Source organism: Colobus angolensis, unplaced genomic scaffold (assembly GCF_000951035.1).
Source record: "Colobus angolensis palliatus isolate OR3802 unplaced genomic scaffold, Cang.pa_1.0 Scaffold360, whole genome shotgun sequence".
Classification (NCBI taxonomy): Eukaryota; Metazoa; Chordata; class Mammalia; order Primates; family Cercopithecidae; genus Colobus; species Colobus angolensis.
In genome coordinates, this window is record NW_012116933.1 from 2,419,454 (window position 1) to 2,491,542 (window position 72,089).

Genomic DNA, 72,089 nt, shown 5'->3' on the forward strand with positions numbered 1-72,089 from the left:
CATTGAATAGGAGAAATTATTTGCAAATCGCATATCTGAGAAGAGATATCCAGAATGTGTAAAGAACACCTACAACTCAACAATAACAAAACCAAAAACCAAACTAACCCAATTTTAAAAATGGGCAAAGGACTGGTATAAAAATTTATCCAAAGAAAATACATATATGGCTAATAAAAAGATGCTCATCACCACTAATCACTAGGCAAATGCAAATCAAAACCATGAGATACCATTTCACACTCATTAGGGTAGCCACTATTAAAAAAAACACACACACACAAACAAACGAAACAACAACAACAAAAAAACAGAAAGTAACAAAGACTAGCAAGGATGCAAAGAAAATGGAACCTGTGTGTACTGTAGGTGAGAATGTAAATGATGCAGTCAATAAGAAAAACAGTATGGTGGTTCCTCATTAACATGGAATTAACAAAGGATCCAACAATTCCCTTCTCGATATATACCCAAAAGAATTGAAAGCAGAGACTCAAACAGATATTAGTACATCTATGTTCATAGCAGTCTTATTCACAATAGTCAAAGGTAGAAGTAATCCAAGTGTTTATCAGCAAACAAGTGGATAAGCAAATTGTGGTATATACACAAAAAGGAATCTTATTCAGCCTTAAAAATGAAGGAAATTCTGGCACATGCTATTACATGGATGCACCTTGAAGATATTATGCTAAGTGAGGTAAGTCAGTCACCAGATGGTATATATTGATTCCACTTACAGAAAGCATGTAGAGTAGTCAAATTTAGAGACAGAAAGTAGAAAGGCTGTTTCCAGGGCCTGAGAGGCAGGGGAAATGGGTAGAGCAGTTAGTGTTTTATGGGTATGGGATTTGAGTTAGGAAATATTAGGAAAGATGAAATGGTTCTGGAGATGCATGGTGGTGATAGTTGCACAACAGTGTAGAGGTACTTAATGTTACTGAACTGTTTACTTAAAAGTGGTTAAAGTGGTACATTTTAGATTTATGCACTTTGCATATTTTGCCATCGGAAAAATGTGTTTGTCTCTCTATCTTGTCATGTATTGAATCAAATGTTTTGTTAATTGTTGAAAGAGAAAATAGGAATGGGAGATGGGAAGAATGTGAGATGTACCCTTGACCTACCACCTTTAAAAGGAAGATGTTACTTTTATCCTGAAGAATAATACTTCCTCCAGGTTTGCCTGTAGTTGTTTTCAATGCATTTTCACTGCAGGTTTTAGGACTATCATTGCCACCTTTGAAATCTGTTTACACAGATCGTGGTAAGTCTCATTCTCTCATTTTATGGATCAGGGTTCTTCATTAATTTAGAAAATTGTTTGTTCAATAAAGGCCTATATTATTTGATAATGGTCTCTGAATCCCCTGGATTATGGCAGGGATTTTACTTTGTAATAATCTCCCATGAGAACTGGCCAAACAGCTGTGAAGGCAAGAGGGAGCTACAAGAGGCAATTGTAGTTTTCAAAGCAGAGCAGCAAGAGAGTGAAGCTGGTCAAAATGAATCTTTTTTGCATTTCGCTGGTAAGTTCCTTTATTTGCACCATTTATGTTCTTATTTTAATTTTACTGTGTCAAATAAAAGGAATGAAATTAGGATATATTCTAAACTTCCTATGTGATGATATTAATACATTTAGCATCTCAGAAAGTTCCCATCAAAAAGAACAGTGAGAAAGGATGCTTTCATTAAAGCACTTAAGCCAACTCTACTCAAAGACAAGTAATAAAAAAAAAATCTGCAGCAATTACTATTTATTTAATATTTTGATGCTGAATTTTTAAGTATAATATTCTGGGAACAGTATTTTTGAGAAATAATTTTCTTCTATTTGTTATGAGTATGAGACAAAATTTTGCAAACCATGCAGGCTTTGTGTTGCTTGCTTTGCTTTGAGACATCCCAGGAATCAAAATTTCTTCTTTGTTCTTTGAGTAATGAATTCCTTTCAATGTTGACTTGGTTAAACTTCCACGGAGGTAGTTTTCTGAGTTGCACCACACTGTAAATGCAAGGTACAATAGATTAATCCAGTCCTCGAGATGTGCTTACTCAAGGGTATAAGCACCTCTCAAATTCTTTTTCACATTATTACTTTTTTTCCCCTTTAGCCTGAAGTGGATCAGTGAAAGTTATCAGGTAGTCATGGATCTGAAAATACTTTATAACTCTAACCTGCAATTGTGACCATCTGCCAATGCTTAAAAATGGATTTCAAAAATAATTTTATTCATTTCTATCTGTGTTTACAGCAGGGCATTATGTCTATTCATTGGTTTTTCAAGATGTCGATGGGCGATCCCTCTCTTTTGGGAAAATAAAATGGCCTAGTTCTGATGCTTGTTTTCTTTCCAAATTGCACATAAGATTAACATAAGCAGTAGAGATGGTGCTGACATACGTTGTAATACCTAAACAGGAGGCATTTTAAACCCAGATAAGGGATTTAATCTTAGAGCATCTTGAAAAATAAAATGCAATTGTGAGTTGTGGGAGGCTGAATCATCGAGTTCTTGTTGCCTATATAGTCCAATTTACAAAATAACTGCCAGCTCTCAACTTTGCTTTGTGCGGTATAAATCTGATGGCAGAAATCCCATTTCAGGTGATTTAAGTGGTATTGTGCATACTTTTCTAGTTGATCTAAAAGAGCTATATGTGACTTATATAAATATACTTCCCGTGGAAATAGGCAGGGTGGCACCAAAGACGATTGCTTTCTGAAATCATTTTGAATGGTAATATAATCAGTATGCTAATGTTTCTATAACATAGCATGGTTCAGCGTGGGGTGACATACATTTGTAATGCTGCTGCTAAAGACATATAACCATATAATGAGCTTGATTGTCTTCCTCTCTGATATACGGAAGGGAGCACATACTTAAAAAGGATTGCCTGAAAGTCCTGGCTCATGGACTCAATATGACTGTAACTCTTTTCTGTCTGTTAAAGTTGTCCTTAAGAAGTTACTTGTTCAGAAACATATTTGATTAGACGGAACCATCGAGAACCCCGGTCTTTTGTTGAATCATTGCAAAGTTTATGTTATCAAATTCAATTGCTTTAATAAGAAAATGTGTACAAGGTACTTAAAAAACAAACATTATCTTAGGTGTTTTTTATTCCTTCTTGTGGAAAAAATGCAGAAAATAATTTAGTGTAGGTTCTTAACCAGAGTGTTGTGACACCCTGCTGTGCTGTTATAAGTTTTGAAAAAGGGCTGGGGTTACAGCTCTTGCCAGGAATTTATGCAAAATCCAAAATATATTTTATCCATAGCTGTAGGAATGTGAACACATGGGACACTGCATTTAAGAAAAGAGAATAAAAACCACTGGTTTAATGGAAAGATTCTTGAATTTTAAAAAATGAAAAAGTAAATACACTGACCTTTAAATCTCTGGGAAGCAGGTGATTTTAAACGTTATGTGTCACGTAAAGATTACCACTAAAGAAAGAATGAAAGAGTTAACCATCTCTTATTTAAGTGTAGGGGAAAATTGTAAATCTTTCTGTAAATGGGGTTTTTAAGAGAAATATAAAGGCAGAAACTTAATGAACTACCCATTCTGAACCACGGATACTATAAATAATCCATTAAAGGTGATTGCTATTATTTTGGATCTATAAACTTGAAATGGGGTCTATCTTTCAAAAGGGAGGCAGAACTATCCTTTTATATATGCCACTCTGACTCCACAATTTTTCTTAGAGTTTTACGTGGTGATAAGGCTTTTAGAAAACTTGCTCATTTGAAGTACAGTGATTTTTCTTGTTGAGCTCATCATACAGTTATTGCATTTAACATGTCTTTGTAACCCATGAGGTTACAAATCAATTATCCCTGCACAATTTCTTCAATAATTTGAAATGCTGCCTCTGTCTTTATTTGGATTCTTTATTCTAACCCATTGGTTCATTTCTATCCCTTTCCTTTTACTCGTTCTTTTAAGTACTTACTAAAATATTAATAATTCTACTGCCATGTAAGCCTTACTCAGAAGAATACCCTGCTCCCCATTTGTCCTTCTTCAAAGTTTGGACTTCGTCTTTTTTCTATATAAACTTAGGTTCATATTGTCAAATTATATGAATACCTTTGATGGGATTTTGACTGAAATGAATTTGAATTTTACACCATTTTTAGGGGAATTTGACTTCATTAAGTGTTAGGTCTTTTCGTTCAGAAACATAGATAACACTTTATTCAATTCTTTCATAGCCTTCAATAATATTTTATAATTTTGCCTATGATATCTTGCACAGCTTTTATTAAATTTATTGTTAGGCGTCTAAGAATTTGGGATGCCATTGTGAATTTTTCTCCAAGTTTGTTGATGCTGATTTAGAGATACATTATTAGCACATTGATAGCCAAAAAAATAATTTTGCTGATCTCGAAGAATTCTGAGACATACTCTATGGTTTTCTCAGATTTTCTGTGCAAATAATCTATAAATTATGCCTTTCTTTAGGATTTATATTATTCTCAACTTCTTTATCTTCCATAATATTGACAAGTAGGAATGCCATGATAGCAGTCATCCTACTCTTATTTCCAATGCTGATGTAATTATTTATAATTCAGTCTTCATGAGGAAATTTTTTTAAATAACTCTAACCAGGTTAAGGAAGTCCTGCCTTTTCCCAATTTGCTAAAATTTTGACTTGGGTAAACATTAAAAATTTTCAAGTGCCCTAAACATTTATTGAGATTAACTTCCTTTTAAATATTTTAACCTAGATTTAAATATTGAAGCTTTGTTACATTTCTATGTTACACACTAATTGGTCATAATGTAGTTTTATGTGTACTATTTGATTTTGTTGATTTTTTTTAGGATTTAAAAATCTATGTTAATACCTAAAATTGGTCTGTTGTTTTCTTGCATTAATAAGAAAATTCCATCATTTTCTTTTTCTAGAATTCCTATTAGTAGTATTTTGTCATCTTTTAATATATCTTCCAACCTTTTACCTGTGTGTATCATGTTTTCCATTTATCCTTCTATGCTGCACCCTAAGTGAACTCAGCATTTTCTAATTCTCTCTTATGAAAGGTCTAGAGTTCAATTTTTGATTAATATAAATTTCTGTGATTATATTATTTATTTTCAAGACTGTAATTGTTCTTTGTTTCTATTTAATGATTTTTGTTTCATTTCTGTTTTGGTTTCATCATAAATTATTGCTTTTTAATCAAATATTACTGTTTTATTTAGCTCTGAAGATTATATATATTCTTTCTTAAATTATCTCTCCATCTGTTTTATGATTTTAATTTCATCTGGAAGGAAATGGTTTAGTTTTCTGATCGTCAATTCAGTTGGCTCTCTTTCCCAGCATTTGATCTCTTCACAGTGCTTTGGCTAATTTAGAATGACAACCCTTTTTCTTTCTCTCTCTCTCTTTCTTTCTTTCCTGGCTTCTTCACCTTGCTTTATCTACTAATGAGGCAAAAATCTCTTGTCTTCCAGATGCCCCAGTTAAAAACCAGGGCTTGCATTGCTGGTCCAGAGATCTTATTCCAGACAGATATATGGACTATTACTAACCTAGACACTGAACCATTGGTAGTTTGTTTCATATTCTGTTTTGCTGGCTGTGTTGTTAAATTTTGCTTTTCTGGCCCATACCTTCCTGTAAGCAAGAGCCCCAGCAGCTATTGACAGAAGCTTTTTTCAGTCCCCTTTTATAGCAGTGGTTGCTACCATAGGCCCTGTATTTCCATCATGGAGTTTGTCTTATGTAGAGGGCATCTATTGTATGCTACCCTTTAAGGCTTAAGATCTGCCCAATGCTGTCTATTTTTGGATGGGAGCTTAATAGGTCTAAAGTTATAGTTTCACTTACTACTGTGTATTGCTGTTAGGTTTCCCTACACGTTTATGTATTTTAAAGCGCTCATAACATACTTAGTTCTTAATCCTTTTATCAGTGGTTTGTAATGTGCTTGAAACAGGGGTTACTTAAAAGAGGAAATGGCAAATCATATTGGCTGAAAGTTCTAAAGGTAGACAAGGCATCAAATCTTCACTTTATATGTTGATATACCTAGAACTTTTCAATATGCTAAGTGTATGGTGTATACCTCTCTCCTTTAAGACTGCTTCTAGATGATGTCATAACTAGACTAATTATATCTTTTTTAAAAAGTCAATTTGATTAATAAGTTTGCTTTCAAAATATAAAGAAGTTATAATACATTACACAATGATTTTAAATCCAAACTCATGTATTTTAAGTTCATTTTTTCATACAAGGATAAAAATGAATAAATAATATTTTATTATCAGTGTTCTAAACATTAATATTAATTCTTTGAATGTACTTGTAAAATATTTTTGCTATTTCAAAACATGCCTTGAATTTATTTTATCCTTATAGCTTCTTGGTAAGGTGAATGAAACTGCTGTGTGTGTGTGTGTGTGTGTGTGTGTGTGTGTGTGTGTGTTGCACTGTGTATCATTTGTCCTTGATGCTTTTTCATTCTTCCAAATTTTTAAAATTTCTGTAGGTACATAGTAGGTGTATATATTTATGGGGTACATGAGATGACTTGAAACAGACATGCAATGTGAAATAAGCACATCATGGAGAATGGGGTATCAATCCCCACAAACATTTATCCTTTGAGTTAAAAACATTCCAGTTACACCCTTTAAATTATTTTAAAATGTACAATTAAGTTATTATTGACTATAGTCACCCTATTGTGCTATCAAATAGTAGGTCACATTCATTCTTTCTATTGTTTTGTACCCGTTCCCCCCAGAACCCCACTACTCTTCCTAGCCTCTGGTAACCATCCTTCTAATCTCCATGTACATGAGTTCAATTGTTTTGATTTTTAGATTCCACAGATAAGTGAAAATATGTGATGTTTGTCTTTCAGTGACTGAGTTATTTCACTTAACATAATCATCTCCAGTTCTATTTATGTTGTTGCAAATGACTGGATTTCATTCTTTTTTTATGGCTGAACCATACTCCATTGTGTGTATGTACGGTATTTTCTTTATCCATTCATCTGTTGATAGACACTTAGGTTGTGTCCAAATCTTAGCTATTGTAACAGTGCTGCAACAAATGTAGGAGTTCAGATATCTGTTTGATATACTGTATATACTGTTTTCCTTTTTGGGAAGTATCTACCCAGCAGTGAGATTGCTGGATCATATGTTAGCTCAATTTTTCGTTTTTTGGGAAACCTCCAAACTGTTCTCCATAGTGGTTGTGCTAATTTATATTCCCACCAACAGTGTAATAGGGTTCCTTTTTCTCCACAGCTTCACCAGCAGTTACTAGTACCTGTCTTTTGGATATGAGCCATTTTAACTAGGGTCAGACAACATCTCATTGTAGTTCTGATTTGAATTTATCTGATGATCAATGATGTTGAGCACTTTTTCACATGCCTGTTTGCCGTTCATATGTCTTCTTTTGGAAATGTCTATTCAAATTCTTTTGCCCATTTTTTGATCAGACTATTAGACTTTTTCCTATAGAGTTGTTTGAGTTCCACATATATTCTGGTTATTAATCTCACGTCAGATGGATATTGTGCAAATGTTTTCTCCCATTCTGTGGGTTGTTTCTTAACTTTGTTGATTATATCTTTCGTTGTGCAGAAGCTTTTCAACATACGAGACCATTTGTTCCGTTTTGCTTTGGTTGCCTATAGTTGTGGGGAATTACTCGATAAATCCTTTTCCAGACCAATATCTTGAAGATTTTCTCTAATGTTTTCTTGTAGTTTCATAGTTTGAGGTCTTAGATTTAAGTCTTAAATCCATTTTGATTTTATTTGTATATATGGTGATAGATGGGGGCCTAATTTCATTCTTCTGCATTTGAATAGTTTTTCCAGTACTATTCATTGAAGAGACTGTCTTTTCCCCAGTGTGTGTTCTTAACACCTTTGTCAAAAATGAGTTCACCATAGGTATGCTGATTTGTTTCTGAGTTCTCTATTTTTTACATTGGTCTATGTGTCTGTTTTTATGCCAGTACCGTTCTGTTTAGGTTACTATAGCTCTGTAGTCTAATTTGAAGTCAGGTAATGTGATTTATCCAGTTTTGTTCTTTTTGCTTAGAATAGCTTTGGCTATTCTGTGTCTTTTATAGTCCCATATAAATTTTAGGATTTTTTTTTCTATTTCTGTGAAGAATGTCACTGGTATTTTGACTGAGGTTGCATTGAATCTGTAGTTTGCTTTGAGTAGTATGGACATTTTTTTTTAACAAAATTGTCTTTCAATCCATGACCCTATATTATTTTTCAATAAATCCATGAATATAAACTATTTTTCAATAAATATTTTCAAATTTTTTATGTCCTTCTCAATTTCTTTCATCAATATCTTATAGCTTTTGTTACAAAGATCTTTCACTTTGGTTAATTCCTAGGGATTTAATTTTATGTGTAGCTAGTGTAAATACGATTACTTTTTAATTTCCTTTTTATATTGTTCCCTATTCTCATAGAAATGCTACTGATATTTGTATGCTGAAATTGTATCCTGCAACATTACTAAATTTATTAGTTCTAATAGTTTTCCTGTGGAATTTTTAGGGTTTTCCAAATATAAGATCATATCATCTGCAAACAGGTATAATTTGACTTTTTTGTTTCCAATTTGGATGCCATGTATATCTTTCCTTGTCTAACTTCCCTAGCTAGGACTTCCAGTACTATGCTGAATAACACTGGTGAGCCATGCTGTATTCCAGATCTTAGAGGAAAGGCTTTCATCTTTTCCCCAGTCAGTATGATACTAGCTGTGGGTCTGTTTATTATGTTGAGGTATGTTCCATCTAGACTCAGGTTTTTTAGGTATTTTTTTTTTATCATGAAGGAATGTCAAATTTTATTAAATGATTTTTTAGTATAAATTTATATAATAATATGGTTTTTAAACTTCATTCTGTTGATATGATGTATCACACTGATTGATTTGAATATGTTCAACTATTCTTGCATCCCTGGGATAAACCTCACTTGGATGATGAATGATCTTTCTAACATATTGTTGAATTTAGTTTGGTAGTATTTTGTTCAGGAGTTTTGCATCAATACTCATCAGAGATATTGGCCTGTAGTTTGTTTTGTTTGTTTGTTTGTTTGTCTGTTTTTGATGTGTCTTTGTCTGGTTTTGGTATCAGAGTAATATTGGCTTCATAGAATGAGTTTGGAAGTATTCCCCTCTCCTCCACTTTTTGGAATAGTTTGAGTAAGATTGGTGTTAATTCTTCTTTAAAGGTTTGGTAGAATTCAGAAGTGAAGCTCTCAGGTTCTGAGCTTTTCTTTAGTGGGAGATTTCTTTTTTTATGGCTTTGATCTTGTAACTTGTTATTGGTCTTTTCAGGTTTTGGATTTCCTCTTGGTTCAATCTTGGTACTTTGTATGCATCTAGGAATTCATTTCTTCTAGATTTTTAAATTTATTGGCATATAGTTGCTCATAGTAGTCACTAATGATGCTTTGAGTTTCTGCAGTATCAGTTGTAGTGTCCACTTTTTCTTTTCTGATTTTATTTATTTGAACCTTATCTCTTTTTTTTAGTCTGTCTAAAAGTTTGTTAATTTGGTTTAACTTTTCAAATAAACAACTTTTTGTGTCATTAATCTTTTGTATTTTTTTTAAAATTTCAATTTCATGTATTTCTGCTAGGACCTTTATTATTTCTTTTCTTCTACTAATTTGGCATTTGGTTTGCTCTTACTTTTCTAGTTCCTTAGGATGCATTGTTAGGTTGTTCATTTGAAGTTATTCCTCTTTTTTGATGTAGTCATTTATAGCTATAAACTTCCCTCTTAGTACTGCCTTTGGTGTATCCCATAGGTTTGGGTATGTTTTGTTTCTATTATCACTTCTTTCAAGAAATTTTCCAATTTCCTTCTTAATCTCTTCATTGACTACTCGTCATTCAGGAGTGTATTGTTTAATTCCCATGTTGTGTAGTTTCCAAAATTTCTACTCTTATTAGTTTCTAGTTTTATTCCATTGTGGTAAGAGAAGATGCTTACTATTATTTCAATTTATTTCATGTTTTAATATTTTTTTGTTTTACATATATTTTATGCTTGAGAATACTACATTTTCTAGGGAAAAGAATGTGTATTCTGCAGCTTTTGGCTGAAATGTTCTGTAAATATCTATTAGATCAATTTACTCTATAGTGAAGATTCAGTCTGATGTTTCTTTTTTGATTTTCTGTCTGGAAGATCTTTCCTAAGCTGAAAATGGGATGTTAAAGTCTCTAGCTATTATTGTATTCAGTCCTATCTCCCTCTTTATCTCTAAAAATATTTCCTTTATTTGCCTGAGTACTCCAGTGTTGGGTGTATATATATTTAAAATGTTTATATAATCTTGCTGAATTGATCCCTTTATCATTAAATAGTGACCTTCTTTGTCTCTTCTTACAGATTTTGTGTTGAAATCTATTTTATCTGATATAAGTTTAGTGACTTCCATTCTTTTTTGGTTTTCATTGGCATAGAATATCTTTTTCCATCCCTTTATTTTCTCTCTTTCTGAGTGTGTGTGTGTGTGTGTGTGTGTATGTGTGTGTGTGTGTTTTGAGACAGTGTCTCATTCTATCACCCAGGGTGGAGTGCAGTGGTGTGATCTTGGCTGCTCACTGCAACCTCTGCCTCTTGGGTTCAAGAGATTCTCCTGCCTCAGCCTCCCGAGTAGCTGAGATTACAGGTGTGTGCCATCACACCTGACTACTATTTGTATTTTTAGTAGACATGGGGTTTCACCAGGTTTTTCAGACTAGTCTCAAACTCCTGACCTCAGGTGATCCATCCACCTTGGCCTTTCAAAGTGCTGGGATCACAGGTGTGACCCACCACACCCAGTCCATCTATATGTGTTTTTATAGTTAAAGTGTGTTTCTGGCAGGGAACCGATTAATGGGTTATATTTTTTCATTCATGCAGCCTGTCTATGTCTTTTGATTGGAGATTTTAGTCCATTTAAATTTAATGTTATTATTGATAATTGAGGACTTACTCTTGCCATTTGTTACTTGTTTTCTGGTCTTATCTTCCTTCCTTCTCTCCTTCCTGTCTTTCTCTACTGAAGGTAACTGTGTCTGGAGACATGGTTTAGTTTCTTGCTTTTTACTTGTTGTGTATTCATTGTATGTTTTTTGGTTTGAGTTTATCATGAGGTTTGCAAATAGTATGACTCATCATTTTAACCTGCTAACAACTTAACACTATTTGCATAAACAAACAAGCAAAAAGAAAACTAACAAAAACTCAATACATTGACTTTGTCTCCCTGTTTTTTAACTTTTCATTGCTTCTATTTATGTCTTATTGTACTGACAGTGTCTTGAAAAGCTGTTGTAGTTATAATTTTTCGTTGGTTCATTTTTTAGTCTTCCTACTTAAGAGTAGTTTACACACCACAGTTAGAGTGTTATAATATTCTGTGTATTTCTGTGTACTTACTATTACCAGTGAGTTTTGTACCTTCAGGTGACTATTTATTGCTCATTACTGTCCTTTTCTTTCTGTTTGAAGTACTCCCTTTAACATTTCTTATAGGACTGGCCTGGCATTGTTGAAACCCCTCAGCTTTTGTTTGTCTGGGAAAGTCTTTATTCCTTCATGTTTGAAAGATATTTTCACCAGATACATTATTCTGGGGAAAAATTATTTTCCCTAAGCACTTTAAATATGTCATGCTACTCTCTCCTGGCCTGTAAGGTTTCTACTGAAAAGTCTGTTGCCAGATGTATAGGAGTTCTATTGTATATTATTTGTTTCTTTTTTCTTGTGGCTTTTAGAGTTCTTTCTTTATCCTTGACAATTGGGACTTTGATTATTAAATACCTTGAGGTAGTTTTCTTAGGGTTAAATCTGCTTTGTGTTCTATAACCTTCTTGTACTTGGCTACTGATATCTTTCTCTAGGTTTGGGAAGTTCTGTCATTATCCTTTTGAATAAACTCTCTACCCCTATCTCTTTACCTATGTCCTCTTTAAGGCCAACGACTCTTAGATTTGCTCTTTTGAGGCTATTTTCTAGATCCCATAGGTGTGCTACATTGTTTTTTGTTCTTTTTTCTTTGTCTCCTCTGACTATGTATTTTAAAATAGCCTGTCTTTAGGCTCACTAATTCTTTCTTCTGCTTATGCATTCTGCTATTAAAGGACTCTGATGCATTCTTCAGCGTGCCAATTGCATTTTTCAGCTTCAGGATTTCTGCTTGATTTTTTTTAATCATTTCAATTTATTTGTTAATTTATTAGATAGAATTCTGAATTCCTTCTCTGTGTTATTTTGAATTTCCTTGAGTTTCCTCAACACATCTATTTCAAATTATCTGAAAGATCACATATCTCTTTCTCCAAGATTGCTCCCTGGTGCCTTATTTAGCTTACTTGGTGAAGTCCTGATTTTCTGGATGGTGTTGATGCTAGTAGATGTTCTTTGGTGTCTGGGCATTAAGGAGTTAAGTATTTATTCTAGTCTTCACTGTCTTGGATTATTCGTAGTTGTCCTTCTTGGGGAGGCTTTGCAGATATTTGAAAGGACTTGTGTTTCGTAATCTAAACTGCGTCTGCTTTAGGGGACATCCCAAGCCCAGTAGCACTGTGGTTCTTGCAGATCGAAGTACCTCCCTGATGGTTTTTGACCAGATATGGGAGATTCTCTGGATTACCAGTCAGAAACTCTTGTTCTCTTTTATGACTTTCTCCAAAACATACAGAGTCTCCCTCTGTGTTATGAGTTACTGGAAGCCGGAGGTGGAGTGACAGTGGCACCCTTGTAGCCACCACTACTGTGACTGTGCTGGGTCAGACCTGAAGCCAGCACAGCCCTGGGTCTTTCCCGGGGCCTGCTGTAACCAACCCCTGGCTACTGCCTGTGTTCACTCAAAGTGCTGGGGCTCTACAATCAGCAAGTGACAAATCCAGTCATGCCTCTGTCTTTCCCTTCAGGGTACTGAGAGCCCCCAGGCCCTGGGTGAGTCCAGAAGTGTAGTCCAGGAGTCAGGGACTAGAGTCTGAAAACTTAGAAGTCTACCTGGTGTTCTATTGTATTACAGTTGAGCTGACACTCAAACCACACCATCCTTCCCACTCTTCTGTCCAGTTTTTAAAGACAGAGGAACCTCACTCTGTAGCCACATCACCCTAGGCACAAGGAGTACCGTGAGACTACCATGTATGTTCTCTTAAGGCTCAAGGTCTCTTAGTCAGCTTTTTGTGAGTGCTACCTGGCCTGGGACTTACCTTGCAGGGCACTGGACGCTCCTTTGGCCCAGGGCATGTCCAGAAATGCCATCCAGGTATGGAATAAGAGACTACAAGAGCCCCATTGGTGCTTTACCCCCATGTGGCTGTGCTGGTACCTAAGATTCAAGATAAAGTCCCCTTTGCATTTCCCTCTGATTTTCTCAAACAGAAGCAGTTTTGCTCTGTAGCCACTACAGCCAGAGTATCTGGGTATCACTGCTGGCTATTCAGGGCCCAAGTGCTCTTCAGTTAGCAGGTAATGAATACTACCAGGACTGAATCCTTTCCTTCAGGGCAGCGGTTTCCTTCTGGCCTAGGGTTGCCTAGAAATGTCATCTGGGAGCTAGGGCCCAGAGCAGGGGTACCTTATGACTCTCACCAGTGCCCTATTATGCTGTGGCTGAGCTGGTACCCTAGATGCAAGACAAAGGTCTCGCTACACTTCCTTCTCTCCTCAAGCAGAAGGAAGGGGTCTCTTTTGGAGCCTCAAGATATGCAGCTTGAAGTTAGGGGCAGGGTGATGCCTGCACTCCCTTGGCTGCCCCAACCGGTATCTCAGTGTGTCACATGTCCCCTCAGTCTACAGTCTCTGAGCTTAGTTCACACTGGGCACGCCCACAGGAGTTGCAGCCCTTGTGTCCTAGACTGCCTTTTGAGTTTACTGGAGACACAGAGTGCTGTAGCCCTGGGTGGCAAGGTTTGCAGACACTCAAGTTTGGATCATTGCAATAGGAGATTCCCTTCTGGCTAGGGCTGGTTTAAATGCTCCCTCTATGGCTGGGCATCAGTTGAGTTTGGTCTGGGTTTTTTTATTCTCTAACAGGATAGCACTAAGTTCAATGCCTCACAATGGCTGTGTTCTCCCTTCTCCAGAGCCCAGAGATGCTCTCCACACCAGGCTGCAGGTGCCAGGATAGGGGGGTAGTGGCGTCGGAGATTCGGGATTGTCTTTTCTATCTCTTCAGTGCCTCTTTTAGTGATTTGATGTTAAAACCAGGTACTAGGAGTGTTCACCTGAATTTTGATTCTTATGAGGGGGTAGTTTCTCTGTGTAGATAGTTGCTAACTTGGGGTCCTTGCTGTGGGGAAACGATCACCGGAACTTTCTATTTTGCCATCTTGCTTCGCGTCCTCTGCCCTAGAAACTGCTATTTTACAGTTGAGAAAACTAAGATCAGCAGATTGTATTTCTTATAAAAGGAGGCGGTACCAATTAGAGACATACATGTAACTCAAATCTGTGACCAACACAGTTTATTGGTGCTTCAAATAGGCATTTATTTAGTTTTTTGAACTTCATGTCTTCAACATACCTCTTGAGGAATTCCCTCATTGTGTATCTGCCTCTGTAACACTTAGACTCTTGTTTAAATTCTTGGCTCTGTAATAATGGTGGGAACAATAATTCCTGGCTGTGTAATAATTCTTGGCTTTATTGTATTGTTCACTGTTGAAAATTAGCATACTGTAAACTCTTAATCATATCCCCAGGGTAATTTAAATAAAGTACTATATAAAGGTGGGTGGATAAATTAGGTATCTTTTCAAGGAAAATTATTATTCTGTTATTCCTTGACTCATAAATCTCCCTGTTGCAGGAAGGCTCTATGGATAGCTTATATGAGCCGATCCCAGAGCAACAAGCTAACCAAGAAAACAAGTCTAGCAGAACTGATTCTCCTATCCCACCCTTTGGAGAGAGTGAACAAACACCGAACAGTCTCTTCGTGGTGAGTGAAGCATTAACCAGAGTAGATTTTTTTTCTCTATTATAGATCTAGAATGTCTTGCCTAATGATACCTGTTAATGCAGCAAAAATTCACTATTCTCAGAAGGTTATCCCTTTAGTTTTTGATTTTCTCTCTCTTGTTATCTTTTTTATGATTTTGGCTTATTAAAATGACCACCATTTATTGGATGTGCACTGGATGATTATATAAGTTAGCTTAATCCTCATAGCAACCTTATGACTATAAATAATTATATCATTTTCTAGATTTTGAAGTTGCAAGAAAGAAAGGCAAGATAAGATACTAAAGGCTATAAACTAGTAAGTGTTAAAGTTGGCATTTAAACAGATATATATCTGAATCAGTGGTTTCTGGCAAACCAGGTGGTGGTTGCAGGGGAGACCTAGATTGATAACATTTGTCAATTTCCACCATGTGAATGCTTTACCATGGCCAATTTCAAACTACCCATAGTTTAACTACAGGTTTGCAGTATCTGAATATTTAGTTAATCATTATCTCAAGTGCTGATTCTGGCACATCACTGGCTGCTTTCAAAGTTTATGCTCTAACCACTGTAATAAACTATTTCTTGAATTTATGGATACACACCATCATTTCTAAAAGGTAAGTGTCAGAAACATGCAAATGCAAATTGTTTTGTGAATTATCTTTAAAATTGCTAGAGAGAGAGTTCTCTGCATTACACAGAATCGTACCTGCCCCTGTTTAACAGTGCTGGCTATCCTAACTCTTAGGCAATTGACCTGTATATAAAATACAGTCGACCCTTGAACAACATGGATTCAAGCTGTGCAGGTCCACTTATATGCAGATTTTCTTTTGCCTCTGCCACAACTGCTCCGATTCCTCCTCCTCCTCAGCCTACTCAGTGTGAAGATGACAGGAATGGAGACCTTTATGATGATCCACTTCCACGTAGTGAATACTAAACATGTTTTCTCTCACTCATGTTCTTATTAACATTTTCTTTTCTCTAGCTTACTTACTTGTAAGAATACTCACACACTTAAGAAAATATCTTAATACATGTAATACATACAACATACAACAAGTGTATTGATTGACTATTGATGTTATCAGTAAGTCTTCCAGTCAACAGTAGGCTATTAGTAAAGTTTTTTGGGAGTTAAAAGTTATATGAACATTTTGGACTACATGGGGCGTCAGCAACCCTAACCTCCATGTTGTTGAAGAGTCAACTAAAATTTCATATATATGAACTTATTTTACTTTTGTTGTGGCTTAGGAAAATATAAAACAGGCTATGTCTGCTGCAGAAAAAGGGCATCCGTCTACTTACAGATTTAGATGCCACTTCCTGTCCTTATAATCACTTTTCCGGTTAACACACAAAAAATCATTTTTTCAGTGCCTTATTTTTGTAAGGTAATATGTGTATACATGAAATTATTTATGCTTATTCTCACAACAATTTTAGAGAGACTTAGAAAGGTGGAAAAGGTTAGATAACTTGTCCACTCAAAAAGAGGATGCACCAGGATTCAAACTGAGAGCTTTTTTGCTTCAGAGAAAGGGTAACAACAAATTACTTTTAAGTTTTACACTTACCTTCACACATACCTATTTTGTTCTTTGGGTATATTAAAAACATCTTATTACCATAGCTTCCAAAGTTTTGGCTTCTTGAAAGCTTGGAGCAATTAGAAAGCAATGTTGGAAAGCAAGCTTAATAATAAATCTCAGTAACATAAAAATAATACAAAATATTTTTTAATACAGTGGAAACTCTTCCCTTAACTTTACACGTTTTTGAACGTCCCTAAGATGCTGATATTGCTAGATATGCATAAGAGGGAGCAATAATATTTTGCACATATTAATGTGAGAGAGATAAACCATTCACATGGAGGCTGTCAATTGACACTGCAAATTGTTCATAAGCATTTTCACCCCATAATTAAAAAGAAAAATTGAATAGGCTGAAGAACTTGAAGATATTTTCTTAAATGTGTGAGTTTAGTAAACATGCATAAAAAACCAACCATTTCATGGCCAACTAGTCTACTAAAATTTTTTCAATCTTCATTTATATTGCAAAAGAAGACCAGAATGATAAAAACATGATTTCAATTGCTATAGCTCTGTCTCTCTCTGTAATTTCTCAGGATTTAATTAAAAATATATGTATACATACAAACATGTATGTATGTATACATGCATACTGAAAAGTCAGTTCAACCCTTGATTTCACCTTTTAGTTGTTGAATTATACCATTCCCATCAAATTATTATTAACACTTATTATATTCCTAATGAAAATTATTTCACAACTTAGATGAATAAAGTCATTTTTTAAAATAATTAAATCAGGCCGGGCGCGGTGGCTCAAGCCTGTAATCCCAGCACTTTGGGAGGCCGAGACGGGCGGATCACGAGGTCAGGAGTTCGAGACCATCCTGGCTAACACGGTGAAACCCCGTCTCTACTAAAAAATACAAAAAGCTAGCCGGGCGAGGTGGCTGGTGCCTGTAGTCCCAGCTACTCGGGAGGCTGAGGCAGGAGAATGGTGTAAACCCGGGAGGTGGAGCTTGCCGTGAGCTGAGATCCAGCCACTGCACTCCAGCCTGGGCGACAGAGCGAGACTCCGTCTCAAAAATAAATAAATAAATAAATAAATAATTAAATCAAAATATTTTAGGTACCTGTTTTCTTAGTATCTCCAGTTAATGGTTTGGAGCTTTCCTAAATTTCTTTCTCAGCCTGTGAGGAATAGATTTTTTTTTCTTTTTCTCCTGGTATTGGCACTTCCTTCCCCCATCTTGATGTAAGAAAAAAAAGTTTCAGACCTGACTTAACAGTACCAGAAACAAATATTATTCCATTTGGACTCATTCTTCAGAAATACACTGAAATCACCCTAAAGCTAATGGAGTTCTGGCTCAAGCTCCCAGTCTTCAATCCGGGTATTTGTAACCTTTCCAGAGAAGAGAGGTACTCCCCAAATCTCTAGAACCAACCTGACAATACATCTATTTGCTATGGAGGAAACTGTAGCCCATAATAAAAATAATGTCAGTTGCCACATGAATTGAAAAGGAAAATCAAAATGAGAGAAGAATCCTTGGTTTCCCTTATAAAATATATTATTTATTCTTACGTACTAGGAATTTTATCCTTTGGATACCACTACTTTGAACATAGTGGGAGTTCCATAGATGAACATAAGATCATCAATATTCTCAAAGGAGATGATCCAGTGTAGCTCATATGTATAATTATGGGTAGTAGAGGCATTGAACAGAAAGAGGTTTATTTGGGAGTTTTAAATGAAGAATATCATACATCATCATAAATATCTAGTTTGTATTTTAATTGCAATTTTAGGAAGGATTGATAATGGATGGCTTGTCCAAAGAGAAACCAATTTAAGATACGGGACATTATTAAATGTTTAAAAGAGAAATAATAAGTGACCCACTTGCAGTATATTAGGAAAGGCATAAGTGTTGGAGGACAACTGCCAAAAACTTGCAGGAGTGAACAAGCATGAGGCTAAGTAAATGTGCTGAAAAAAATAAGCTAACATATTAGCCAAAGGACTGATCAATCCATAACGTTATTTTAAATGTAGCCTGTAACTGCTTGATTCTGTATCTATTTTAGTTCCTCCTTATGTCTGAAGCTAAATAAGTATTTGAATTAGAAAAAGTGAGAATGCTACGGTTCGAATGTTTCTCTTAAAAAGTTCATGTGTTGGATCGCTTCTCGGCCTTTTGGCTAAGATCAAGTGTAAAAAGTTCATGCGTTGGAATTTAAACCCCCAGTGCAATCATACTGACAGGTGGGGTCTTTAAGAAGCAATTAATAGATCATGAGAGCTCTAACCTACAAATGGATGAATGTCGTTATCGTCAGAGTAAGTTTATTATCGAGAGCAGGTTTGTCATAAAAGCCAAGTTTGGCCCTCTCTTGTTCTCTTTGTTTTGCCCTCTCTTGCTTGCCCTTTTGCTTTCTGCCATGGAATGACACAGTAAGAAGGTCCCCACGAGATGTGGCCCCTCTGTTTTGGACTTCTCAGCTTCCAGAACTGTGAGCCAGTAAATTCCTGTTTGCTATAAATTACCCAATCTCAGGTATTCTGTTATAGCAACACAAAACAGATTAAGACAGAGAACATAAAATGTTTGTATCTCTGCCAATTTGGGGTTAACTGGATCAAGTCTGAATTATCTGACTTGCTGTCTGTATTGATTGAAGTAAGCAGATAATTGTCAGTTTTCCACTTCATTTTGTATCTCATAAATTGATAGAAAACTTGAGCCTTTTAAAAAATGTGCTTAAATGTGGGTCAAAAGCAATGCTCCTATTATTCATATCTTGTGCATAGTTGTCATTCAATAAATATTTGTAAGCTAAATAAATGAATCAGTGAAGGTTCATTACTCAAGCTAAAGAAAGTCTTAATAATAATGGAGAGCCAATGATGCAGCGGATGAAATTGTCAGCTTTGGAGTTGAGCAGTTATGGATTCTCTTTCTAGTTCTGTCGCTTAGAAGCTATATGACCTTGGAAAGTTGCCTAAAGTCTTGCAGTCTCCGTTTCCTTACACTGTAGAACAAGGTGAGTAATGTTCTGTATAAATTTGCCAAATTCAATTGTAGAAAACAGAATCGACTCTTGCTACTAGAAGCAGGCAGGATTTAGCATAGAAGTTAGAGAACCCTCAGAAGGGCTGATTTTCATACTCTAGAGCAGGGACTGAAAATCACAGCCTGAGGCAGCCTGTAATTGTATCATGCAAGAACTAAAAATGGCTTTTATATTTTTAAAAATATCTTTAAAAACAGAAACAAAAATAAAGGAGACAATAGAATGCAATAGAAACTGTGTCTCACAAATCTAAAATATTTCTTTTTTTTTTTTTTTCTGAGGCGGAGTCTCGCTCTGTCGCCCAGGCTGGAGTGCAGTGGCCGGATCTCGGCTCACTACAAGCTCCGCCTCCCGGGTTCACGCCATTCTCCTGCCTCAGCCTCCCGAGTAGCTGGGAATACAAGCGCCCGCCAGCTCGTCCGGCTAGTTTTTTGTATTTTTTTAGTAGAGACGGGGTTTCACTGTGTTAGCCAGGATGGTTTCGATCTCCTGACCTCGTGATCCGCCCATCTCGGCCTCCCAAAGTGCCTGGGATTACAGGCTTGAGCCACCGCGCCCAGCCAAACCTAAAATATTTCTATCTGACTTTTCACAGAAAAAGTTTGCTAACCCCTGCCCTAGAGCTACACGGTACAACTGCAGGTGGCAACTGAGTACTTGAAAAGTGGCTAGTCCAAATGCAGATGGACGACAGGCGTAAAATATATAACGTGTTCTAAAGACTTCATATAAAAAATGACTAAAATATAGGTTATTAATAATTTTGTAACGTTTTGATGAAGTGATAGCATTTGATATATTTTAGATAAAAAGGAAATTTTGCTCATTTCCTTTAACATGGCTACTGGAGGTGACCTCCGCTTTCACATGCCACTTTCCAAATTTCACATGGATGCATATCATCTGCCAAGTCTAAATCATATCTGCTATCCAAGCTTTGCGAGAATGTATATAATGTGGTCTTTAGCCTTCTGGTTTTTGCATAGAGAAAGACACACCAGAAGGTACATGGGGGAATGTTAAGGGGAATTCTACTATGTCCACCACTCTCCCCTCTCAGGGTCTTTAACCCTTATTATAAGTGGTGTCACTACACTCTAACCAAAACACACACACTCAAAAACAGTGCCGTCTCACCACTAGAACTCCTTTGCAATATATGTGAAGGGTGGCTGGCTTTCAGAAGGTGACTCTCCTTTGTCTCTAGAGAATATAATTTGTGTTAAGCTGGTCCCAGGCACAGTTTTATGATAACATTTAAAATGAGTTGGATATAACAATCCCTCTACAATACTTGGGTCCTGTAAACTGTTAATAAATTAAGACCTTTTTTTTTTTTTTCAGTTAAGATACAGACAGATGACCGAAGAAAGCAAGATTATTGAATCACATTATTTTAGAGAATAAATCACAAACAAAGGAGTTGATACACAAAATCGCTGCTGCATCTTCAGGCAGATGACATTCTCAATAGCAGCTGAGTTTAAGGATTACCTGAAGACAAACAGATACCCAAACCCTGTCTTGGAGCTATTACAATTACAGCAGCCCTGTCCATTGGAAATATAATGTGACTCACACATTTTAGTTATGCTGGTTGTCAAAATAAAATGTTTTAAAAAGAGAGACAGGTTAAATTAATTTTAATAATATATTGAATTAAGCCAATATATCTAAAGTATTATCATTTCAACATGTAATTAATACAAAATTAATGAGATTTTTGTATCCTTGTTTCTAAACTAACACTTTGAAATCTGATGTGTATTTTACAGTTAAGAGCACATTTCAGTTCAGATGCTGAAACTTCAGTGGTTAAAGTGCAATCAGTCCCAGCGAAAAAATCTCACCTTTGGTTTTAAATTAAAATTAAATTAAATTAAAATTCACTTTCTAAGTTGTATCAGCCACATATTAAGTACTCAATAGCCACTTGAGACTATGGATGGCTGCCATATTGGACAAGGTAGTACTGAAGGCTTGAAATTGCTGATGGTGCAGAGGCATAAAAGTAACCAGAAAATATCAATTCTCCACTTCACTTAGGGAAGTACAGATGTTAAAGTATAAAAATGTTTGATGATAGACAATTAGTTATATACTTTTCGAAAGAGCATAGATGTTAAAGTATAACAATACTTGATAATAAACAGTTATACACTTTTTGCTTGTTTGTTTGAGACAGAGTCTCGCTCTGTCGCCCAGGCTGGAGTGCAGTGGCGCGATCTCGGCTCACTGCAAGCTCCGCCTCCCGGGTTCAAGCGATTCCCCCGCCCCAGCCCCACCCCACGCCTTGTCCTCCCCAGTAGTTGGTACTACAGGTGTGCACCACCATGCCCTGCTAATTTTTTGTATTTTAATAGAGACAGGGTTTTACCATGTTGGCCAGGATGGTCTCAATCTCCTTATCTCGTGGCCTCGTGATCCGCCCGCCTCGGCCTCCTAAAGTGCTGGGATTACAAGCGTGAGCCACTGTGCCCGGCCGGTTACACACTTAGAGATAAAATTATAGGAAACGCATCAGTTTACCAATGAGGAAGCTGAGATTAGTGACTTGACTGCAGTGACAGATGGAGTCTAGGCTGGAGTTCTGGATCCCAAATAGTAGTCCTGGTTTTTGGTTTCTCTCCCACAAGCCTAACATGTGTGGTGGCAGTGGGGTGGGGGGTTACGTGCATGCACGTGTACACAAGAGTGAGAGAGATCAAGCGGGGATGATTAGAAGAGTGTCTTTTTGGGAGATGAGGAGTGAGGAAGAGGAATCCTTAGTAGGAAAAATAACCCAACCTTATAATATATGTGCTAAAGATATTCTGATATCTAGAGAACATAGGGAAAAGAACTTGAGATGGGTGAATAGACTTACATTTTATTCCTGCTCCCAGACTGGGAACTGTGTCTTTGGGAATGTGATTGAACTTATCTCACCCTAAGTTTTCTGAGCAATAGAATATGGATAAAAATTTCTGTCTCTTGCAGAAAACCAAACACTGCATGTTCTCACTCATAGGTGGGAATTGAACAATGAGATCATTTGGACACGGGACAGGGAACATCACAAATTGGGCTTATCTCGTGGGGAGGGGGGAGGGATTGCATTGGGGAGTTATACCTGATATAAATGATGAACTGATGGGTGCTGACGAGTTGATGGGTGCAGCAAACCAACATTGCACATGTATACCACCTATGTAACAAACCTGCACGTTGTGCACATGTACACTAGAACTTAAAGTATAATAAAAACGCAAAAATCTGTCTCCTGGTTTACAGTGAGCATCAAGTGTTGTAACCCACTTTAAGCAGCTGGTATGGTGTATGTTAATGACCACCACCTTTGCTTCTGCAAACTGCCACACCAGGGCACAGCAATCTTTCAATTTAGTATCCTTAATTAAATGACTTTAAGTCAAACTCTCACTTAATCTTGGATGTTATTTTAAAATAACTGCTTAAAATAATTTGTAATCAATGCTTCTTATCTAAAAGTATTGATTTTTACTGGACAAGAAGAAGCAACAGGATTTATTGTTGATGTGCATTAGAAAACCCAAGATTTTAATCTCTACAAATCGCCTCAAACACCTAGGTGTAGTGCAGTGTTTGACAATTCAGCCTTAGACTTCCCACCAAATGTAGACAGCTGTAAACAAGAACATCTGTTGTAGTGGTATTTTTTCACCTACTAATTCGTATTTCAGGGTTTTCTTTTCCTTTTAATTTTTTTTTAAATTTTTGTCACTTTAAGTTCTGGGATACAAATGCAGAACGTGCAGGGTTGTTACACAGGTATACATGTGCCTTGGTGTTTTGTTGCACCTGTCAACCTGTCATCTAGGTTTTAAGTCCCACATGCATTAGCTATTTGTCCTGATGCTCTCCCTCCCCTAGCCACTGCCCCCTAACAGGCCCTGATGTGTGTTGTTCCCCTCCCTGTGTCCATGTGTTCTCATTGTTCAACTCCCACTTAAGAGTGAGAACATGTGGTGTTTGGTTTTCTGTTCCTGTGTTAGTTTGCTGAGGATAATGGCTTCCAGCTTCATCCATGTCCCTGCAAAGGACGTGATCTCATTCCTTTTTACGGCTGCCTAGTATTTCATGGTGTATATGTACCACATTTTCTTTTCCAGTCTATCATTGATGGGCATTTAGGTTGGTTCCATGTCTTTGCTATTGTAAATAGTGCTGCAATAAACATAAGTGTGCATGTATCTTTATAATAGAATGATTTATATTCCTTTGGGTATATACTCAGTAATGGGATATGTGAGTCAAATGGTATTTCTGGGTCAAATGGTATTTCTGGTTCCAGATCCTTGATGTATCACCACACTGTCTTTCACAATAGATGAACTAACTCACATTTCCACTAACAGTGTAACAATGTTCCTATTTCTCCACATCCTCTCTAGCATCTGTTGTTTCTTGATTTTTTAATAATCACTATCTGACTGGCATGAGATGGTATCTCATTGTGGTTTTGATTTGCATTTCTCTAATGATCAGTGATGTTGAGCTTTTCTTCATGTTAGTCGGCTGCATAAATATCTTCTTTTGAGAAGTATCTGTTCATATCCTTTGCCTACTTTTTAATGGGGCTGTTTTTTGTTTTTTTTCCTTGGAAATTTGTTTAAGTTCCTTGTAAATTCTGGATATCAGACCTTTGTCACAAGGTAGATTGCAAAATTTTCTCCCATTCTATAGATTGCCTTTTCACTCTGATGATAGTTTCTTTTGTTGTGCAGAAGCTCTTTAGTTTAATTAGATCCCATTTGTGAATTTTAGCTTTTGTTGCAATTGCTTTTGGTGATTTCATCATAAAATCTTTGCCCATGCCTATGTCCTGAATGATACTGCCTATGTTTTCTTCTAGGGTTTTTTTTTTAATTGTTTTGGGTTTTTAAATTTAAGTCTTTAATCCATCTTGAGTTAATTTTTGTATAAGGTGTAAGGAAGGGGTTCAGTTTCAGTTTTCTGCATATGGTTAGCCAGTTTTCCCAGCACCATTTATTAAATAGGGATAATGATAATAATAAAATTAAATATTTTAAAAATACAAGTTTAATTTTTTATATACTTACTCATCAACATTTTATACTGATAAAAGTCACTGGAAAAATTGATTAAATTATTCCCAGCTACTAGATGTTAATGAAAAAGTAATATAGCAGATTCAAGCATAGTTTTAAAGACAAACAATATGATATGTGTCTAACAGTTGGTTAGAGCTCAGCACTAATGAGGCCAAGGTCAGGGGTTAATCCCCTCATGGCTAGTTAGTTTTGTTCTATTTCATAGCCAATGGCAGCATCCATGACCTCAGATAGCTGACTTGGATATGCATGCTATTGATCATTAGGGAGTCTGGGCTGAAGGATAGAGGACACCAACAGAAAGCCATTGCCCATTATGGGAAGAACAACTGAAGGGTAGAACTACCCTGCTCCATTTGTCCATGAAGATTTTCTTTTGCTACAATCAGTACTAGGCCACCAGGTATAATTCTCCACTTTCAGCTTGGGATAACTTATCAGACAATAGTAAGAGCGTTAAAATAGAAAACTGAGTTCTCCTTCTGGCTTGGTTTCTAAATGGAACGTGATTAAGTCATTACCCAATCCAGATCCCAGTTTTTACCTCTAAAAACTAACAGAGTTAGACCAGATGTTTTTTAAAGCCCCTTGCTGTACTAAAATGGCTCCATAAATACATTTAAGATTTTTTTGTGGAGTGGAGGGTTGTCCAACATTAAACGCTATGACTTTCCTTTTGCTACTGCAGAAGGCAAAATTTTTAGAGGACCTCAGTGAACCCCACTGTATTAATCAGGGTTCTCTAGAGAAACAGAACTAATAGGGTGTGCATGGTGTGTATGTGTGTGTGTGTGTGTGTAGAGAGAGAGAGAGAAAGCAACATCTAGACTGGTGTTTCACTAAATATCTGGGTACTGTGGCCTAGCCATGTTGACACATAAAACAAATTAACCGTAACATCTGCCTTTTGGTATTTATGTCCTTGTGTAATCTTCATCCTTGCATGTTACTTGATTCCAATAGAGAAGGGCAAAGGTGACAGGAAGTCATTTCTGTGATTAGGGTACAAAAGACTTGCTAACAGACTGCCTCTGTTGCCTTCTTGTTTTGCACACTATGATGAAGCCAGATTCCACTCCACGTGGAAGAGACCCACATGACAACGAACTAGGAAAGGCATTCAGTCTATAGCCAGCAATGAAGTAAGGCCTCCAGCCCAATAGCCTTCAGGAAATTGAATGCTGCTAACAATCACTGAGTAAAATTAAAGGAGAATCCTTTCCCTAGCTGAACCATCAGATGAAACCTTAGACCTTTGGGCCAACAATTGATTACAATCCTGTGAGTGACCATGGAACAGAGAACCCATCTAAGTCAGGCCCATATTCTTAACCCACAGAAACTCTGAGGTAATAAATGTGTATTTTTTAAGCCATTAAATGTGGGAGTAATTTGTTGCACAACAATAAATAACTGATACAGGAACTAAAATTAATGTGACAAGATATTGATCACGGTTATTTTCAGATAAACAAATTAATGCTAGTTAATTTAAGCAGAAAGGAATATACTGCAGGTTATAGAAAGCCCAGAATTATTGGGAACTGAAAACACATACTCTAAGCTTGCAGGAATCATGCCGAGAAGGCACACTATAAACCAGCCACCAAAGATTGCTGCTGCTTCTATCACAGTCAGGAAGTGGCCAAATCCAGAAGCTACTACCACAATGGCTGGCTCCAGAACCACACTCTCTCCACTGAAGTCTGTGACCTTAAAAATAGATACACACACCTTGCTGTTTCCCTATGTTAGGTTTTATATCAGTGTCTTAAGTTAGCGTCTGTGATACATGTGACCTAAACAACATACCTTATGCTAGTAGCAAGAGAAGTTAGAAAATGTGTTTCTTGCCGGGCGCGGTGGCTCAAGCCTGTAATCCCAGCACTTTGGGAGGCTGAGACGGGCGGATCACGAGGTCAGGAGATCGAGACCATCCTGGCTAACACGGTGAAACCCCGTCTCTACTAAAAACTACAAAAAACTAGCCAGGCGATGTGGCGGCGCCTGTAGTCCCAGCTACCCGGGAGGCTGAGGCAGGAGAATGGCGTGAACCCGGGAGGCAGAGCTTGCAGTGAGTTGAGATCTGGCCACAGCACTCCAGCCTAGGTGACAGAGCGAGACTCAGTCTCAAAAAAAAAAAAAAAAAAAAAAAAAAAAATAAAAAAAAAAAATTTGAATTATAAAAGAAAAAAAAAAAAATCAAACAAAAGAAAAAAAAAAAAAAAAGTGTTTCTTTCCTTCTTTCTTTCCTTCCTTCCTTCCTTCCTTCCTTCCTTCCTTCCTTCCTTCCTTCCTTCCTTCCTTTTTTCTTCTACTTCTCTTTTCTCTGCTCTTCCTCTTCTTATTCTTTCTTCTACACATTGATTTTCAGATCAATGAAAGACAGATGTCCACTTCAGCAAGAAAATATATATTCAAAATATCTAGAGAGTAACACAAGTAACTGTGATTAAAATCTGGTTTATAAGTATCAAGCCTAACTTCTATAAGAATCCCCAGAAGGAATTCCTCAAAATAATGCAATACAGTAATTAGAAGCACAAAATTCAGGGGAGGAAGTCAAACAAACTTTATAAAAATCCCATCTTGGGTGGGGCACAGTGGCTCTCGCCTGTAATCCCAGCACCTTGGGAGGTGGAGGTGGGCAGATCACAAAGTCAGGAGTTTGAGACCAGTCTGGCCAATATGGTGAAACCCTGTCTCTATTAAAACTACAAAAAATTAGCCGGGTGTGGGGGTGGGCACCTGTAATCCCAGCTACTCAGGAGGCTGAGGCAGGAGAATGGCATGAACCTGGGAAGCAGAGCTTGAAGTGAGCCGAGATCCTGCCACTGCACTCCAGCCTGGGGTGACAGAACAAGACTCTGTTTCAAAGAAAAAAAAAAAAAAATCCCATCTTGGACAAGTTCCTTGAACTCTTTAAGCCCTTGTTTCTTCTCCTATAAAATGAGAAAACTATTTGTGACTTAATTATCAGGTGAGAATAAAAAGTGACAATGTATTTTATACTATTAGCTGGAAGACTGGGACAAAGTAAATGATCAATAATCGGTGTTAACTCTAAGTACATAACTGTGGTTCGTAGTTTAATGGTACAAGTCCCATGAAGAACGTGAGATTTAAGGTCAGCTTAAAAAGGAAGAACTAGAGTTAAAAATGAAGAAAGAGGGGTGTTTAAGATGTTATCACTGCACAGTGTCCCAGAACCTTTCAAAAAAGGTCTTAAAAAACCACTTAGAGTCTAGTGTCTTATAAATGGGTAAATGGACACATTGAAATGTGACATGTCATCTTAGAATAGGTGAGTAATGGAGAAGTCAAAGTAGGTGACTCCCAAGTTGGTATTCTAACCACTTAACTGCGTTTCTTACTTGACTTAAACTATTAAAATTGAGAGTTTTTTGTTCTGTCTTATATTATCATCAGCATTGACATAGCTATTAATAATATAGATACTAAAGGAAGAAAATGAGATTAACAATGGCATCCATCAGCTAGGTCTTCATCAAACTACGAACAAGATGAGTCAATGTCAAAACAGTGCACGTAATCCTTTTCTTGACTTTGAGATTGTATAATGACTCATAACAAGCCAATATGTAAAACATAGATTACGTTGACTAAAAAGGCTGCACTTTTCCTTCATTCTTATTGTTTCCTGTTATATCTATGATTACATACAGCTGTTCTTCTGCCACCAGTTCATACATGAACACCTTTTGGTAGTTTTAATTGGTTTCCTCCCGTAAATAGAGACTTATGTTAAAATAAAATGAAATCAATAGATTAAGGTTAATTGTGCTCTGTTCTTTTTTTTTATTTCCTAGGCTTATGGGAGAACTACTAATTGAATCTGATGAAAGCCGTGGTTATCTCTTTAATCATTTAAAAAAAAAGCTGTAAAGCAGAAAAGCCCGTTCCTACTTTAATTTTCTCTTAAAAGCATTTGTCATCACTACTGACATTGGACTGAACTACTATAGATCAGGAACCATGGATTGTTTCTACAGAAAGGGATTTTAAAGTTCTTGTTCATCAGCCTTCGTTTTATACATGGATACCTGATTGAGCTCTGAGAGGGTTCCTGGGTCTTGCCCAGTTTAGTAGCAGCCCTGGGAGAGCAAGCCAGGTTCTGGAGCAAGGCAGGTTCTGGGGTACCAGTTCAGTGCTTTCCATGGCAAAGATGGAATTCGACATTTTTACCCATCGGATTTCCTATCACATTTTTGTGCAAGTTTGTTTGTCTTGCTCTTGTTTCATTCGTGGCTATGAAGATTAAAGAAGATAATAAGTGGCGGGAAACACGGCACTTAGTAAACATTAGTTGTTCTTTCCCTTTCTAAAACCTTGTGTAAGTATAATTTTATAAATCACATTTAAGGACACTTAAGAGAGCTCTGTTTTAAGACATCTGGAAGGGAATCTTTTTGAAAAGGAGGAATCTTTTATGATGCAAATAGCCATCCCCTAGGTAACCTGTTTTGCCATCCTGGATATTTATAGTGCTCTGAGAAGAGTCTGTTGCTTTAGGATTGATATAAAGCTCTCTTTGCACATTAGTAGACAAATGGCAAAGTTCATGCAATTTACCAGCTCTCTTCCTGATGGATTATGGCCCCTGTGCATTCTCCAGGCACTATAAGCTACAGGACCTGCCCTGCAATGACAGGCTGTATGTGGATGCTGTACACCACTCTCTTAGAGAAACCAGAATTCATTAGCTGTTTGAGGTTGTTACTTGAAGACAGGAGCTGAACAGGCTGGCAAGAAAGCCTTACTTTTCCCATCAGAAAGAGCTGATTGTTGCTTTTCCTTCTTCATTTTATTCTCACAGGAGGATAAAATCTTTTTCCCCTGAGAACCATAACATTGTTACAGTAATATGCTTGGGCGGCGGGCTGGGGGGGGCTCTAATGCACAGATTGCCACCTAAATTCATTGGTTCCTGAAGTGCCCGCTTTTAATTAAATGTGCTGTCATAAATTGCTGGGCATTCTCTGATGATGATGATGGCAGCTACAAAATGATTAATACCTTTAAAACACATCAGTGTGCTGTCTACATACTTGTCTTCAAATAGTACTAAATCATTAACATTAGTGCTTGAAGAAGGGTGTTCTTTCTGAGATGTTTATTTAGTAGTGACATGTGGTATTACATTTCCCTGCATTTTTGTAGCTAATCTCCCTTCTGGCCAATAGTGCTTCTTTGTGAAATTTCTGACCTAGATGATAGGTAGATTTTGTATCTATTCTGAGATGTTTATTTAGTAGTGACATGTGGTATTACATTTCCCTGCATTTTTGTAGCTAATCTCCCTTCTGGCCAATAGTGCTTCTTTGTGAAATTTCTGACCTAGATGATAGGTAGATTTTGTATCTATGCCGTCAAGCATAGAAGTAGTATCATGTAGTAGTGAAGACACCACGCACAAAACCCTAGTTTTATCACTTACTAGTTGTGTGAGCTTAGGCAAGAATATTGACTGCTTTGTGTCTCTGTTTACCTATCTATAAATTGAGGTTAATTGTAATAGTATCAATCCTACAGATTGTTGTGAGGATTAAATTAATTACTACACATAAAGCATTTAGAACTATGCTTGATACTGTATGTATTCCACTGTTATTATTCTGCAAATATGTAAAATCAAGAAATCACGAAAGGGATAGGATTTTATCCTTGTTGTTCTTAGTAACTTGCTTTTTAACTGACTGGACTCTGATATTTACCAACATTCCCCTTCGCCATAGTGATCTCATTCATAACTTGAGAGACTTCTCCTTCATTGGATTTTTCCATACATTTGCAATCAGGTATGGAGGAAGGCAGTAGGGCTTCTTCACATTTGTGATCATTTGTTACTGGTCACATAAATCTTCTTGTTTTGAGAATACAGTTGCTAGTTCAATATGTAGTTTTTCATCTTTCTGATTGCCTTAGATACACTGAAAAATTTATCTATTAACTTTGAAGTTTCATAATCATCCTCTTTGCCATATGTCTATTGGAATTTTAATAATGAACTGTCATGTCTTCTTTGAACATCTGCAGGAACTTTGTTCAAACATGGGAAGCCAAGAAATGTCCAGAGACATACTTATTCAGTTTGCGTGCGGCATTCTTGGAATCACTGTATTTTAATATTAATATAACCATTTTAGTTATGCAAATGAACAATCTTCATTTTTGCAAGAGAATGAATTAAACAAAATAGAAATTAAATTAGCTTATTTTAATAGGAATTTATATGTGTTATACATATTTACATATGTGTTTGTACCCATGTTCAATTCACTTCATAGAATTCAAAATCAGAATTCTATGTAACTATTGATAAACAATTTATCTAATGAGAAATATCATCTATTTGTATCTCCAATGTGTTTGACATCATGTAAGGATTTTATATAAGTTAACTCATTTAATCTTCAAAGCTAAAAAATGGAATTTAATAGGATTCTGAGATCAACAGTCATTGGTGATAGATCATTGAGAGAAAGACTACTTGCAATTCTTTTTTGCATCTAAAACAATGAGGGGCACATGAAATGCTACCTTAAAATATGACACATTGGCATACTGAATGTATTAGACCATGTTCACACTGCTATAAAGAAATACCCAGAACTGGGCAATCTGTAGAGAGGAAAGAGGTTTAATGGACTCTTAGTCAAACTGCTGTGAGGGAGGCCTCAGGAAACTTATAATCATGACAGAAGGGGAAGCAGGCAGAAAGTACCTTCTTCACATGGTGGCAGGAGAGAGAAATGCTTGTGTAGGAGGAACTGTTAACCACTTAGGAAACTATCACATCTCATGAGAACTCACTCAGCATCACGAGAACGGCATAGTGAAAACCACCCCCATGACCCAATTCCCTCCCTCTAAATTCTTCCCTCAACAGCTGGGGATTACAATTCAAGATTAGATTTGGGTGGGGACACAAAGCCTGACCCTATCACTGAGTATCTTAAAGTCAAGGAAATGAAGAAAACAGCAGAAGCAGTGGCCGGATCTCAGCTCACTGCAAGCTCCGCCTCCTGGGTTTACGCCATTCTCCTGCCTCAGCCTCCCGAGTAGCTGGGACTACAGGCGTCCGCCACCTCGCCCGGCTAGATTTTTGTATTTTTTAGTAGAGACGGGGTTTCACCAGGTTAGCCAGGATGGTCTTGATCTCCTGACCTCGTGATCCGCCCGTCTCGGCCTCCCAAAGTGCTGGGATTACAGGCTTGAGCCGCCGCGCCAGGCCAGAAACTGAAATTTCTATTGCCCCTTTCTCCCCTGAAACAGGCCATAGAATTATAATTCCCCCTCTCTCCTTCTACCCTGAATCAGGCCATAAAATCTAAGAAGATCACGTCTCTGAATTACCCTCCCTTTCTCCTCCTCTGAAGGCTCTCTAATGACAGGTATTCTGCCCTATACTCAGAGAAAAGGAATGTCACACAGACCAAGAAGAAGCTGAACAAACAGGCCTTGCTAAATTCCCTCCAATTTATTACCATCAGATCATACCTTTTGTCCTCCAGTCATATTTCTGCATGGCAATTCAAAAAAAATACACTTTTCTCTGAGTTTTAGAGTCTTCATTTCTGAAGGTTTATGCCACAGAAAACTTTTATTAAATAACTGTATATTATTTTCTCCTGCTAATCTCTCTTTTGTTATAGGAATATCAGCCATGAACTTTGTGATAGGTGAGGAAAGAAATCTTTTCTCCCCTACAACAGAGTCTGGTACATAGTAGATGTTCAATGTAGAAATGAAGGACCTGTACAATTCTAAAAAAAATGTATTAGAAATTTTTTAAATCCACCAGTATTTAATTAAGGTAAAGCACAATATGCTCGATCCTAAATGAGTCCATTTATCATTTTGAGCCTCAAGTTTTTCATTTTCAAATCAAAGTTTCCATCAGCTCTACAGTCTTAAAAATTCACCATGGGATTTGCATCATCAATTACTGCCAATCAGTTTTCTCTGGTGCAGAATCCCCTTTCACATTTCCGTTAGCTAGGCAACAACTCCTGACATATTCACATTTTTCCTTTTGACTTTGTAATTTGCAAGTGAGGTTTAAAAACCAATAAAGCAAGAAACAGGTACATATTTAGGTTCAATCCCAAAGGATAGTCATCTGTAACCTCTGCATGAGAATAGAAATATATTTGATATCTACAATTTATCTGTTCTTTTAAGGTACATCTTCTCTTTCTATTTTTTAAAACTTTGACCTAATTTTATACATGGAAGTGCTTTGCTCTTAGAGGTTTCCCTCATTTACCTTAAAAATAACACAGCTTGGAAATGTTTCTTAGTTTCTATTGGTTGATTTGTAATAATTTTTCTACATTTCACTTTTTAATTTCAAACAATTGCTAGGGAGAAAAATAAAATTAAGCCACACATTTCCTAGTGAATGAAAGGTAAGACAAATGATTACTGCCTAACTTAGGGGATACTGAAGTGAAGGCTAACAGGAGTAAGTTTGATCCAGCATTCATGGCAAATGTCAAATTAATGGACTAGACATTTATTTCACTGAAATTACTGTCTGAAGTGGTATCTTCCTTTTGGGAATTCAGAGTAGAACACACACACACACACACACACACACACACACACACACAGCTGTGCTTCTAAAAATAAAACTGCATGTAGTCTTTGACTTGCCCCTCTAGGAATAAAGTACCCAGGGTATGAACTCCAATGTACGTGACAGTCTGCTTATGTAAGCAGCAGTCAGAATTGAAAGCCATTTACATTTTCCACAGCTGCTTTGAGTCTGGTATAAGCAGTACTAAAAATTGCTTAACCAGTTCAATAGTAATCTACAACTAGGCAACACCGAGGGAATAGACCTATTATTCTAATTAAGTAGATGTTGGCCTGTTTAAGTAATCCCTCTTCCTCATATAATCACACTCCAGACCCACATTTAATGTGCTTGACTCTCCCTACCTTGTAGGAAGCAGGTTGCCTAAGGAGAACTACACTAACTCTTTCATCTTAATAAAGATTAAAAAGAAGTTACTGCTCAATGTTTTGCCCAAAATATTCATTACAAGAAAGTCTTTTAACAAAATTTCCCAAACCTAAACAGATTCATCATGAGGAAAAATTGGATGACCCCCATTCCAGTAAAACAAGAACAAAGTGGATAGTCCCTAGAGAATATTGTGACAACATGTATAGTAAAAGTAACCAATCTCTATTTGTGGTCTTAGGAAATTCTTTTAATCTCAGTCCAGATGTCTCCAAACTTCAAACCAGAAGCTAATCATGTTCCTCTCACCACAATCAGCTGTTACAAGTGCTTAAGCTTTGTATGGGTCCCGTAGGTAGCTAATTGTATTAACAAAAGCTTCACTCAGGTGATACAGGAGACTGTGTTTGTGTAATACTTCTTTCCAGATTCAAACTCTCTTGCTCAATTGCATATACATTTTGTGAGTCATCTGGAATTAACCTCTTTGATAGTAAAGGCAGAGGAATGCTGATATAAGAAGTTGATTCCAAAATACTGTGACTTGAATAATTAAAAATTAAAAAATATCGAATGTTTCCCATATTCCTTATTGCAAATCTTGTCTATTCTCACAAAAGGTACACTCTGTTTTGAAGAGGGCAACATTCATAATCCCAAGAGATTTGTCTAAACCCATATGACAAACTAATGAGACTCAGGATGATGGATTTTGACTATTAAGACATATTTGGTCCCGATTGCATAGACTGTGGAGCATGGAACTTGCTTGTTCTTTCCTAGTAAGTTCCAAATATATGTAACAGAAAAGCACGGCTACAAAGATGGGTGGCCGTCCTCTTTCCTCACGATTGTCACAAAGCTTGTTAAATGTGTGTGGCTACTGATTGCGGGGCAAGGAACACAATTAGCTTCTAATCTGAGGTTTGGAGAGATCTGGCCCAAGACCTAAACAATTTCAGAAATAGACCTTGAATAGAGATTGTGTACTTCTAGGGCACAGGATGACAAAGTATAGAGAATGGAAGGAGTGGTCCATCTGACCATTAACTCCTCAAAGGCCTGTTGATATCCTAACTCACGTCAGGGCATAATTCATGACCCCCACATCCTTACCTACAACCCCCATCTGCCACCTCTTCCCTACAAGTGTTGGAACCGAACTCTCGATTCCCTCCTGGGCAGGGGTCGTCGCGAAGGATCACCGACACGAAGTTCACAGCAGAGAGTTATTTATTACTAGCGCGCTAGGGTCCCAAGCTCTAAGTTGGTCCTGGGACCCCGACTGCTTGTTACAGGCTGTTTATATAGGCTAACACAAGTTCAAACACAGCTTATGGCGCGAAATTCAAACAAAGCTTAAGGCGTAAAATGATTGGGTCTAGCTATAGCCTGAGCAAGGGGTCTTGGTTTAATTGGTTAGAGCAGGACCTTATGAGGTTCTTTCCTGGAGTTGATAATTCCGGGAACTTCGAGGCAGGGTGAGACCCCTGGAATTGGCAGGGTGGGACCTCATGAGGTTGTTTCCCGGAATTGGCAGGGTGGGACCCTATCAGGGTGGAACACTATCGAGGCAGGGTGGGACCCTATCTAGGCAGGGTGGGACCCTATCTAGGGCCACCTGGTGCTAACTTTTTAGGTTTTGTAAGGCCTACTAGTTTCATAAGCAATGTCCGTGGATTATGCACAAGTATTTCAAACTTAGTAATGTGTGCTCCTCAAGTTCAGGGACTGACTGTTTCAGCATGTGGGGTTTTAGTAATGCTCTGCTCAACCGCTAGGAAAATAAGATATCCAAATTGTCCTCTGCAGTTTAAAAATCTTGATAAAAACAAAATAAAGATTAGATAAATGGCCCCTTCAATCACTATCTTGGGGAAAGATTATCTTAGATTTCACTGTGCTCAGGCTGGTACTATTAACACTGGAATAATCAAATCAAACTTCCTTTTTCCAGTTTACATTCACCATTCCTCTTAACCTTAGCATTTGTGTTTTTTCCCCTCAGAAGTGGAATATCGGTTGCAATTTTCTTTGGTATGTAAATTCCTGCCATGCCAAACAAATGAACCTCTCCAGAACACAATTGGTTACCTTTCATGCAGATATTCAGTAAATGTTTTTTAAATGGAGGAGTAGATGAATAAAAAAGAGAGAATCTGAAGGGCTTTTAAAGGTGCCTAGGGCAGTTTAAGCTCTTTCAAGGATGGTGAAAAATGTGATAAATTCTTTCCCCAAAGTGTAAGGGATTTTACACAACTGTCACTCGGTCTGAAGAAAAAGGTCAGATGAATCACAGATATATTTCAACACCCTCAGGGTATTGTGATAGGCTACTTTCCATCTTTCTCAAATGAAGGCACTCTATGATATAACTAACACACCGTGGTATGTATCTCTCTCCTTGATTTTGGTGGATTGATGGAGGGATGGAAGGTTTAGATAAAGAGGATTTAATTGGATGTTTTAATTTAAAAGACCTGTTGTTGTTTTTTCAAACTGGCAAGGGCTTTTTTAAACTGGCAATAGCTTAAAATAAGGTACAAGCCCTAGTTAATAAAGGAAACATCCTATCTTTCTCAAAGTTACAAAGACAAAAAAAAAAATTAAAATTTGAGCCAAACTTCTGTGACACATTACTAAAATACAACTGGGGACATGTTAGTCTTTTTACTAGGGAAGAGGCAAAATGAACTGCATTTGGCTTATACTAGAAAATGAATGAATTCTCTTTCGGATCTCTTGGTACAGTTTTGTCTTATGTTATTTATTTTATTTTATTTTATTTTATTTTACAGGGGGTTTCTAATTTGGATAATGCAAAACCAAAAAAGAGAAAGTAAGTCAAATTTACTTTGTAAACTTCATGTTCCCTTAGTTCTGTAACGTTGAATGTGAATTTTTAGTGGACTTTGTGCCAAAGCACTTTTTTTTTCTTTTTTTGCAGCTGTCAAGTACAAATCTAGATGTGGATTGCTTTGCTACCATTTCTCTGTTTATGCTGATGCATGGGAAAGCTATGTTGTGACATTCCAGTAGACAGGGATGTGAAAATTAAATTTTCAGAAGAAACATGTGTCTAAACCAGGCCTAGATTAAAGTGGGAGCATACATAAAAACATATTTCTATCAGTGACCTGTAAATCTTCCTAAGTATTTTTCTAATCCACATAAAAATGTGTTTGCAAAGAGTCTCAGGTTATTTAGGTCAGTCTGGCTTTACATTCAGCACATCCAGCTGCCAGAGGACATGACATACACATGTTGCATAAGGCAATGGGATTTTCATTGATAAGCAGGAAATATACATGGGCAGGAAGCCGGTTTATGGGGAAACTTTCAGATTGCTTGCCGAGGATGCAGAAGAATGGCTTCCTTGCACCCTGGATTGGTCTGAAGCCAAACTGTGAATTGTGTGATGTTCTCTCTGGGTGTCCTTTTTCTCAAAAGCTCTTACTCTATTCCCACCCGGGCACTCTGTGCTTTTTCATATTCTTTCCTTTTTTTTTTTTTTTTTCCCCCTGCTCAAAACTTTCTCCCAGTTAAAAATATAAAACACATCCATAGTAAGTAGGTAATTGCGTGATTAACAGCTTAAGGACCTGTCAGGGTGGCGTAGTTGTATTTTAGTTACAATTAACTATTTAAACTACAACACTGGCATTTTAAGCATGAGGTGGAGTAAAGAAGGGACTTTGGCAGGACCTTTCTCAGTCTTATCGCCATGTATGTGCGGCTGTTTATTCTGACCATGAATAAGAAATTCACTAATTCCAAGGCAGGTACTTAAACAAAATAGCAGCTGTTGGCTTATGATTGATGCTTCCACAGAATATAGGCTACCAAAACATAGATGACAGGAGGATTGAATTAAAGGGAAAGTGTCTGATGCTGACCAATTTACAATTTTTCTAACATAAACCAGATCAGTTAAGGTGGGCCTCAGATTCCAAGCAATTAAAATAAAATTGAAGTCTCCATTGAGTTCCTTAGTTTTTTTTTTTTGCTCACCACTCTCCTGATGGAAATGATGTCTCATGTTGTTATAAACCTACCTCACTTTACAGTATTATAAACAGATATATTTGTTTGGAATTCTTGCTACATACCAAGAGATGTCCTAAGCATTTTGCATTAAAAAATTATAAACAAACAAAAGATTAAGAAAAAGGAAACCTTATAAATGCATGTTTTTGCTTACAATTTTGAACTTAAAAAGGGTAACCTTCGTTTTAATTTAATGACTGTCAAGAATATGTATCTGTGCTGCCTAAGTGAGCACATGACTATCAAGTATATGAATAGTGGAAAACTCTTAAGCTGTAACAGTGAGTGATGAGATGTGTGTGTGTTTACCCGCACCCATGAACTGATTAGCACGGTCCAGTCATCATAATCCCATCCTCTGTTTCTGTTTCAAAACATTTTATTATGGGAATTTTCAATCATACATAGAGGAAGAGTTAATGTTAAACTCATATCGCCAAACTTAAACAAGGATCAACCTATAGTCAATTATATTTCTACCCATTCTACTCCCCCAACTGCATCCCCACTGTTTTTGTATTAATAAAGCAGGTGCCAGACACATAATTTCATGCTTCAGTGTATATTATTAAAAAAATAAGAATTATTTTTTGAAAAGCATAATCACAATACCATTGCTGCACTAGAACAAAACAAGACAAATGACATTATATTGCCAAATATACAGTCAATATTAAACTATTTCTGACAGACTCGAATGCTTTTTCAGAGTTGGTTTGTTTAAATCAGGATGCAAAAAGCTCAGCTGGATTCAGTTTGTGTCTCTTCATTTGTGTCTTTTCATTTATTCACTGAAGAAACTGGAGTCTGTGTCCTGAAGAATTTCCCAGATTTTTGAATTTTGCTGATTGAATCCTTGTGTTTTTTTAAGCAGGTTTTTCTCTACTCTATGTTTTCTGTAAACTTTTAGTTAAATCTCAAAGTGTGATAAGATTCAAATATATATATAAAGTATGAAAAGGTCCAAATATATATATTCATATATATATTTAAAAGTTGGTCTTGAGTGACTGCATACTTTCTCTTTTGTTGTATTGTAAGCTATATGTCTAGTCTTGCTGTTATTTACCTACCTCACTTTACAATATTATAAATAGCTTATTTGTTTGGAATGCTTGCTATGTGCCAAGAGATGTCCTAACCATTTTGCATTAAAAAATTAAAAGGAAAAAAAATTAAGAAAAAGGAAATCTTATCTTTGCATGTTTTTACTCACAATTTTGAGCTTGAAAAAAGGGTAATCTCGGTTTTAATTTAATGACAATGAAGAATATCAATAGCCGAAAACACTTAAGCTATAACAATGTCAGTTATGAGATACATGTATTTTCACCCACACACATGAATTGATTAGCACGATCATATTTTTATGACAGTGATATTGCTCAGTGGGTTCAGATGGTATCAGGTGGAGCCATTCGGCATGAAGTTGCCCATCAGCCTTTCAATTAGGCTTTATTGGTAATAGGTGATTATTTTCCAGATCTGTTATTTTATTAGAGATTGCATAATGGTTATATTAAATTTACATCATTCTTTCTGTGTTTATTAACATAATTATTTGGAAAAGCACTTTCCCCCCATAACTATTTGGTTATCCTGAGATACTTTCATGTAAAATGACTTACCATTTTGTTCAGGTTTTATGAATATCGGTTTCTCCATATAGCATAGAAATTTATAAACTCAAATTACACTTGTATTTACTGTAATTTGCCACCTAGGGTTAGGAAGATTCAAGATCATAGGTAGACCTTAGTTAGAGGTAGAATTCATTTCTGCTCCCAAAGTGTTGCGCACATGCTAATTTCTGTTTGATTACGATGTTATTTATTAAATCTAGACTTAAATATTGTTTCTTTTATTCTTCCAGGTTATTCCGGAGATTCATGTCTGAAAATAAAATATTTGGTTAGTGATTCCCAAGGTTTTATAAGTGTAAATGATGTATTCTGTCTCCCCAAAAGTTCTTTTCTCCTGCTCCTGCCGTAAAGCAACAAAACTGATTAATGAGAGTCAAATTGAGTTGTCTTTGACTTACACAGAAGAACATTTTTTAAAAGCGGCTTCATTCTAACTTTAAATGGCTATGACAAAGAACTCATTGATTTATTTGCAAGGATTTTCTGTTATATTTAAACGGAATAATCTTCTTTGGTAGTTCATTGGCTGATCATCTTCCAGCTCTCCATGTGTAGCTTGGCTGCTGCATGGCCAAGGTGACTTGTTAGAGATCTTTTCAGATCCGTGAATCTAGGAGACAATAAAAAAATCAGCAGAAAGTAGTTTTATTATAAAAGTCTCTTCTACAACTTTTCACACACCAAATCTTCTCTTTAATTTTTGTGATAGCATTCATAGTAATAACATGTGCAATCAGTTTGGTTTGTATTTTAATTCTAAAGTAACATTGAATTCTATTCATTACTTTTAGAAAGTTAATAGATTATCGCTCTTTTTACTTTACAGCAAATAGGGAGTCAGTAATTATAAAACATTCACAATGTTGAAACATCTGAGTCATCCAGTTAATAATTTTATTTATTTATTTATTTATTTATTTTTAAGACGGAGTCTTGCTCTGTTGCCAGGCTGGAGTGCAGTGGTACGATCTGGGCTCACTGCCACCTCTGCCTCCTGGGTTCAAGCGATTCTCCTGCCTCAGCCCCCAGAGTAGCTGAGACTACAAGTGTGCGTCATCACGCCCAGCTAGTTTTTGTATTTTTAGTAGAGATGGAGTTTCACCATGTTTGCCAGGATGGTCTCCATCTCTTGACCTCGTGATCCGCCCACCTCGACCTCCCAAAGTGCTGGGATTACGGGCGTGAGCCGCCACACCGGGCCTCAATAATTTTTTTTAATGTGGTGTGCCAAACTTGTGGGTACCCTTTTCCCTTTCCTTCTTCCCAGCAGAGGAGTCGGGTGCTAATACCCATTTTCTTCTTTTTAAAAAACCAGTTTTCTGGTAGGATCTGAAAAGCTCATTCTGACTAAGGTGATACCCCACAATGGGTACAACTTTGAAGGATATCTGCGTTTTAATCAGGTTTCAATTCTCCCAGCAGTAACATCTACAGGTGCTGGATCCTATCACGGTCCTGCAGTCACTGGCTGTTAAATATTTTGAATATCAGCCCTGATTTGAAGAGTGCATAGTCTTAAATAAAAGGAAGTAAAGCAAAATTTTCTTTTTCTTTTTTTTTTTTTTGAGGCGGGTCTCGCTCTGTTGCCCGGACTGGAGTGCAGTGGCCGGATCTCAGCTCACTGCAAGCTCCGCCTCCCGGGTTTACGCCATTCTCCTGCCTCAGCCTCCCGAGCAGCTGGGACTACAGGCGCCCGCCACCTCGCCCGGCTAGTTTTTGTATTTTTAGTAGAGACGGGGTTTCACTGTGTTAGCCAGGATGGTCTCGATCTCCTGACCTCGTGATCCGCCCGTCTCGGCCTCCCAAAGTGCTGGGATTACAGGCTTGAGCCACCGCGCCCGGCTAAAATTTTCTTTTTCATCTAGATCCATTCTCAGTCTATTCAGCATGTACATACAATACAACCAATATATCTATCCTAACACAATTCTTGATGATCAACTGCCTTTTCTATAATCAAAACATATGAGCAAATAGTGACTTTAGAAACAGCACAGCATGCTGAGTTTGTCTTCACCTTCACGCTACGCACTGGTGGCATTATTTAACATTTGTTTTATCCATGTATGATAGAACGTGTAGAATGATTTATCTGAAGTAAATAATTTAGAAGGGACTCCAATTTTCCATTTGGTGCAATTCGTTTCTTCACATGTCCAGGCCCTGCTTTAGATGTTGGGAGGACAAAGTTGAGCAAATCATTGACCTTCCATTCAAGGATCTTAGAGTTTCTTGAAACCGTCACAGCTCAATATTCTTTCTGCACAATTAGTTTGTTAGAAATGTTGTGGAATCGGCCGGGCGCGGTGGCTCAAGCCTGTAATCCCAGCACTTTGGGAGGCCAAGACGGGCGGATCACGAGGTCAGGAGATCGAGACCATCCTGGCTAACACAGTGAAACCCCGTCTCTACTAAAAATACAAAAACTAGCCGGGCGAGGTGGCGGGCGCCTGTAGTCCCAGCTGCTCGGGAGGCTGAGGCAGGAGAATGGCGTAAACCCAGGAGGCGGAGCTTGCAGTGAGCTGAGATCCGGCCACTGCACTCCAGTCCTGGCGACAGAGCGAGACTCCGCCTCAAAAAAAAAAAAAGAAATGTTGTGGAATCATGAGGGTAAGGATACTTTAACCTTTTAAGGATGCATAAAAACAATTGATTATGACCCTGTTTCTACAAAAAAAAAAAAAAAATGTGCCTATCATGGTGGCACATGCCTATAGTTTCAGCTACTTGGGAAATTGAGGCAGGAGGATAGCTATGGCCCAGGAATTTTAGGCCGCAGTGAGCTATGATCACACCACTGTACTCCAACCTGGGCAAAAGAGTACAACCCTGTCTCAAAAAAGTAATAATAATAATAATTGGTTATAAATTCAAGAAAACTACTACAAAGAATAATGCAATCATAAGCTGTCAAGAGACATTAGAGTAACAGCATTCTATCATATATGGTGAGGTGCCTATGTAGTTCATGGGAATAAGTGGGTAGCCCACAGGATACCTGCAGTTGTCCATGAGGAACTAGAACTCCCTAGAACTAGAGCTCTCTTAAGATATCACTTACCAAGTTACAATCCCCGTGCTGAACTTGTTTTGATTTCAAATGTCTTATACTTACTGGACAAATGTTACTGTGAATTCTAACTAATTCTCTGCTTCACTTTAGAAGGAAAAACTGTGAATGGCAAAATCTGGCAGGAACACAGCAAGCATAAAAATGATTCCCACCTCAGAAGGCCCTGTCAGCTAAAAGGTAATTGCTAAATTTAGTTCAGCTGACTTTGCATTTTCCCAAAGTAGTTTAAAGGGCAGGTAAGAAAAATTTACATCTTTCACCATGAAAATAAGCAGAATATTGTGGTCTACCTAAAAAGGAAAACCAAATAAGAATAGAATATGCATTATTATAAACTATTAATATATACATGTATACATATGTGTATAAACATCACATAGACACATACAGAAAGGAAGTGGGTTCTAGTTAAGTTGCCTGCTGAAGCAAATAAGCAATTGAAAAGAAAACTGAAAGTTTTAATGTACAAAAGAATTTGAAAATATATTAAAAATCAGGCCGGACGCGGTGGCTCAAGCCTGTGATCCCAGCACTTTGGGAGGCCGAGACGGGCAGATCACGAGGTCAGGAGATCCAGACCATCCTCGCGAACACAATGAAACCCCATCTCTACTAAAAAAATACAAAAAACTAGCCGGGCGAGGTGGCAGGCACCTGTAGTCAGCTACTCGGAAGGCTGAGGCAGGAGAATGGCCTGAACCCGGGAGGCAGAGCTTGCAGAGAGCTTAGATCCGGCCACTGCACTCCAGCCTGGGCGACAGAGAGACTCCGTCTCAAAAAAAATAAAATAAAAATTAGAGCACAAAAAAAACTCTAAAGATAACATCGATATGTTAATAGTTATGTTTAGATCTTCTTTAAAAATGTAAGAGAAATAACCTTGATTATGAATATATAATTAGGTCTTTTTATAATTTAAAAATTTCCAGGAGAGTAAATTAGCAGTCAGGTGTAGAATAACATATTAATAGTAAGTGATTTCATAATTAAAATTACTTAACTTTGGGAAGACAAGTAATAAAACAGAAAGTCTTAAGAGTTTACAGCCGGGCACGGTGGCTCAAGCCTGTAATCCCAGCACTTTGGGAGGCCGAGACGGGCGGATCACAAGGTCAGGAGATCAAGACCATCCTGGCTAACCCGGTGAAACCCCGTCTCTACTTAAAAATACAAAAAACTAGCCATGCGAGGTGGCGGGCGCCTGTAGTCCCAGCTACTCGGGAGGCTGAGGCAGGAGAAAGGCGTAAATCCGGGAGGCGGAGCTTGCAGTGAGCTGAGATCCGGCCACTGCACTCCAGCCTGGCGACAGAGCAAGACTCCGTCTCAAAAAAAAAAAAAAAAAGAGTTTACAAAGATGAAAAACAGTATCAAAAGTTGATCTGCTTGGTATTCACCCCCAAGGGTTACTGGAATGAGAAAAAAATTGATTATATTAGCTATTGATGATTCAAGAGTCTAGAAATTTCACCTGGGAGTGAAGAATGGATTGGGAACCTTAGGAGTCTGCCTAGTGCTCTATTCTATGGTTGCAAGACAAAGTCCTTTTTACTCCCCTGTGTCCTCTCTTTATGCAGAAGGAAGGAGTCTTTCCTGGGGCTGCAAGCTGTGTTGCCTGGGATTGGGAAAGGGGTAATGAAAGCATTCCTTTGACCATCCCTGCTGATGTCTTACTGGATCATGTGCACCTCAGTTCCACTGACTTTGAGCCTAGCACAGCACCAGGACTTGCCCAGGAATTTCAGGTCCTGTGGTCTGGACTGCCTTTCAAGTTTACTTAGGACCCTAAAGTGCTTCAGCCCACTCTGGAGGGGCTAGTCAGAATTTGGGGGCGAGTTTATATACTCCCCCTGTAGTGGATAACTACATTTTGCCCTGTGTTGCTTTTCACTGTGAGAGACAGCGCTGAGGTCAATGCAAAGTCCCACAATAACTTGGCTCTCCCTTCCCCAAGCACAGAGATGCTCTCTCAGCACCATGAGGATGCTACCAGGGATAGAGGAGGGCGGTGGAGTCAGCAATCCCAAACTGCCTTTCCTGCTTTTTTAGTACCTTTTTCAAGGATATGATGTTAGAACAGGGTATTGTGATCACTCACTCGATTTTTACTTACTTACGGAGGTGCTCTCTTGTGTGAAGAGCTATTCAAGTTGGTATTCCTGTGAGAGGGATGATTACTGAGGGTTCTGTTCAGCCACCTTGCTCTACCTCCCTCTCTATCATGTTTGGATTGGACTCTGTCTTTATGCATCCACACCTTCAGTCAGTTAATCAAACACTTGTCTATCAGTTTCTCTAGTCATCCACCATTCCGTTTATCTATTAATCCTTCTATAAGCACCTGTTGTATTTTAGATCATTGTATATTGATCTATGGATAAAGAAGGTATAATGGTGTTAAAGATTATTGTAGATACAAATGTTTCCATAAATTTCTTCAAGTATTCTATTTCCTAAAACTACCTTTCTCTTATGTATGTTTTGTGTTTTGTTTTGTTAGTTTGGGAATAAAAGGCAGGGAATCCTATTATAGCTACACTGAAAAAGAAGCAAAGAATCCTGACCTTAGGTGAGTTACTTCTGGTTGCTTTGTCAGAGAAGGAAGAAAGAAAGCCTTTACAGAATTTTTCCCAGCTTTGATATTTCTCAGGGTCTTGAGTGACCGTGTGTGTTCAGCGAGTGCGTGTGCGTGTGTGTGTGTCCAAGAACCTCAGCAGACATTTCAGTAGCAGCGGTTGAGTCACTGGACATTTCCTAGAGATTAATGCCATACTAGGAAGAGTTGATGGCCAGAGACCAAGGCTGTCTGTAACATTATAAATTGAAGGGAGAAATTCAAGGCCACAAGTTGTAGGCTCTAATTTTATGGGTATAGTGGTTTCATTTGGAAGGTTCAGAGTATTTCTAAGTAATTAGTGACCTACGTATCAACCTAAAATATTTCTTTCTCATTTTAAACACTCCTTTTTAGCTGTTAATTGCATAATTACTTAGGGTTCGTTTACTGTGCCTGAGGATAGACAGTCTGTGGAGTTCAGTGAGATGAAGATGGGAAAGTGCATCATTGTTGTCATCCACAGCCCACATGATTTTACTAGATACTAATGATGAAATTGTAAAGATAGCTTCAATAAAATAGAAGAAAATATATAGGGAAATAAACTGTAGGAGTGACATTAAGTCCTAAGAAATCGTATAAAATTCAAGGCCAAAAAAAGGCAATTTTCCTCAATTTCAATTTCAAAATGATATTTTGACATTAACACATTATATTAATAGCACTTCAGCCCTAAAGAATATTGGGACCTGATGAAAAGATTCCACAGGCTATATTTAGCTAAGATTTGTGTCTGGTATATTAATCCATAGCTCAACAACATGACTGTACTATATAGGTTAAGACCAAATTTGTCAGAATAAGTTGAGTTCCAGATGCATAATATTTTTAATTTATCTAGTCCATTTCCTTCTTCTAAGGAGATTTTTATCTAAACCTACATCTGTTCTATTAAAAGAGACTACATCTGTAAAATAATGTAGAATAAATTGAGTGCTTAGGACTTTACAACTAAAAAATTGGCATAGCTTAGGTGTGAGGAGAAATTAATCTATAATTCGGGTTAATTGTTAAATTTTTGGCATTATAAATAGGAAGAATATTTGTAATATTTATTTTAGTAAGTTAAAGTCCATTTAAAAATATTTAAATTTATTCGACTTTATTAAAAAGAATTGAGAAGAACAAACTTTTGAATCTGTGAATTGGAGTTTACCTAACATTAAGTTATGATTTAATTAAAGATAATTTCAAGAATAGGATTTTCATATTTTATACCAGAAAGTACAAAGAATAAAAATAAATCAACTTTTAAAAAATAATAAAAAGGAAGTAAAACTTATTTGGAGATTCAGAAATTTTTCAATCAATCAGTGTAACTGTGACAGACTATTCTTTTTTTTTTTTTTTTTTTGAGACGGAGTCTTGCTCTGTTGCCCAGGCTGGAGTGCAGTGGCTGGATCTCAGCTCACTGCAAGCTCCACCTCCTGGGTTTACGCCATTCTCCTGCCTCAGCCTCCGGAGTAGCTGGGACTATAGGCGCCCGTCACCTTGCCCGGCTAGTTTTTTTTGTATTTTTTAGTAGAGACGGGGTTTCACCATGTTAGCCAGGATGGTCTCGATCTCCTGACCTTATGATCCGCCCGTCTCGGCCTCCCAAAGTGCTGGGATTACAGGCTTGAGCCACCGCGCCCGGCCGTGACAGACTATTCTACAAGAAAAAGCTGGGGAAAAATGTCATATATTACTAAGGGAAGTGAGGGACCAGACAAAGTCAGAAAACAATGTTAGTAATAAGAGAAACATTAACTTCACCTATACTGCTGCAAACTTACTTTAAAAATAAATCTTCTTTACATGTGGCTTTGATGAGATTAATTATAAAAGGAGGAACCCAGAGGGAAAGAAGAGGTGTTCTTAAGGATTTCTACTCTAGTCCACCATTTCAATTACCATTGGTTTGAAACCTAATTTCTCTCCTGACTTCTGGTCAATATCATTATTTGTCCAGCCTCTTCAATGTAAGCTTATAAATATTTTGGCTTAATTTTTCAAGATCTTATTAATTATTTTTCTTCATTGACCTGAGGCCAAGTAGCTTAATTTTAAGATGGCAAAAGATGGTATAAATTCACAAACATATTCACCATTCTGGTTAATTTTCAGGAAACACACATTTAATTTTAGAAAAACGTGTTTCCCGAGGGCAGGTAATTTAACTTTGGCCAAACTGGACTACATGAGGAACACCAGAGGGAAATCCTACTTCACACCTCTAAATGCTCCTTGCAAGGTGGGAATAAAGTCCCTGAGGAAAGGGTACCCACTGCATGGTGTGATGCCTCATATATCCAAGGGAGGCTTTCTGAATTCAATGATGAGACCACTTAGACTTCTAGTGTTTTATTCACATGAATCTTCGGATCCTTTAATTCTTTAGAGGAGTTCTTACTGAGATTATAGTTGCCTGTTTGAAAAGTAGTATAGTCAGAAGTATCAATGTTAGAAAAGCTAAAAACTGATTAGAAACAAAAACTTTTTTTTACATCCCTTTTATTCCTTTTGCTGCCTCTGTATTTGAAGGGCAGTTGTAATCTCAATTTTTATGCTGGATGGCATATTTTTATGCACATTGACGTTGGTAATCCACGATGTAGTTCATGAATGTTCTGATAATCTATTGCAGCAAACAAACCATTCCAATAGTTAGTGGTATAACAGAACATCTTATTAGGCTCATACATTTGCAGGTCAGTAATTCAGTTGGGGAACTGGTCTGCAATGTGATGTCTGAGGCTTCATTTGGGAAGACTTGAATGACTGGGGAGGACTTAAACATCTGGTAGCTGGAGTCTTATAGAGGCTCCTTCACTTACATGTCTGACAACTAGTCTAGGTTAGGCTCGGCTCAGCTGGGCAGCCAACTAAAGAACCTATATGTGGCCTTTTCATGTCACTCCATCTTCTCCCAGCCTCAGGGTTGGGTTTCAAGTGTGTGCAACATGCAAAGGAGCTTCACACATCACAGGAAGAAGTGTCTAGGAATGAACATCCCAACAGCCCAAGGTAGAAGCTGCACGGTTTCTTGTTTTGTAATTTTGTTTGTTTGTTTTTTGCTTTTTGAGACAAGGCCTGACTCTGTTGCCCAAGCTGTTCTTAAACTCCCGGACTCAAGCAATCCTCTGCCTCAGCCTCCCAAGCAGCTGGGATGTAGGTGCTCCACTGCCCCCGGCTTATGCAAGGCTTCTTTAACTTAACCTTGGAAATCACAAAATATTACTTCCACTGCACTCTACTGTGACAAGTGAGTCACTAAGATCACCCCAGAGTCAACAGGAGAAGAATTAGACTCAATTTCTTGATGGAATGGGAAGGCTTGGTTGTGGCCAACTTTGGAAAATACAGCCCACATATTGTCTAATTCAACTCCCGCCTTTGCTGCTACTTAGGACCAAATAGATTCTGTCTTTATAAAGCACTTTTTGGAGGGTAATATTTGGGAATCATAAATAAATAAAAATGTATAAGACCAGACACCAAAGGTTTAAGTTTGCCTAATTTAGTCCCAAACCTTAAAGGTCCCCCATTTTCTACAGCAGGGGCTGTGAAATGGTACCTCTATAGCTGAATTTATTCAGAAGAAAAGCTTGGTGGGGCCACATGATGTTTTAAAAATCAGGAAATTTTACATGAAAATCCATACGTTTGTATACCCTTGAAAAACACGAGGGAAAGTGCCAGTCCAAGACCCAAAGTCTCGGGTGACTTCAACTGAGAGAGCTCAGAGCCATGGCTACCCAGTAGCTGGGGAGCTGGATCTTAAGCTCACTGTAGGATTCCCATTGCCTTCTTGATCGAATTAACTTCATTTAGTTATATATTTGATTCCTGTAGATATTTATATTTACAACATTGGTCTAATGGTTTATGCTCAAATTCTTCCACCTGGTACTCAGGGCCCATTACAGTTGGGCCTCAGTCCCCTATCCAGCCCTACCTCCTCTTACTCTATATCCAGAATTGCCCTCTGGCCTAACCAGCCGCTGTCAATCTCTACACTTAATTAAATATGTTCCATTTATGCTGCATAATAGGCCAGGGTTCATGGCATCATTGCTAAATTTACACCTTTTCCTTTCCTTCCACCTTTTCAAACTGTATCCATTCTTCAAGCTTCCATTCTGGCCCTGTCTCTTCCACAAGTTCTCGGAGTCATAGTGATCTCTCTCCGTCTTATTGTGTATGAATCACTCATTTTTCTGCCTTGTGTTGTTACGTAAGTGCATTGCACATATTCGTATCTTATTTTCTAAGCTTGATTCCGGATTCTAGAACACAGGAAGCCACTTTACTGTTCCTTTTCTATACCCAGAAGAATGGCTCTAGAAGGAGTAATTCAAAATTCCTGTAAGAAGGTGACTAAAAGAGACAAGACGGGAAGGAATAAAAGAAGGGAGGCAATATTTTTTTTTTCTCAATACAGAAACTAAAAACTAAGCTGCAAAAACTCAGCAACATAAATTCTTGATTCAAAGAACCAGATCACAAAACCAGCTCATTTTAAAATTTAGGTACTTTATGGAATCCTGTTGTATGGTTAGTCTCATTTTAAATACTGTTATTGGTGCAAGTAACTTTGAGACTGAGCTGTGAATTTAACATATCTTTTAACTATAGCTATGATGGAGATCTGGAGAAAAATCTGTACCTATTTTTCAATGTGCATGGAAGATAGGACTTGCCTGTTCTCGCTTCCACTGCAGAATATGAGAATGAGGAATAGTAGAAAACTGAAGCAATGGTTGCAAGTAAATAGGAGTGAAAGTGAAAGGAAATGTCACTGGCCTGGTGACGAGGTGATGTTGGGTCACGCTTTCCTCATCTGTAAAATAAGAGGCTTGGATTAAGTGACCCATAAAGTCTTGTCCTCTTTTAACATACCATGTATTTCAGACTTAAATAAATGAAGCTCCCATTTGCAGGAGCTAAAAGGGAAGTGCTGCTACATTTGAAAAGGTTTCATTTAGCTGCAAGCAAATGGATGCTACATTGCAAAGCTTTTACTAAAGCATGCATAGAACAATTTCAGCATAAATAATTCACGTTGAGAAGACCTAAGCTAATGAAGCTCAAAATGCCAGGGGTGGAAAGCTTAGTTTAATAGAAACAGGTGAGGTGATAACTGCATGGAGTCATAGCATTGTGAAGTTAGAAGTGGCTTTTGTAGCTAGTCTACAATCCTATTATTACCAAGAAAGGGAGTCACAGTGAATTTCTATCACTTCCTCAGGGACACAGATGGTCAGCAGCATCCCTATTTTGTTAAATTTCTATTTTATTTTGATCTGTTTCTTGTAAAAAAAAAAAGCATATATTTAAGGAAAAAAATATTTTTGACCTATCCAATGTAATGTCTTACAGACTAAATAAAAACATGAGTATTACATTGCACCTGAATTTCCTAAATCCTGTAATTTCTGATATTTTGTATGTAACAGTTATCTCTTTTCTTAGATCTAAATGGAGACGATTTTCTAAGTAACAACATACATACTCATCAAGGAAAAACTCTACAAGGAACTTCCTATCAGGTAATGTGAATAATCAGCATTTGCGTGTTTTGTGAAAATCGTCTTGTTACTCAGCTCTATAATATATTAGACATAGAGGACAATATTTACACAGCCTTGTAGCTATTTTGTATTTAGTTATTATAGAGTTGTTTTGTAACTGATATGCTTATGTCCCTGTGAATTGAAACATAAATGAAAAAAATTCAGTGATGATAAGATAACAAACTACTTTGATTTTGCAAAACATCATATTGTACAGCCTTTTGATAAGTAACTCTGGGAATAGTAAATTAATATACTGGGATGTTCTCTGTCAAGACCTATGCTAAACACTTATATAAAAACATAAACTATGAGTCCTGACCAATCCCTTTCAAAATTGCATTAATTAGCCCAGGAGTTTGGACAATTAAAAATGTCTGAATGTTTGGCCTCACTAACAATCGTAACGTAACATTAATCAATAGCCAAACACTTGCTCTTCACCCTGTAAAAAGGGAGGATATATGAGTCAACAAGGCCAATTCAGGCATCGGACTGACTTTGGTATTTTTTCTGACAGCCATGAGGTTCTCTTTAATCATTCTGATAGTTTCATTAGAAATTTAGAACTGAACTTCTTTGGTGCAGTAGATAGAAGGTACATAGCATATGAATTGTAAAGTGCTGATCTGGTGAGTAAGGGGGGCTCACATTCCTAAATCCAGCCTGATTCCTGAGGCTATTGGAGACCCTCCAATAAATTGGATGGTAGGTTGTGATTTTGATCCACTACAGTTTCTGCTGGCTGCTCTGATGTTACCAGACTGATAGGCCTATGCTACAAGATGTGGTAACACATTGCCCGAGTACTGTCTCCCAGTGGGTTCTCCCACAGTTCATGGATGAGAGCTCTGATTATCAAACAGAGTTCACTTTGAATCTTGTTTTGATTGTTAGTAGCTATGTGGCATTGTGCAATTTACTTAGACTCTCTCTGCCTTGGTTTTTATCATCTGTAAAATACATCTATAAAAAATATCTCAGAACTTTCATGGGATTCAGTGAGACATGTCATTAAAACACTGTAGTTCTATGTCTGGTAGTTAAGACATACTTTTAAAAATTCATTTGTTGTCATTGCGCCTCCTCTTTTCTCCCCTTCTCCCTCACCCTCCTTCTCCTCTTACTCTTTCAAGGACTTAATGAGACTTGCTCAAGCACAGCCGGAAGATTATCTCTGAAACAAGCAGTCTCATTTTTCTAAATTCAGATGAGACCTCAGATATAATATCTAAGTGAAGCATTGTCTGATAGCCAGAAGAAAAATAACAGCTGGTTTACTGGAATAGCTCCCTAGGCATGCCTTGTGCCAAGAGAAATCCTTCTGTAGGTTTTTAGTAGAAAAATAGACCAGTTTCTTGAAAAGAAGAAAGTAACATAGAAAGTTCTTGAAGAGGCCGGGCGCGGTGGCTCAAGCCTGTAATCCCAGCACTTTGGGAGGCCGAGACGGGCGGATCACGAGGTCAGGAGATCGAGACCATCCTGGCTAACACGGTGAAACCCCGTCTCTACTAAAAATACAAAAAAACTAGCCGGGCGTGGTGGCGGGCGCCTGTAGTCCCAGCTACTTGGGAGGCTGAGGCAGGAGAATGGCGTAAACCCAGGAGGCGGAGCTTGCAGTGAGCTGAGATCCGGCCACTGCACTCTAGCCCGGGCGACAGAGCAAGACTCCGTCTCAAAAAAAAAAAAAAAAAAAAAGTTCTTGAAGAAAATGGTTAAAGATAAATCTTTACCCTAAGAACAATTCTTCTGAAGGTTAAAATTGGCCAAGAAATGGTGCTTCCAAATGGTAACCATTCAATTGTGCCATGTAGTGTATCACTAAAAACCGAAGGAATTCATACCTAGTGGCAGACAAGCAGGAGCCATCTAATCTAAAAATCCTTATTTGGGAGGAGGCACTGGTCTTATCTAAATTTTATTCACAGTAGACATTCAATTGAATTTAACTAAGAAACACTTATCTATATGACAGAATAGTTTAACAAGGAGTGTTATGCAAAATATTAATGTATTAACTCCTTGTGACTGAGGAGAAGGAGATGTAATTTATCTGTTGAAAGATGGGGAAGACAGGGAGCCAATGTCAAATGGAGAAGCTGGTGTGAGTAGCAAAGTGGCTTGTCAGTGGGCATAAGAGTGGACTATGGCATGAAACTTGGCCTTCCATCAGTGAACAAATGACTATCAGATAAGTGTTTTTCCAGACCTACCTGGGAACTGTCTGTATCAGACTCAACAGGAGTATTACTTAAAAAGGCAGACTTTTGGTGCCATATTCCTGTTCACCTGGATCGTCATGACTGGAGCCTAGGAAGTGGTATTTTTATGTGACAACGTTCAGTACATAAACCATGAAACTCTTGAATTCAAGAGAGTTGGTGAGTGTCTTAGTCCATTTTGTGTTGCAATAATACAACACAAAATAAAGAAATACCTAAGACTTGGTAGTTTATAAAGAAAAAGATTTATTTGGGTCGCAATTATGATGGCTGAAAAGTTCAAGATTGGGCATCTGCATTTGGTGACGGTCTCAGGCTGCTTCCACTCATGGCTGAAGGTGAAGGGGGCCCAGAGATTCCATGGCAAAAGAGGAAGCAAGGCAGTGGGAGGTGCGTGCCAAGCTCTTTGAAACAATGGACTCTCGCAAGAACTAATAGAGTGAGAACTCACCATTGAGGGAGAACATGAATCTATTGTAGAGGGATCCAGCCGCATAACCCAAACACCTGCCATTAGGCCCCATGTATTAGTCCACTTTCACAACGCTATGAAGAAATACCAGAGGCCCGGTAATTTATAAAGGAAAGAGGTTTAATTAACTCACAGCTCCCCATTGCTGGGGAGGCCTCAGGAAACTTACAACCATAGTGGAAGGCAAGGGAGAAGAAGGCACCTTCTTCACAGGGTGGCAGGGCAAAGTGGGTGCGAGCAGGGGCAATGCCAGATGCTTATAAAACCATCAGATCCCGTGAGAGTCACTCATTATTATGAGAGGAGCATGGGGGAAACTGCCTCCACGATCCAGTTACCTCCACCTGATCCCGCCCTTGCATGTGGGAATTATAGGGATTACAATTCAAGATGAAAGTTTTTGTGAGGACACAGTGAAACCATATCACCTGACATCCAATATTGAGGGTCAAATTTCAACATAAAGTTTGGAGACAACAAACGTCCAAATTATAGCCATGAATATGTGTTCACAGATGGGATATCTCATGATTTTAACTCTATAAACCCAAACTTGGTTTAGTTATGGTCTTGGAAGACAACAGCCTCCTGGAAAAAGTGAAGTTGATTTTTGTTCCCTATTATGGAGATGATATAAATTCATTGTAGAATTTCTTAAAACTGTGTATAAATAGAAACAGTTAAAATACTGAACAGTATCCTAGTGTAAATATTTTCCTATGATCATTTCCTGAATATTAGTAACATGGGATAAAGTTTGTAGAATGTAAAACATTTTATAGTTATAATTATCATTTGACCATGCCTACAAAATATTTTCAGACACTAAAAATGATCAGAATTAAATATTTAATTCCTAATCAGAATGTACTTAAGCAAACATGTTTCCTTCATGTTCTCAAAACAGAAGAGAAGATCTCAGGCATGGAAGAAGTTACAAAGAATCAGGTAGCAGGGGCAAGAGAAGGAGTTCAGGGAATGCTTTCTCCAGTACCCACTTTGCCCCATGTACATTTCTGCATAGATAGCCTGGGATAAACTTCCTGGAGAACCAGGCTTATGGAAGAAGTGCTGATGGATAGAGCTGGAAGCAAATCAGTCTGCTTAGCACTGTGATCATACCAACCATAAAGAACATCTTGTGAAAACTTGACTTCCAGCATTTATTTTTGCATTCTTGTTCTTGTTTGTTCTTCTCTGGCAGCATTCAGTTGATGGCTCAAACCTTTTGTAGCATATTAAAAGGGGAATAAAATATGCAGTAATACAGACTTTGGGCTAATATATTTTCAAAAGTGTTGCATGCCTCGTTTCTCACGTAAATTCCTAGGTTGCATTCAGCCTTCAGAGTATCATTCATATTCATGATAGAAAACAGAGATAATATTTATTACCTTCAGTGCTGGTGATATTAAGCGCTGTCCAGCATCCCTACCCAGGACTGAATCAAAACATTTTCTTTCTGAGCTCCTTTACTGAGAAAAAGTGTTGCTACTTGAATTAATTAACCCATTTCAATCAATTTCTTTCTTCATGTCTTTCACTATGGAGACTGTAATTTTCAGCATTTGAATTCTCAGCCTGCCCGGTAGTTAGGGGTGGTCATGGTATCCAGTTCTGGCCAATGAAATACAGTCAGAAATTCCTGAGGAGGACTTTCTTTTCTGGAAAATAAAAAATAAGACAGAGTCTCATAAGGACAAAGCTTTGTTTTTTGCTCTCTTTCCTGCCTGGAGCTGGATGTAATACCTGGTAAATCAGCAGCTGTCTTCCAGCGGTGAGGCAAAGGCAGACATGAAAGACGGTGGAGCAGGCACATGCAAAGAGCCTGATTCACTGAGGACATCCTTGAGAAGCTGCACCCAGGTTGGAAACTCTATGTCTGCACTTCTATTTTATAGAACATAAGCCCCATACTTGTTTAAGCAACCACTGTTGGTTATTCTCTTCCTCAAAGCTGAATACATTCCTGATACCTTATTTTTAAAACAGTCACTTTTGCTAATGCTGAACTCTGCTCTGTGTAAGCAATCAGACAAAACTGTGGTGTCCACAGTTAAACAGTGTCTAGACTCACCTTTTATTGCACAAACTAGACTAGTCTCCTTCAGCTCTCATGTAGTGTAAACAGCATTTAGAGTTAGTCATTTAATCCTTAAGATGAAAATTGGATTACTAACAAATAAAATATTGGCTATACACATCCCATTGGCTATATACAGAATTAAAACTATATCCAACATAGCACACAATTTTTGGGAAATGCGTGTAGAATGGACAAAACGGGACCAATTTTTCATGAGCTTAACCGAGGTCACACCACTGGGTCACTGGATAAATAATTTAAGGTTATGCTGTGATATATTAACAAGCAGGAGAGACAGGTCTTTCACTAGGTTTTATCAGACAGATTTGAGGCAGTTCTAAACAAATGTGTGAATAATCTAAAAGGTAGAAAACAAACAAACAAAAAGAGTTCAAAATGACAGTGTCAACCAAGTGATAGTCTTTATGTATGAAGTGATTATATTATGATGAAATAATGATATTGTATATTGATCAATGTTTCTTATTTCAAGTACTTTCTTATCCACTGTATGACTTTCAACTATTGTATTACATATCTATTGATGCATAACAAATTACTTTAAAATTTAAGGGCTTAGAACAAACACAAAATTTTTTCACAGTTCCTGTGGGTCAGGAGTTGGGGAGTGGTATAGCTGGGCATTTCTAGCTTAGAGTCTCTCATGTGGTTATAATCTCAGGTGGTTAGTGTCTCTCAAGGTGTTATCTGAAGGCTTGACTGGGGCTGAAAGGTTTGTTGCTAACTCCCTTTCATGGCTGTAGGCAGGTGATCTCAGTTTTTTGATGGGAGTTGACTGCAGGGATAGGTCCCTTGCCACTTTGGTCTATCCATGAGGCTGAGTGTCTTCATAGAATGTCATTTGGTTTCCCCAGAGGGAGCATCTGAGACACAGAACAAGAAGAGGCCACAATTCCTTTTAAGACCGAATTTCAGAAGTTAAACATCATTACTTCCATTTTATTCTATTTGTTAGAAGCAACTCACTAAATCCAGCTCACACTAAGGGTAGGGGAGCAGTATTATGATCCACCTTCTGAAGACCTCTTCTATAAAAGAATTTGTGAGCATATTTTAAAACCATTAGAACTATACTAGTTTGAGGTTATAGATGGAGAAGTTTCCTGCTTCCAAAGAGCAAGATTATGACTTATTTTGCAGGTAGAAAGAATATAGGGCTGTATTTTGTTATCTTAAAAAAAAATCTAATCTCCTATCTTTAACAGTAAACGACTTTCAAGAGTGGCTTCTGTTGGTATTAAAGAAACATAAGATGTTAACATGGAATCCAAATCTCTTGTTTCTGGTGAAATAAAATTAAGATCATATTGGATTTTCTCACTTCCTTATCCAAAGTTATACTGCATTTATGATAAGTATACTTTCACTTTTAAAGAAGAGAGTTTAAGCAACTCTACATTTAACTTTTGTTTTAAAAAGAGGAAATACTTGATTCTAACAAATGATTTTTATGAATGAACTCCACATATGTATAGGTGTTTTCCTTTTGGATCGCCCTAAAAGGTTGAGAGGACTTATTTGGTATTCCTTAGCATCATTCTCACTCATTTTTAAAAAGGAATTTTGCAACCCAGAAAATGGCTAGTAAATGCACTCTTATATACTGTGTCAAGCCCTGGGTACTAGGTAGCATCCTTAAAATGTAACAAACCTGGGCCGGGCACGGTGGCTCAAGCCTGTAATCCCAGCACTTTGGGAGGCCGAGACGGGTGGATCACGAGGTCAGGAGATCGAGACCATCCTGGCTAACCCGGTGAAACCCCGTCTCTACTAAAAAATACAAAAAACTAGCTGGGTGAGGTGGTGGGCACCTGTAGTCCCAGCTACTCGGGAGGCTGAGGCAGGAGAATGGCGTAAACCTGGGAGGCGGAGCTTGCAGTGAGCGGAGATCCAGCCACTGCACTCCAGCCTGGGTGACAGAGCAAGACTCCGTCTAAAAAAAAAAAAAAAAAAATATGTAACAAACCTGAACATATGGGCCCAGTCCTTTAAGAACCCACAGGCTACACACTGTGGCAAAAATAAAATCCAACCACTTGGCACTTGTTTCAGTCACTTCAGCTACTTTGTCGGTTTTCTGCTTCAAAACTCTTGTTCTTTGGCTATATTTTATGAGCTAGAACTCCAGAATTCTGCTGGGGTTTAGACTTTATGGAAATCAAACTTGCCTTACCTTTATATGAGTAAAAACACTGGACTTTAAACTTGCTGCTTAAACTCTCTGTGCTTCAATTTCCTGATGTGTAAAATAGTGGTAGTAAAACTTCTTGTGATTGTCATAAATATTTAAATAAAGGAGCATACTCCCTCAAGATGTTTAATGAATATTCATATTGCCCTGTCTCTACATTCTTCTTAATCTCATTGCAGACTCGCCTCAGAATAAGATTTGAAATCACTTTGTCTTAGTTCTTTCAGGCAGCTACAGCAAAGTACCTTAGGCTGGATAATTTGTAAACAACAGAAATGTATTTCTCACAGCTCTAGAGGCTGAAAAGTCCAAGACAAGGCACCAGCTGATTCAGTGTCTGCTTTAACAAGGGAGCAAGGCAATTCCCCTCAACCTCTTTTATAAGGGCTCTAATTCCATTCACGAGGGCAGAGACCTTATGGCTTAGTTACTTCCCCAAAAGTTCCACCCCTTAATACCATCTGATATCATTTGGATAAGTGTTCCTGCCCAAATTCCTGTTGAATTGTGATTCCCAGTGTTGGAGGTGGGGCCTGGTAGGAGGTGATTAGATCATGGGATTGGATTTCTCATGAATGGTTTAGCATTACCCTATTGCTGCTGTTCTCTTGAAAATAAGTGAGTTCTCATGAGAGCTGTTGCTTAAAAGTATGTAGCACCTCCCCCTTCATTCTTTTGCTCTTGCTCCTGACACGTAAGAATGTCTGCTCCCCGTTTGCCTTCCATGGTGACTGGAGGCTTCCTGAGGCCCCCCGCAAAGCAGAAGCCACTATGTTTCTTGTGCAGCCTGCAGAACTGTGTGCAAATTCAACTTCTTTTCTTTGTAAATTACCCAGTCTTAGGTATTTCTTTACAGCAACGTGAAAATGGACTAATACACTATCACATTGTGTATTACATTCCAATATATGAATTTGGGAGCAACACAAATATTCAGACCACAGCACCCTTTTATTACCTTTTATAGACTCCATTAAATGCCCTTTGCTGCAGTCCTGAAGTGCCCTAGGTAGAAATTGTTTGATATCAGGTACATAAAGTTTTCAAAAGGAGTAGAAGCTGACAGTAAGAAGGTTACTCTGACAGGTACCAAATGTAATAAAAGATATCCCATACTATAACTTGAGATATTACTCCAAATGTATATTTGGTTTGAGTTTAAACTCAATCAGCGTTTCTAAAATGGATGCCCTTTATGTACTTAATGTAGAGCACTAAGGGTTTACAGTGGGCTCTTTCATAAAACTTTCCTGATCCCCTCTTTCCACCAACCGTTCTAAATGTGAGATCATGGATTGGGATTGCCCTATATGAGGGCTGAGGAATGAATCTAATACACATAGACACATACACATATCACACACACATATATGGATATATAGTGTGTGTATACTATATATACCTACACATATTCCATGTTTGTCTATATATGTGTATATATGCAGATGAAGTCACTGATGAAACATTAATCAGTGTACTTTGATAACAAGATAATTATTTCTAATTCAGACAATGAATCCTTTCCCAATTAGTTTGGTAGCTTTGTGGAGTTTTGTTTTGTTTTGTTTTTTAAAGAATGTTAACATTAGTTGTCTCTTTTTCCTTTTCTAATTTCTAAGGTGACCACTGAATGCTGGAGTCCATGTCATTATCAAAGACAAGCTGAACCTACTGTTGATGAAATGGTGAGACATTTCTTCCCTGATATAACTATTTAAGTGGATTTCCCATCTCTTTTCCAATCATTTTAATGCCACAAGCACTGTTTTCTATGGTTCTTTATTACATTTGTTTTCAGCTGCCACATGGAAGACTTTCTAAAGGATATAAAAAGAGACTTGTCCTTATTGAGTGGTTTTCTGAACTAAAAGGACCATAAAGCATTTCCTTTAAAGAAGGATAGGTCGTTATGTAAAAAATTTTCCATAATATTTAGCAACTTTTCCTGAGATAGGAAAAAATTTATAATGTTAAAAAGCGTTATCTTCTGATTTGGGGAAAATAGGTGCTATCTCATGTTTCTGAGAGAAGTGGACATAGCTGTAGCATTGCTAAAAAAGAGAACTTGGAAACAGTATGAGTGTGTGATAACAGGAAATCAATTAATTAATTGGATTATAGTCCATAGAATGAAATATAATAAAACCATTTTTTAAAAAGTCTCTCTGTGTGCCAGCAGTCCCTTATGATATTAAAATCACATCAACTGCCTTCTTTTCCTTGTTCAGATATTGCTAAACAGAGGTTCATGGAAAGGACATGGTTTAGAAGGTCTGGCAAATTTCCAGGATATTCACGTACATCGCCACGTATTATAGCATTATTGATATGAAACAACTATAAGTCTTATTTGTAGCTGTTGTTCTAGATGGTTTCAGAACACGACAAGCTAATGTTTGCAACTTATTTGACTATTGTTTTGTAATAGTCGATTACAAAATGTAATCGTGATTTTGTGACAAATAACTACTCTTGGTAAATCATCTTTCTTTATGCAGGTATGAATATGAGAGTTTTGATATCTTTATTTATAGCTCTCTCTCCCCCAATATTATTAACATGCTAGTAACATCTAAGTTTTTATAACAGTTTTCTTTTCAACTATTTTTTTTTTCTTTTTGTCTAAGAGATGGCTAAGTTGTACCAGGTAGACGGAAGAGGTGACGGAAAGTTATGATTTAAGTATTACTTCTGTTCCCTAAAAAAAGATTTATTGAGCTCTGCCCTTGCTATTTCTCATGCTATCTAAGTTCTTAATGACTAGTTAAATGTCAAAGAGCTGTGGGAAACAACCAAATGAACCTCAGTCAATACAAAAAGGACTTTCAGATGAAAATAAAGCTATGCATTTGGGAGGATTATGAAATGCCTTAATTAGAAACAGAAGCAAGAGAACTGGTGGCAGGAATTGGATCTACCACTGACTGTGCTCTTAGGTCTCTAAACTCATATTTCTGCATTTCTGTTTCCACATTTTTAAAGTAAAATGTTGGACTAGAGAATATTTCTTCAGACTCTGATCATCTATGATTAACAGTAGGTCATTCCCACTTTTTCCCTGATATTTTTTCTAAGGCGCAAGAATTTATGTAAAGTAACAAAAGAAGATACTTATCTAGTCAAATGTCCCCAAGGACATGTGAGGAACAATGAATTCCTATGATCCAATCCTTCAATTTAAAGATAAAGGGCTGAAGTGCAGAGAAGTGAAGTGGCTCACTCAAGTTCACATGGCTAGTGACAGAGCAGATTTTCAAAGCAGAACAATCATTCATCCACACACAAGGGCAGGTTCTTACTCTAGGTTTTCTTAACATTTCTTGTGGATATGAAATTATAAATACTAGATAAAAACGTTTTTCTTCTTTTACTGTGTAATTTTCCATCCATAGCTCCTCTTCTTGCTAAGAATCCAATAGATACTTAATAAAAATTAATTTGCATACTGGCTCTTAAATTTCCTATTGTTCATAAGTTTTGGTCAGCTAGGAGGTGTACCCAAAAAGAGAAATGTTCTTATGAGTAGTTCTAGAAACTTCTTCAAAATTTCAGAGCAGAGGATATTACACAGGAAGTAAGAAAGATGTGGCTTCTGTGGCCTTTTCTCTTAAATCAACACAACCCCCATTTGCAACTCTGGTTTGTGTAATCCTGGCAACTCCCAGCTAGCTTGGCAGTGTGTCCACATTCAAAGACTGACCCTCAGCTATAGGTCAGTGAGCAAAAAGCAGTCTTGGCTTCCCCTGCCGAAGTGGAGAAATGGCCGTGACGTTACGACTTCATTACACTATGGAAAATTGGGCCTGTGTGGCTTCTGAAAGACTCATTTCTGTTTTTACTGTGTTCTCAGAGGGCACATTATTCCAAGACCAGAATTACACATGTCAAAATCTGCTTGAGAGGAAGGAGGAGCTCGAATATTATATTAGGGCTTGAAAGGGTTTTAGTGTTTATATAGTAGAATTAGACTATTACATAAATGGCTTTGTTAGACATCCTAAATTATACTGCTTAGCTTCTTAAATACCTGCTAATCCTCTAGTCAAGCACATTTCTCCTCCCTACTCCCACCTTACGCAATCTTTCCTGTGAATAATCATTGAATTTTATTTGTAGTTCTCATATGACACACATCAACTTTTTCCTCCAGATGTATTTTTGGCCAGCTGTTCAAATTGAATATATTCGTTGATGATACTGACTCTAAGAAGTGATATGTGCAAAACAGTACTAGAACCCCAAAGAGATAGATCACCTTGCAGTGAGGGGGACAGGAACAGAAACAGATGACTATTTTTCTTAGTACTCCTGTTAAGCAATGTGCGTCACAGGCAGACACAATGTTTCATTCTTCTTTGCACCTCCCATAGATTAGATCCTCAGTAATAAATTAGGTCCTCATGTGATAAATGAATAAATAAATGTCTTATAAGCCTTCTAGGAGAATATATTTGATTTTGTTAACTAATTCATTCAGTTACTCATCTATTCGATGACTTAAAATTTTCCCTAGCTTTGTTGTAAGTGCTTATCCAATCTTAGTTTAAGTTCAGTTTCTATCACTGAAAAATAATAATTTTTAAAATTATAATGATATATGAATATCCAATGTCAACATGGCAATTTTCCCACCAACTGTAATTATTTCTTCAGTCAATATTTCATTTGCATAAGTAAGTTATCTTAAATCATCTTTTTAATTAATTGTAGTTCCAAGAAAGCAATAAAATAAACCTCTGAAGTGAAATGTATTTGTTTTCATGTGTTTGCATTGATCAATTCTAGTTCATAATCCCATTGGTTTCATTATTGTCCATTGAGTTTCTAAATGTTTATTGATCATTGTGACCTTAAAAATTATCTTTTTAGAATATTTTTTAGGTCATGAATAGAGACTAGTCACTTTTATATAGAAGAAAATGAAGATATAGATTTAGGGGTTTAATAATTCAACATTTAAAACCTCTTCTTTATTTTGTTTTTAACATGAAAGTAGCTCTCTTCTTCCTGTCTCTAGGCACCTTCCCTTTCAAGTGGTTAAGAACAAATTCTCCATAGAAAAACTGAGTACTTCTCTCCTTCTTAGCACGGATAGATTGGATTATTGAAATCTGCCTTCTAAATACATTTTGTAGTTTATAGAATTTCTTCCCACATGTGATGGCTCATGCCTGTAATCCCAGCACTTTGGGAGGCTGAAACAGGAGGATTGGTTAAGGCCAGGAGTCCAAGACAAGCCTGGGCAACATAGTGAGGCCTCATCTCTACAAAAAATAAAATAAAATAAATTACAAGGCGTGATGGTGCATGCCTGTAGTCTCAGCACTTTAGGAGGCTGAGATGGGAGGATCACTAGAGCTCAGGAGTTCAAGGCTACAGTGAGCTCTTATTGTGCAAATGCACACCAGCCTCCAGCCTGGTGGACAGAGCAAGACCAAGACCCGTGTCTTTAAAAAAAAAAAAATTTTTTTTCTCCCAATTATGCTACTTACAGAACTAACACATCTTCATTGTAGAAAACTAAGAAGAGTAGAGTATATAAAGAAATAAAAAGGCCACATATAGTGGTATTTATACTTTTTATACAAATTTACATTCTTTTTTTTTCACTTAATACATGTGAGCATTAAAAAATTTCTAAGCCCTGTGCATACACTGGCACAATTTTAATAATGAAACAACGAGTCATAAGACCAGGAAACTTAGAAAAAACTGTGTATATAATACATATGAAACTACTTGAAGTTTTAGTTTCCGTTATAGCTTTCTTTAAAGTTAAATCAAAATAACAATTTTTAAAAATTTCCATTTCTCCTGTTGAAGAAATTATGTGAAATAGACATCAAGTTATTAGGATTTGTTATTTGAATACTTGTCAAATATGACACTAGAGAGGAAAAGTTTTCTAAATCAGAAATTAAGAAGAAAAGTAAGAACAAAGGGTTTTCTGTTTTGTTTTGTTTTTTGCTTCATTCAAATCTGACATGTTATTCAGCTACCTTTTCATTAGTGGAGTGAAGAGGACATAATTCAGACAGATATGCAATCTGGGTTTGGTTAGTCTCCATAAGTCTAAATTTTCCTTCTGTGAAAGGAAGTGATAAAATCAGGAGAGATTTAAAAGCTTTAAATGCCTTTCTAGCAAATATGTGTAGGTATATACATACATACACACACATATATTTATATATTTCCTTCTTAATTATGTATATTTAAGAGGATAGGCCTATAAATCTGAAAGTGTCTACCTGATACTTAACCTCTGTTTTGGAAAGTCATATTTAACCTCCAAATAAATTCCCTGAATTTGGTTGGTCTTAATTTCACTGTCAATACTAGATAACTAGTAATTATGCTGGCATTTAAAGATCTTGTAAGAAAGAACATTGGATTAAAAGTCAGAATACTTGGTTTCCATCCCAACTCTATTATTAATAAATTATCTTTCCTTGAGTAAGCCACTTAACTTCTCTGAGTTTTCTCATTTTTTATATACTCTGGTAGACTAGATGTCTAATAATTTCCATCCCAACTCATAAAATATGATTGTAGGACTAATCCAGTTCAATAATTCATTGATGCTATCTTCTAAAAATTATTCTCTAATATTAATATTCAAGCAAAGTGTCAGAAAATGAGATATGTTTAACCAAGTGCTTCTAACAAAATTTTTATATTATTTAAGGAAGCGTGAGCAAAATGAACTAAAAGATATTTCTATTTTTGACATAAATATATGAAATATATAGTATATACGTGTTAAATATATACACATGAAAAATTACATTTACATTCACATATAATCACCAGTTTGATGGAAATTTACATCTTTCAAAGACGACTCTAAATTAGAAAGACAAAAGTGAAAAAAAAAACCAATTAGAGACTTGACAGTAGTATCAATGAAAGAAAATTAAGCCAGATTGGTAACAACAGAGATGGAGAAAAAGAAACATTCAAGATACATTAGGCCAAACTCTTAGTTATGGAATGTGCACTTGGTGGATGAAGGTGGCCTTCACTGAGTTGAAGAAGATGGGATGAGCATCATATTCGGAGCATAGGTCTAGAGGTCAGTTCTGATTGTGCTTAAAATTGTTTTAAATACATAGCTGGATATGTGAGTCTGAAGCTCTGCAGAGAGGCCTGGGGAAAGAAAGAAATTGGGAGTCATTAGCACATAAGTGGTATTAAAAGTGGTGTGTATGCGTGCATGTACATGAGAAGAGAAAGATGGTGATATCAGATAAAAGGCCAGGGTTAATCCTTAAGTAATTTCAAAATTTAATTTCAAGAAAAGGAAAGTGTCAGCATATAGGAGTTATAGAGGGTAGGGCCAAAGAAAGTAAAAGGAAACATCAGAGGAACATGGTGTCACAGAAGCCAAGAAAAGAGAGTGTTTCCAGAAGGTCACTGTGGTCGACATTGCTGAATGTCAAGTAGTAAAGGAGTTTAAGAATGGCTCATGCCGGGCGCGGTGGCTCAAGCCTGTAATCCCAGCACTTTGGGAGGCCGAGACGGGCGGATCACAAGGTCAGGAGATCGAGACCATCCTGGCTAACCCGGTGAAACCCCGTCTCTACTAAAAAGTACAAAAAACTAGCCAGGCGAGGTGGTGGGCGCCTGTAGTCCCAGCTACTCGGGAGGCTGAGGCAGGAGAATGGCCTAAACCCGGGAGGCGGAACTTGCAGTGAGCGGAGATCCAGCCACTGCACTCCAGCCTGGGTGACAGAGTAAGACTCCGTCTCAAAAAAAAAAAAAAAAAAAAAAAAAAGAATGGCTCATTAGATCAAAAGGACAATTTAAAGGGAATGGTAAGATGAAAGCTGATAGATGAGATAGATTAAAAGGATGAGAAGTTAATAGAATTACAGAAAGCATACATAGTTAACATTTTTGAGACAAATGCCTAGGATAGAAAAAGTAGTAAAGAAAAAGACGGTGAAGTAAAGATGAATGACAGAAGGCACATTTGAATGCTATTGGGAAGAGTCCACTGAAATGGAAAATCAAAATTCAGTAGAGAGAGAAGAAAAAAAATATAAACCAAGTTGTGTCATCCTCTGATTAGATATTCCATATTCTTCAACCTGCTCTACAGAATGCTCCTGGAAGGATCTCTGTTATTCTCTGGGCTCATCTCTTGGTACTCTTCCTTTCTTTCCCTTCATGGGCACATATTAAGCATTCTTCCAGGGATTCCAGCTTTAGAACCTTTGCAAACTGTATTGTGTTCCAAGACTTCTCTTCTCTCTGCTATTTGCCTGGCTGACTTTTTCTCTTATTTAAGTCTCAGGGGAAATATTCTTTCTGACCAACTGCTGAATTCTAAACCGTCTCTAAATCTTCACATATCTGGTTCCTTCTCATCATTCAGGCCTCAGCTTTAGTATCTTCAGTGAAGCTCCTCCTGATCAGTAAATTAATAAACCCTCCTTTTGCATCCCCACTCAATAACCCTGTTAATTATTAATATAGCATTTCTTATGTCACATTCTTATGTTTATATACTTGTTTATATGTTTATCACCCATCACCTCCCTCTAGAATTAGACTTGATAAAAACAGTGATCTCATATTACTTCCTCTACGCCATATCCCCAGAATGTGAGAGAGTGCTTGGCATATAGTAGGTGCTCAACAAAAGTTTATTGATTTGTTGAATGCTAGGTTTAATTTATGGGTCAATCTTCTTAGAACACATTTAGAATTTAAAAGTCATGTTACTATAAAACATAATCACATTCAGTACAAATATGTAAGTAACATATAAGAGAAATGAGATAAATAGTGTTATCATTTGAAAAATATTTTAGAGGATTTCTTTTTCTTTCTTTCTTTTTTTTTTTTGAAATGGAGTCTCACTCTGTCACCCAGGCTGGAGTTCAGTGGTGCAATGCCAGCTCACTGCAATCTCTGCTTCCCAGGTTCATGCGATTCTCCTGCCTCAGACTCCCAAGTAGCTGGGATTACAGGTGCATGCCACCACATCCAGCTAATTTTTGTGTTTTTAGTAGAGACGGGGTTTCACCATGTTGGCCAGGATGGTCTTGATCTCCTGACCCCGTGATCCACCCGCCTCAGCCTCCCAAAGTACTGGAATCACAGGCATGAGCCACCGCACCTGGCTGTATTCTTAATTTGAATACCTTTTCTTTTTAATACATAGTTTTAATGATTCTATATCTTTTATAATAATATTAACTCTAAATTTCATCCCTTGGATATATAGTACCTATTAATAAGAGGAGGTTGTCCAGAAATACTTTGCTATTAGAATGTAATGAGTCTAGTATCAAAAATGTACTATGGATACTCCATTGTGTACATAAAATATGTATAAAATTAGGATTGTATTTACATTCAGTACATATTTATTAAGCCATGTACAATCTAGACACATAGGATTTAAAAAAATAAATAAAATGCGGTAGACTGATGTCTAGTAACTCAAAGTGAATAAAGATACAAAAAATAACAATATCATGCTTTAAAAAGGCTATAATAGAGTGTGAACAAAATAATGAAAGGTCAGCTTGTTTTAAAACCTCTAGGCCATGAAATCTTACTTATCTGAATTCAGATACCTTCCAAATGCTTTAGTCCCTCTTGGGGGAAAATCATTTGTACCAAGTTCCGTTTCCCTGGTATACAATACCTTTCTCCACATTAAAACCTTTTTCACAAAGGGAAAAGAGAAGGTGATTTTTGTTGCCAGTGTTTCAGTGGAACAATTAAGCTTTGGCCGTAACAAGAAGTTGACATAAGAGGAGAAGCACAGCAAAGAAAAAATGGTTGTGCAATGTCATCTTATTATTTCTGAAAGGGTCTAAAGAGTAGAAAATGGCCTTTCCTAAGTTGTAAAGCATCTATAAAACCAAGTAACTCAGAAAGCACTAAAAGAAACACTGAGAAATAATACCAAAAAGTAAGCAATAGAAATTGTGTTGAACAATTGTGTTGAACAATTGTGTTGAAAAGAGAGGGAAGATTTTGCGTTTCTAAGCATATCTCATCACAGTCCTTTCTGAAAGATTAAAATGATTTCAATATTTTCCCATTTATTTAATGCAAAAAGATATGGCTTCCTCTGACAAAAACATCACATTTCCTATGTAAGTGCTATTTTGCAGAGACAGAACAACAAGTTTATGCTGGTTGTTCAAAGTCTATCATAAAGACCAAAGATGACAGCTGAGTATAAGGATTGGAAATGTTGCATGCCAGATATTCTTTACTTCCAAATATTTATTTGGGCTTATAGTCTCTTTCAAAGGCGTGGAAAGCATTATTATAAATGTCTCATTCAAACACTAGTGACGAGGCAATATTCACCTTTTGAAAATTGCAGTGTCTTTGTAGATGTTATTTATCAGCTGTTCAATGGAAAGAATGAGACAAAAGCAGGTGGAGAAATATTTCTGAGTAGAACGTTCTGGATGAAAAAGTATTCCTATATGTATTACATCACATCTAGTGAATTCCACAGAGCACAATGATTTTATCAACTCATGTAAAACTTAGCACACAAAGAGTTAATTTCTAAAGTATTTTGAAATCCTTAGGAGGAACTATTCTTAAGATAATAAGTAAAAGCTGTATAAGTACAAATTCAACCGTAAACTAGTGGGAAACATTCCTGAATCTTTTTAAAGGAAACAAGAGTCATTAATGCAATGTTAATTATATTTTATCCATATTTTGTCGCAATAAACAAGTGACATGTATACTAAAACATAATGTGGTATGCTGTGGCTATCTTTTGTTTCACTTAGTGCCTATCTTCTAGAAAGCAAGAGTCTATTTTTTTTTTAAAGTATGCTATTTGAAAAATTTTCATACTTGAAACAAATGCTGTTTGCCCACAAATTTCCAAAAAGGAAATGAAGACAATTTAAATTCTTCTTTATCTAATATTAGCAGGTAGACTTCGCATGCTATCGGTCTATCCCAACACTAGCAAATGGCAACTTTGAACCTCTTGTTCCATCTATATTACACTGCAAAGATCTTGTTTTTTTCCACTGTTTCATAGTGGGTAGGAGTGAGTCATTTATAGATATTTCTGAATTCAATGCATTTTGCTGTATTTTGAAGTAAAAAAAAAAATTGGTAAAACCACTCTGCTTTAGTATGACTGGACAGTTGTAACGTATTTCGTAATTTTGAACCCAAAAAATGTGGTGTGCTTTAAAGTTATTGCTTAAATTGACTCAAGCTTCAGGTTTTAAGGTCACATTATTAATTTTTCCACATTTATGATCTCAACATATTTTATATTTAATCTTTTGTGAAGAATAATTTGTCTTTACCTTGAGCTGTATTTGTACTAGGCCATAAAATCGGGCAGTGACCCTGTGGAATCCATGGGGACATTAAAGCGACTACAGAAACTGGTTTGGACTAAGAAAGCCAGAGTGCAGAGTCTGGATGAGGTGAAACCGACATTAATAAACCTCCGTAAGTAAGAACTCAATAAGCTGTTCCAATTCCTTTGAGGGAGAACTAAGGAAACATATATTAATGAAGCCCATTTTGATAAGGTCTTAAGATAATCATTAAACATTGAGGATTGTTTTTATTGCCAAGTTATTTTGAAACAGACATCCCCATCTATTCCTGAATTTTACCCCGTATTTATGCCCCACCCCATTTCTCCTTCCCTTCAAGACCAGGCTCTGAGACAGAGTGAGAGAGCACAATGGAGGAGGCTCAGCAGTGACTACTGTTCCCATTCTTTGGCCATAGAAAACCATATATTTGAATTTCGATGTAAGCATAGCAAATTGGTGTGTCCATGGCATGCAACTTTGATTTTCATTTATTTATTTATAATAGCATGTCTTAATTAATCAAACTCCTTTTAAAATACTCATTAAACATTTGGATTTAAAGAGATTCCATGACATAGAGCAATTGACTCTGGGTGATATATATTTCTATTTTCTGTAACTGTTTTCTATATTACTAGAAATTTCATCAGAGTCTTTGCCACATTGTGTAAATATAGATCTCACAAATGAACTTTGTAGTATTACAGATATGCCTTTTTTTTTTTTGGTTTTGTCGTTCTTGCTTTTTAAAAACTATTTCACTATGAGACACACTGCATGCATAAACCTCTTGGCAGATTGGTATTAAAATAGACAATTTCGGAATGCCAGTAGGATTTCAGTCCATACCCACTGAGATTTCATTCTTTTATGTAAGGCATATAATTTTATTTGTTTCCTGATAATTCTTTATTATACACATGGCCTTAAAATTAAACATATTTAATAACAGAAACATAAAGGTGCATTTTTTAAAAAACTGTATTTTTTTCTCAGATATCTTTCAGCATATTATTTGTATGTGGCCTCCATTCATTCCAGTGAGATAGACTTTAATCAATAGTTATGGCTTCAAACATGTCAGAAAAATGAGACTTTTATAAAACAAAAAATTTTATATAGCAAAATAACTTACTTTTTAAATAAATGCTGCTGTAAATAATTTTGTAAAATTGAATGACTTCTTAGTTTATCCAGTGCACTTCATTTATTTCTCTTATATAAAGGGAAGAATTATAATAATAGTTTTTAACCCATTTCTTTGTCATTCAGAAGATGAAGATGACACATTGATTTCTTGTTTAAAATTAACCAAGTCCCAAGAAAAGAAAGTGAGTAGTGTTAGCACAAGGAGGAAGGAAGAAATGGAGATTAGATTGGATACTCTTTCTGCATCACTGGGCAGATCTAGCACTTTAAATGACTGCAACTTGGAAGATAAATTAGCTTGGTATGAAGGTGAAGCTTACATGTGGCATCACTGGAAGCCTTTTCCTGAAAACCCTCTCTGGACATGTGTTGATTTCCAAATAGCACAAGTTGGACCCTGGGGCCACTGCTCCTCTTGTATTCGCCACACACGTCTCAAGTCTTCCTGCTCAGATATGGATCTCCTACATTCATGGGTAAGTTTGCAAGCTACGGAAATGTGTCATCTTATCTGGGGTTTTGTACTGTCGGGAAAGAAACAGATAGCAAAAGTGCTAATCAGTCAGATTTATCAGTGTCAGAAAAGTTACCAGAGCAAGGGTTGTCTTTCCAAAAAGCAACCAAACTCTTGTGACTTTTACCCATGTTAACATTTCATATATTCATTTGTGTACAAATTAATGACTGCATAAAATGTTTCCAGGGATTTCTTTTTGATTGAAGGAAGACTTTGTGAGATCAAGAAAATGTGAAGTGAATTGTCTAAATTATTGTAATTATAATGAAATTTCACTGAAAAATAATAGCTAATTTTAATGAGCATTTTCTTTGAGCCTGCCATTTTCCTAAGCATTTTGTATGCATTATCTCATTTAAGTCTCACATCAACTCTATAAGGTAAGGAATTACATTATGAAATATTATCTTAAGAAATATTATTTCTGGCCGGGCACAGTGGCTCATGCCTGTAATCCCAGCACTTTGGGAAGCTGAGGCGGGTGGATAATGAGGTCAGGAGATCGAGACCATCCTGGCTAACACGGTGAAACCCCGTCTCTACTAAAAATAAAAAAAAATTAAAAAAAAAAAAATTAGCCAGGCATGGTGGCGGGCACCTGTAGTACCAGCTACTGGGGAGGCTGAGGCAGGAGAATGGCGAGAACCCAGGAGGCGGGGCTTGCAGTGAGCCGAGATAGCGCCACTGCACTCTAACCTGGGTGACAGAGTGAGACTCCGTCTCAAAGAAAAAGAAAAGAAATGTTATTTCCCTTCATTTTACAGTTGAGAAAATGGAGGCATAAAAAGTTAGCAACAGGTGCAAAGTCAGACAGCTAACAGGAGGTAGAGCCAAGACCTATAACCTAGGTCTTGCTTTTAGCTAGAGATCCTGCTTTTAGCTACTGCATGAGAGTGTTTTTCATATACTAGGGCAGACTCTAAGCCTGTTATATGATACATGAGAAACAGTATGCTTTCTGGAGTCAGACAAATTTAGATTTGGATTCTGGCTGTGCTACTTTTTTTTTTGGCTTGGATAAGTTATTTAAACCTTTTAATCTTAATTTTCTTAACTACAAAATGGAAATAGTCAAGAAGCTAAAGTCAAATATTATAAATCTTCTAGTACTTAAGAGTGGCACTTTTTCTTTTTAAATTTCATTGTAAATTGCTCAAGGCATGTTTTATAACTTTATTTCACCTACAGCTCCTCGTCATGTGTGTTTTCAGTGAATGAATGGGACAATTTTGTGTATCTAGGTAGCCTACTCTACCACTTTCCTCAAAGAATCAGTCTCTTCTTAGACAGAGGCTACATTTTATAACATATTAGAGGTCTCTGAAAAGGCATATTTTCTCTCGGAACTTTTTTTACCTTTTAAGATTTTTGCATCAAGTCTCCAAAGACTAGAACCAAAGTAACTTGTGTTCGAAGTATCATGGTAAATGTAACAGGTATCTGA

General features: G+C 37.1%; 2 protein-coding genes across 3 annotated transcripts in view; both read left to right on the top strand.

The window, feature by feature from the left end:
* Nucleotides 1-1,457: 1,457 nt before the first annotated feature.
* LOC105519896 (putative uncharacterized protein ENSP00000383407) lies at nt 1,458-59,623 on the top strand. Its single transcript, XM_011953431.1, has 7 exons — nt 1,458-1,529; nt 14,870-15,001; nt 36,521-36,561; nt 39,643-39,680; nt 42,576-42,662; nt 50,554-50,630; nt 59,266-59,623. The coding sequence occupies exons 1-7, from the start codon at nt 1,506-1,508 to the stop codon at nt 59,362-59,364; spliced, it is 498 nt and encodes a 165-aa protein (XP_011808821.1). The 5' UTR covers nt 1,458-1,505; the 3' UTR covers nt 59,365-59,623.
* Nucleotides 59,624-68,959: 9,336 nt separating this feature from the next.
* The window catches only part of SAMSN1 (SAM domain, SH3 domain and nuclear localization signals 1), a 103,272-nt gene continuing 100,142 nt past the window's right edge, over nt 68,960-72,089 (top strand). Inside the window, exons 1-2 of one of the 2 annotated variants that reach the window (XM_011953432.1) lie at nt 68,960-69,106; nt 70,252-70,604. In XM_011953432.1, coding sequence (XP_011808822.1) covers nt 69,013-69,106; nt 70,252-70,604 — 447 coding nt within the window. In that variant the 5' untranslated portion in view covers nt 68,960-69,012. Of the gene's footprint in view, nt 69,107-69,352; nt 69,436-70,251; nt 70,605-72,089 lie in introns of those variants that run through there. The other variant, XM_011953433.1, reaches the window with a different exon arrangement.

What these genes read in the sequence shown, in the direction of transcription:
- LOC105519896 (XM_011953431.1), top strand. Translation starts at nt 1,506, where the DNA reads ATGAATCTTTTTTGCATTTCGCTG. An exon ending in GCAAAACCAAAAAAGAGAAA is followed by an intron (nt 36,562 to 39,642) that starts GTAAGTCAAATT and finishes TTATTCTTCCAG; the next exon opens with GTTATTCCGGAGATTCATGT. An exon ending in GTCTGAAAATAAAATATTTG is followed by an intron (nt 39,681 to 42,575) that starts GTTAGTGATTCC and finishes GCTTCACTTTAG; the next exon opens with AAGGAAAAACTGTGAATGGC.